At 44.7% G+C, this 72,089-nt stretch overlaps 3 protein-coding genes across 9 annotated transcripts in view; 1 reads left to right on the forward strand and 2 right to left on the reverse strand.

Annotated features, from left to right (window-relative positions):
- Positions 1–4,165: 4,165 nt before the first annotated feature.
- On the reverse strand, positions 4,166–15,941 carry LOC110503418 (vomeronasal type-2 receptor 1). Its single transcript, XM_036962050.1, has 12 exons — positions 15,606–15,941; positions 14,766–15,057; positions 14,052–14,294; positions 13,612–13,803; positions 13,177–13,484; positions 12,974–13,094; positions 12,474–12,701; positions 10,300–10,423; positions 9,912–10,072; positions 9,370–9,565; positions 8,474–8,915; positions 4,166–5,792 (listed from the first exon to the last, which is right to left on the reverse strand). The coding sequence occupies exons 1-12, from the start codon at positions 15,845–15,847 to the stop codon at positions 5,477–5,479; spliced, it is 2,865 nt and encodes a 954-aa protein (XP_036817945.1). The 5' UTR covers positions 15,848–15,941; the 3' UTR covers positions 4,166–5,476.
- Positions 15,942–24,806: 8,865 nt separating this feature from the next.
- LOC110503416 (GMP synthase [glutamine-hydrolyzing]) lies at positions 24,807–59,033 on the reverse strand. 5 transcript variants are annotated; one of them, XM_036961366.1, is made up of 17 exons: positions 58,793–59,033; positions 56,019–56,194; positions 52,903–53,017; positions 50,362–50,459; positions 47,895–47,998; positions 44,431–44,624; positions 43,958–44,123; positions 43,037–43,188; positions 42,581–42,754; positions 41,690–41,795; positions 38,944–39,059; positions 38,587–38,712; positions 28,600–28,715; positions 28,370–28,500; positions 27,150–27,322; positions 26,887–27,012; positions 24,836–25,650 (listed from the first exon to the last, which is right to left on the reverse strand). In XM_036961366.1, the coding sequence occupies exons 1-16, from the start codon at positions 58,817–58,819 to the stop codon at positions 26,911–26,913; spliced, it is 2,076 nt and encodes a 691-aa protein (XP_036817261.1). In that variant the 5' UTR covers positions 58,820–59,033; the 3' UTR covers positions 24,836–25,650; positions 26,887–26,910. The 5 variants fall into 5 exon arrangements, with proteins under 5 accessions (XP_036817260.1, XP_036817261.1, XP_036817262.1 ...); XM_036961367.1 differs by having other exon boundaries at positions 26,882–27,012; XM_036961370.1 differs by having other exon boundaries at positions 24,840–24,930; positions 26,882–27,012.
- Positions 59,034–70,521: 11,488 nt separating this feature from the next.
- The window catches only part of LOC110503415 (acetyl-coenzyme A transporter 1), a 13,799-nt gene continuing 12,231 nt past the window's right edge, over positions 70,522–72,089 (forward strand). For all 3 annotated transcript variants that reach the window (XM_036962140.1, XM_036962139.1, XM_036962138.1), the window contains exons 1-2: positions 70,522–70,607; positions 71,735–72,089. The exon at positions 71,735–72,089 is cut by the window's right edge and continues 88 nt beyond it. In XM_036962140.1, the coding sequence (XP_036818035.1) occupies positions 71,777–72,089 (313 nt within the window). In that variant the 5' untranslated portion in view covers positions 70,522–70,607; positions 71,735–71,776. The remainder of the gene's footprint in view (positions 70,608–71,734) is intronic.

A 72,089-nucleotide genomic window follows, 5' to 3' on the forward strand; every position in this document is an offset into this window, starting at 1 on the left:
GGGGGCGGTGTTGCAATCTACTGCAAAGATAGCCTGCAGAGTTCTGTCCTACTATCCAGGTCTGTACCCAAACAATTTGAACTTCTACTTTTAAAAATCCACCTCTCTAAAAACAAGTCTCTCCCCGTTGCCGCCTGCTATAGACCACCCTCTGCCCCCAGCTGTGCTCTGGACACCATATGTGAACTGATTGCCCCCCATCTATCTTCAGAGCTCGTGCTGCCAGGCGACCTAAACTGGAACATGCCTAACACCCCAGCCATCCTACAATCTAAACTTGATGCCCTCAATCTCACACAAATTATCAATGAACCTACCAGGTACCTCCCCAAAGCCGTAAACACGGGCACCCTCATAGATATAATCCTAACCAACTTGCCCTCTAAATACACCTCTGCTGTCTTCAACCAAGATCTCAGCGATCACTGCCTCATTGCTTGCATACCTACATCCGTAATGGGTCAGCGGGTAAATGACCTCCACTCATCACTGTCAAATGCTCCCTGAAACACTTCAGCGAGCAGGCCTTTCTAATCGACCTGGCCAGGGTATCCTGGAAGGATATTGATCTCATCCCGTCAGTAGAGGATGCCTGTTTTTTTTTTAATGCCTTCCCAACCATCTGAAATAAGCATGCCCCATTCAAATAATATATAACCCTTGGTTCTCCTCAGACCTGACTGCCCTTATTAACCAACACAAAAACATCCTATGGCGTTCTGCATTAGCATCGAACAGCCCCTGTGATATGTCACTTTTCAGGGAAGCTAGAAACCATTATACACAGGCAGTTAGAAAAGTCAAGCAGAAATTTGCTTCCTGCAACACTAACTCAAAAATGTTCTGGGACACTGTAAAGTCCATGGAGAATAAGAACACCTCCTCCCAGCTGCCCACTGTACTGAAGATAGGAAACACTGTCACCACTGATAAATCACTATAATTGAGAATTTCAATAAGCATTTTTCTACGGCTGGCCATGCTTTCCACCTGGCTACCCCTACCCCGGGTAACAGCTCTGCACCCCCCATAGCAACTCGCCCAAGCCTTCCCCATTTCTCCTTCTCCCAAATCCAGTCAGCTGATGTTCTGAAAGAGCTGCAAAATCTGGACCCCCTACAAATCAGCCGAGCTAGACAATCTGGACCCTTTCTATCTAAAATGATCTGCCAAAATTGTTGCCACCCCTATTACTAGCCTGTTCAACCTCTCTTTCGTGTCGTCTGAGATTCCCAAAGATTGGAAAGCAGCTGCGGTCATCCCCCTCTTCAAAGGGGGACACACTCTTGACCCAAACTGCTACAGACCTATATCTATCCTACCCTGCCTTTCTAAGGTCTTCGAAAGCCAAGTCAACAAACAGATTACCAACCATTTCGAATCTCACCATACCCTCTCTGCTATGCAATCTGGTTTCAGAGCTGGTCATGGGTGCACCTCAGCCACGCTCAAGGTTCTAAATGATATCTTAACCGCCATCGATAAGAAACATTACTGTGCAGCCGTCTTCATTGATCTGGCCAAGGCTTTCGACTCTGTCAATCACCACATCCTCATCGGCAGACTCGACAGCCTAGGTTTCTCAAATGATTGCCTCGCCTGGTTCACCAACTACTTCTCTGATAGAGTTCAGTGTGTCAAATCGGAGGGTCTGTTGTCCGGACCTCTGGCAGTCTATGGGGGTGCCACTAGGTTAAATTCTTGGACCGACTCTCTTCTCTGTATACATCAGTGATGTCGCTCTTGCTGCTGGTGAGTCTCTGATCCACCTCTACGCCACTCTGTATACTTCTGTATACTTCTGTAAGACACCATTCTGTATACTTCTGGCCCTTCTTTGGACAATGTGTTAACAACCCTCCAGGCAAGCTTCAATGCCATACAACTCTCCTTCCGTGGCCTCCAATTGCGCTTAAATACAAGTAAAACTTAATGCATGCTCTTCAACCGATCGCTGTCTGCACCTGCCCGCCTGTCCAACATCACTACTCTGGCCGGCTCTGACTTAGAATACGTGGACAACTACAAATACCTAGGTGTCTGGTTAGACTGTAAACTCTCCTTCCAGACCCACATCTCCAGTCCAAAGTTAAATCTAGAATTGGCTTCCTATTTCGCAACAAAGCATCCTTCACTCATGCTGCCAAACATACCCTTGTAAAACTGACCATCCTACCAATCCCCGACTTCGGCGATGTCATTTACCAAATAGCCTCCAACACTCTACTCAGCAAATTGGATGCAGTCTATCACAGTGCCATCCGTTTTGTCACCAAAGCTCCATATACTACCCACCATTGCGACCTGTACGCTCTCGTTGGCTGGCCCTCGCTTCATACTCGTCGCCAAACCCACTGGCTCCATGTCATCTACAAGACCCTGCTAGGTAAAGTCCCCCCTTATCTCAGCTCGCTGGTCACCATAGCATCACCCACCTGTAGCACGCGCTCCAGCAGGTATATCTCTCTGGTCACCCCCAAAAAAAATATATCTTATTTTGGCCGCCTCTCCTTCCAGTTCTCTGCTGCCAATGACTGGAACGAACTACAAAAATCTCTGAAACTGGAAACACTTATCTCACTAACTAGCTTCAAGCACCCGCTGTCAGAGCAGCTCACAGATTACTGCACCGGTACATAGCCCATCTATAATTTAGCCCAAACAACTACCTCTTTCCCTACTGTATTTATTTATTTTATTTATTTATTTATTTTGCACCCCATTATTTTTATTTCTACTTTGCACATTCTTCCACTGCAAATCTACCATTCCAGTGTTTTACTTGCTATATTGTATTTACTTTGCCACCATGGCCTTTTTTTGCCTTTACCTCCCTTATCTCACCTCATTTGCTCACATCGTATATAGATTTGTTTATACTGTATTATTGACTGTATGTTTGTTTTATTCCATGTGTAACTCTGTGTTGTTGTATGTGTCGAACTGCTTTGCTTTATCTTGGCCAGGTCGCAATTGTAAATGAGAACTTGTTCTCAACTTGCCTACCTGGTTAAATAAAGGTGAAATAAACTTTAAAAAATCAAATCAAAACTATGAAATAACACATGTGTAATCATGTAGTAACCAAAAAAAGGGTTAAACAAATCAAAATATTTTTGAGTTTTGAGATTCTTTAAAGTAGCCACCCTTTGCCTTGATGACAGCTTTGCACACTCTTGGGGGGATAATGTAGGGATGGGTGGTGACATCTGCCTTCCTCTATTTTTTTACCTGTCCTTGTTCCGTATATCTTATTTTGTATTATTTTGTAACTCTGGGTCTTTTTATTTCTGTATGCTCTATTATGTTTATATAATAATTGCATACTTGTCTTTATTTTACAAAGTACCTAAACACAATTCTTGTGTGTGTCCCCAAAAAAATATTTGAGCAAAAAAATACTACAGCAGCCCCAACAAACTCCTACTACTATGTGCTTCTGGCACCACAGCTTTTTTTCAAGCACCAATTATGTATATTCTGAGTGTACAAAACATTAGGAACATCGTCCTAATATTGAGTTGCACCCACTTTTGCCCTCAAAACAGCCTCAATTCGTCGGGGCATGGACTCTGCATGGTGTCAAAATCATTCCACAGGGACGCGGGCTCATGTTGACTCCAATGCTTCCCACAGTTGTGTCAAGTTGGCTGGATGTCCTTCGGGTGTTGGGATCATTCTTGATACACTTATTTTGGCACTCTTGCCCACTCTTGCCCACTCTTGCCCATTCACCCTCTCAATGGCACACATACACAATCCATGTCTCAGGGCTTAAAAATCCTTCTGAAATGTTTTTTTTTTTGATTACTAATGTTACTGTCCCCAGTACAGCATCAAATCAATGTAATTTTGTTCTTGAAACATTACATCGAATTACTGTAGAATTCCATTCATTCCTATGGAGGACTGTTTCCTACTGGGGAGAGCCAATATGGCCGACCGGTGGCTTCAAAGCATCTCAATGGCCAATACACAGCATCAGCTATCTAGGGTTTATACACTGACTGTACCAAACATTAGGAACACCTGCTCTTTCCATAGCACAGACTGACCGGGTGAAAACTATGATCCCTTTTCGATGTCATCGCCCGTCATCACTTCAATCAGTTTAGGATGAAGGAAAACTTTTCATTTTTGTAAATTTTAATGTTTAGCTCACATAATATGATTTATAAGTATGCAATAAGGTGTCTATAATATAATAAAAGTGTCAAGAAATAAATGTAGACCTTAATAAATGCATTTCAATAGCTTCCAAAATATAGTTTTACAACGTTGGTGGAGTGCCAAGATGGAGTCACGATGGCTTCAATCTAGTCATCTAGTGCATATGTAAATCGTTGATTGCCACCTGTAGCCTTTACCTGCCTCTCGTTGGCTCATTGCCCACCACTGTAACAAGATCCCTACTTTACAATCCACTTTCAGTAAAGTAAAGCAAGTAACTTCAAGTCAAATGAAGGACAGGCAGGCAATGTTAACAATACACCTTTACTTCCCTACGAAAACATTTACAATCAGTGGGGATGATCCATCCAATCAGTGGGGATGATCCATCCAATCAGTGGGGATGATCCATCCAATCAGTGGAGATGATCCATCCAATCAGTGGGGATGATCCATCCAATCAGTGGGGATGATCCATCCAATCAGTGGGGATGGTCCATCCAATCAGTGGAGATGGTCCATCCAATCAGTGGAGATGATCCATCCAATCAGTGGAGATGATCCATCCAATCAGTGGGGATGATCCATCCAATCAGTGGAGATGATCCATCCAATCAGTGGAGATGATCCATCCAATCAGTGGGGATGATCCAATGATCACTAGGCTACTTATGCAAATTCCTATACAGAAACACTCAGACATTGATGTGCCTATACAAATATGATATAAAGGCTAATTAAATGAAAATCCCTCTAAATTCAGAGTACAAAAGGTGACATTTTGACAACAAATACATTTTTAACGGCCACCTTTCTGAGACATCTCAAATGATCTCACAAATACAGTGTATTTCTACCACCATAGCAAGCCAGCGCAGCAATGACTGTTTAAAAAAAAAACTAACTAAGGCTCTAATTAATCAATTAAACATTTTAAAAATCAGGACAGCATTAATAAAGTCAAATATATAGTTATCATAAGGACGGGACCTATCCATCTACCATATATATATATATATATATATATATATATATATATCCATGTCAGCGTAGATATCTCTCTGTTGCAGCTCTGTGTTTGGTTGTAGTCCTACTCTCTGAGAACTCCATTGCTATACATTAGTCAAAAAACTACATAGAGTATTATGACATCACAGGAAACTAGGAAAGACTCCACAATGAAATGCTGAGTCGTCCCTAGTTAGTGCAACGTGTCCTGTATCACTGGCCCTAGTGTGCTTCCAGATGAGTGTTTTTGTCTGCCCATAGTGTGTGTTTGTGTGTGTTTGTGCGTCCCTCCCTAACCCTAATAATCAACATTGCCTGTCGTAGCTTGAACCTCAGTGGCCACCGTAGCAAGCGAGGCCGAGGTCCCTGTCCCAGTCCCGTCACGTGGCTTGGAACGCGGCCGCATCACATCCTCCGTGTTGAACTCGGGCTTGACCAGCAGGACGTAGCACTTGGGTAGGAAGATGCAGGCTAGCAGTCCGAAGCTGGACGCCAGGATGGCAAAGATCTGCACGGCCACCATGAACTTACCACGCGTACTGAGATAGGCCGGGATGAAGGAGCTCCACACGATGAAGAACACCAGCATGCCGAAGGTCAAGCTCTTTGCCTCACTGGAATCAAGAAACCCCAACAAGTTTAAAAATGGTCTAAAGCAAGAAACCAAATGAAATTCAAATGAGCGCAACAACTCTCAGGGTGTTCTCACACTTGGTCCCTTTCAGACCATTTTTTTTTTTTGAGAATTTTGCGGTTCGCTGAATTTTTTTTTGTGTGCGGTGTGAACACTACTAAAGGAACTCAGACCCCTCAAAAGAGCCCCAAAAGTGAATCGAACTGAGACCATCTCGAGAGGTGTTCGTTCTGAGTTCGGTTCGCTTGAATTACGTGTTTTTTTTTAGGACAATGTGAACGGAAAGCTCCCCGGGATGACGTGTCATTATTCCAGCACCACACACTAGACTACTGCAACACCATTTCCCCCCGTCATAAACCCTCACAAAAATGTGTGCTGAATCACAACATAGGGTAGAACGTCTAATCTAGCTCTTAAAGGGACAGTATACCACTTTCAGTTACATCACTATTTATTCTGTTAGCAATACAATAAACATGTTAATAATATCTTCTGATTACAATTATTATGTCTCATATTTTAACTAAATGCAATCTATTAGCTTCCAAAATGTACGTTTGTACATCTAGCTGTCCGACAACGTATTCTGACTGAACGGCTTGTCCTGCACTTTGTAAAAACCCAGAGTGAATGTTGGAAAAAGATCTTGGTTCCTTCCTAAACATAGCTATGAGAATGTAAAGAGAACATAGTTGAAGGGAACTGTCAGAAGAGTTGAGTCCTCATTCAAAGGCAAGGCCAGTGTGAACACAAAGACATTAGTTTTTCAGCTTTTTTGGTTTGTTTTTTACCCCAGAGTTCACTTTAAAGAGGACTGAGATCCGTTCTATTAAAGAGGACTATATGTGAAAACAACCTTAGATAGTCAATCATAAGTTACGCAATGGTAAGATATGTTATGTTAGATTCTGGGTGAAACTTGGAACATTGTTATACTCATAAGGAGAGTGTCCAACTGTGAACGAGATTAGTTTTTACATCACAAGTTAATGCTTATCTGTAGGAGTTAGATGGATGTAGGAGTTAGATGGATGTAGGAGTTAGATGTATGTAGGAGTTAGATGGATGTAGGAGTTAGATGGATGTAGGAGTTAGATGGATGTAGGAGTTAGATGGATGTAGGAGTTAGATGTATGTAGGAGTTAGATGGATGTAGGAGTTAGATGGATGTAGGAGTTAGATGGATGTAGGAGTTAGATGGCTTTGGGAATGTGTAGGGGAGACGGGTGGAGAGCTTAGAACCTAACAATGTCACTGAGGGAGAGAGAGTGATGTATAACGTTTACATTATGTCAGGATATGTCACTGAGGGAGAGAGAGTGATGTATAACGTTTACATTATGTCAGGATATGTCACTGAGGGAGAGAGAGTGATGTATAACGTTTACATTATGTCAGGATATGTCACTGAGGGAGAGAGAGTGATGTATAACGTTTACATTATGTCAGGATATGTCACTGAGGGAGAGAGAGTGATGTATAACGTTTACATTATGTCAGGATATGTCACTGAGGGAGAGAGAGTGATGTATAACGTTTACATTATGTCAGGATATGTCACTGAGGGAGAGAGAGTGATGTATAACGTTTACATTATGTCAGGATATGTCACTGAGGGAGAGAGAGTGATGTATAACCTTTACATTATGTCAGGATATGTCACTGTTAAGACATCAGGGATCCTCTGGGAGGAGAAGAGACACAGTCTGGTACCAGTCACCATGACAGCCTTGAGTTGGGGAGGAGTGAGCACTTTGGTGTAGAGGTCAGGTTAGATGAAGTGAGGAAGAACAGATATCACTAAGGTTCTGCCTAGCAACAGATATACATACGTTGGCTGTTCAGTTGTGGTGTAGTCTCAGCCTAGGAGAAAGGGTTAAATATCAGTGCTTGTGTGAAATGTTGTTTGTCTGAATGCAGCTGTATCTACCCTTTGGGAAGAATTAAACTTGGGTAAGTTTCTCTTGTGTCCGTGAGTTATTTACTCTCAACCTAACCTAACAGTTATAATAAGTTAAGCTGCATGTTAGCTTAACTTCTATGTTAGCTCTTAGCCTACAGCTAGCCAAGTCTTTAAAATGCTAAGCTAAGTAAGTTCCAGGTCCACTAGCTAGCTACCTGAAAGAGTCCTTCAGTTTGTGTGCTATGAAGGTGACTAGTTACCCGAAGGAGTCCTTCAGTTTATGTGCCATGAAGTTGACTAGCTACCTGAAGGAGTCCTTCAGTTTGTGTGCTATGAAGGTGACTAGTTACCCGAAGGAGTCCTTCAGTTTATGTGCCATGAAGTTGACTAGCTACCCGAAGGAGTCCTTCAGTTTATGTGCCATGAAGTTGACTAGCTACCTGAAGGAGTCCTTCAGTTTGCGTGCTATGAAGTTGACTAGCTACCCGAAGGAGTCCTTCAGTTTATGTGCCATGAAGTTGACTAGCTACCTGAAGGAGTCCTTCAGTTTATGTGCCATGAAGTTGACTAGCTACCCGAAGGAGTCCTTCAGTTTGCGTGCCATGAAGTTGACTAGCTACCCGAAGGAGTCCTTCAGTTTGCGTGCCATGAAGGTGACTAGCTACCTGAAGGAGTCCTTCAGTTTGCGTGCCATGAAGGTGACTAGCTACCCGAAGGAGTCCTTCAGTTTGCGTGCCATGAAGGTGACTAGCTACCTGAAGTTGTCTTCCAGTTTGCGTGCTATGAAGGAGAAGACGAAGGCCAACAGGGCCAGCAGGATGTCGTAGCCGAAGACACAGCAGATGAAGACCACAGAACCCTGGTCACACTCCAGGATGATCTTGATGTTCTGCGCCGCTGTGTTTTTGACCGGGTGCGGTGGCAGGATGACGAGCCACACCGTGCACGCCACGGCCTGGATCAGTGTTGCTATGGCAGCCAGGACCCTCTGGTGGGCGGGGCGGAGAGAGTCCACATCGGGGTTGCCAGCGGTTACGGCATTGTTGTTGTTGTTGTTGTTGATGTTGCCATTGGTGACAATGACATCAGGGCTGGTGTCAGCGGCGGCGGCCTGAGCTGCAGCCTTGGCAGTGGCTTTGGCCTTGGACCTGGCAGCCTTCAGAACCCGGGCCCTGAGCATAAGGACTGCAGCCTTACCTAGAACAACACGTCATCATGGTTAAAGGGGAGGGGTTTGTGTGAGCAATGTGGTAAGAGCTGTACTCTACTGTAGCCACTGAGTATCCATCATGTCACTTACAGTCGATGATTCCTTAAGGGCTAGACTAGCCGCTAAAGGATTAGTCTGGATTGGGAGGGAGGGAGGAAGGAAGGAAGGAAGGAAGGAAGGAAGGAAGGAAGGAAGGAAGGAAGGAAGGAAGGAAGGAAGGGAGGGAGGGAGGGAGGGAGGGAGGGAGGGAGGGAGGGAGAGAGAGATGAAGGTAGAGAGAGAGAGATGAAGGTAGAGAGAGATAGAGAGAGATGAAGGTAGAGAGAGAGAGAGAGAGAGTGGGGGAGAGAGAGCGAGAGAGAGAGAGAGAGAGAGCGAGAGAGAGAGAGAGAGAGATGGAGGGAGAGAGAGAGAGAGAGAGAGAGAGAGACTTCGACCCACCCATGATGGAGGAGAGGCAGAGGGAAAACCCCAGGGCCAGGCCCACCTGGCTGGTCATGCAGCTCCAAGGCTGGGGCTCTCCCAGGAAGACGATGGAGGAGAGGAACGTCACCACCAGGGAGAACAGCAGGGAGAAACTCAGTAAGGGGTCGTTGGCCTTCACCAGTGGAGTACCCAGGTTGACCAGGAAGACCATCTGAAGTAGAATATCATACACACCAGGGTTGGGGTCCGTTCGAAGTGAAGTCACCAAATTCAGGTAGTAAACTGAAATTCCAATTCCAACATTTTTCACAAATTCCATATTCAAGGATTTCTCAATAAACTGAAAAGGAGAAATTGTATTTAAAGGAAAAGTTTCTGAGTGACTTCAATACGAATTGACCCAAACCCTTATACACTTCAGGTTGTCTATCAGAAATGGCAGTGAATACTACCTGATTTACTGTAATTATGTCTCCTCGTAATTCCAACAGACAAATCTCCAATAACACCCTATTGCCCAATATTCCACTAGTTTTTTGCTGCCTTTGGCTACACACCCCCACAGCCAGGGTGATCAGCGCTCCAACGGCTGATATCACTATGAGTGTGATGCCCAGAGGTTCACTGAAGTCCAGGAACTCGATGGTCTTGGGGACGCAGGTGTCTCGGGCCGCATTAGACCAGTAATCCTCAGTGCACTGGATACACTCTCTGGCGTCTGACAGAGGAGGCAGAGAAGATGTCAGGTCAGTCTAACACACAGAAACAGAAACAATCTAACGAAGCTGTTAGAATATCCTTCAAGCTACATATCATTTAAAAATAAATTTTAAAAAACAACAACAGTGGACTCAATGCAAACCAACTCTGCTGCACAGTGCAAATGAGTGCAGTTGTATAAAGCTCTGTTGGGGGATTGATAAGGGGAACACATTGATGCATCACCTGTGGTGTTGCTGATCTCTCCGTCGGCACAGGGGATGCAGTCGAAACAGCAGACGGGCTCCCCCTGCCTGATCCCCTTCCTGGTACCAGGCTGGCAGCTCTCACTGCACACTGATCTCGGAGTCTGATGGGAGACATGGAGGGAGACAGTCAGATAGGGAGGGTAGGAGACAGTCAGATAGACAGGGAGGGAGACAGTCAGATAAACAGGGAGGGAGGGAGACAGTCAGATAGACAGGGAGGGAGGGAGACAGTCAGATAGACAGGGAGGGAGACAGCCAGATAGACAGGGAGGGAGACAGTCAGATAGACAGGGAGGGAGACAGCCAGATAGACAGGGAGGGAGGGAGACAGCCAGATAGACAGGGAGGGAGACAGCCAGATAGACAGGGAGGGAGACAGTCAGATAGACAGGGAGGGAGACAGTCAGATAGACAGGGAGAGAGACAGCTAGGGAGGGAAGGAGGGAGACAGCTAGGGAGGGAAGGAGCCAGTCAGATAGACAGGGAGCGAGACAGCCAGATAGACAGGGAGCGAGACAGTTAGATAGACAGGGAGGGAGACAGTCAGATAGACAGGGAGGGAGAAAGCCAGATAGACAGGGAGGGAGACAGCCAGATAGACAGGGAGAGAGACAGTCAACTAGGGAGGGAAGGAGGCAGTCAGATAGACAGGGAGGGAGACAGCCAGATAGACAGAGAGGGAGACAGTCAACTAGGGAGGGAAGGAGGCAGTCAGATAGACAGGGATGGAGACAGCCAGATAGACAGGGAGGGAGACAGCCAGATAGACAGGGAGGGAGGGAGACAGCCAGATAGACAGGGAGGGAGACAGTCAGATAGACAGGGAGAGAGACAGTCAACTAGGGAGGGAAGGAGGCAGTCAGATAGACAGGGAGGGAGACAGCCAGATAGACAGGGAGAGAGACAGTCAACTAGGGAGGGAAGGAGGCAGTCAGATAGACAGGGAGGGAGACAGCCAGATAGACAGGGAGGGAGACAGTCAACTAGGGAGGGAAGGAGGCAGTCAGATAGACAGGGATGGAGACAGCCAGATAGACAGGGAGGGAGACAGCCAGATAGACAGGGAGGGAGGGAGACAGCCAGATAGACAGGGAGGGAGACAGTCAGATAGACAGGGAGGGATACAGTCAGATAGACAGGGAGAGAGACAGCTAGGGAGGGAAGGAGGGAGACAGCTAGGGAGGGAAGGAGCCAGTCAGATAGGGAGACAGTCAACTAGGGAGGGAAGGAGGCAGTCAGATAGACAGGGAGGGAGCCAGTCAGCTAGGGGGGGAAGGAGCCAGTCAGATAGACAGGGAGGGAGACCGTCAGCTAGATAGGGAGGGAGACAGTCAGATAGACAGGGAGGGAGACAGTCAGATAGACAGGGAGAGAGACAGCTAGGGAGGGAAGGAGGGAGACAGCTAGGGAGGGAAGGAGCCAGTCAGATAGACAGGGAGCGAGACAGCCAGATAGACAGGGAGCGAGACAGCCAGATAGACATGGAGGGAGACAGCCAGATAGACAGGGAGGGAGACAGTCAGCTAGGGAGGGAAGGAGACAGCCAGATAGACAGGGAGGGAGACAGTCAGACAGACAGGGAGGGAGACAGTCAGAAATACAGGGAGGGAGACAGTCAGCTAGGGAGGGAAGGAGACAATCAGATAGACAGGGAGGGGGAGACAGGGAGAGAGACAGCCAGACAGGGAGGGAGACAGCCAGATAAACAAGGAGGGAGACAGCCAGATAGACAGGGAGGGAACCAGTCAGATAGACAGGGAAGGAGACAGCCAGATAGACAGGAAGGGAGACAGCCAGATAGACAGGAAGGGAGACAGACAGATAGACTGGGAGGGAGGGAGTCAGCCATATAGATGGGGAGGGAGACAGTCAGATAGACAGGGAGGGAGACAGCCAGATAGACAGGGAGGGAGACAGTCAGATAGACAGGGGGGGAGACAGTCAGATAGACAGGGAGGTAGACAGTCAGATAGACAGGGAGCGAGACAGACAGATAGACAGGGAGGTAGACAGTCAGATAGACAGGGAGGGAGGGAGTCAGCCAGATAGATGGGGAGGGAGACAGTCAGATAGACAGGGAGGTAGACAGTCAGATAGACAGGGTACACACATACCACTGTCTTTGTCTTCTCACTACAGTATCTCACTGACCTCCAGCTCATCATTGTTCCACACTATGGATGCATTGTTGATAGTCATCATGGCATCTGGGGCTGCTGTGCTGTTGAATCGGCCAATCGTCACGTAGGAGATCTCCCCGTCACCTTTCACTTGCCAGTTAATGATGTCATAGTAGCCGTCCACATCTCCGTCCAGGAAGAATAAAGGTTCTTTGGTGTGGGGGACGTGGAACCACACGTTCTTCAGGTAGTACATCAACTAGAGGAGAAAGGAGAAGAAGGATCATATTTAAACCTACAGCGGTTACAACCAAGACACACACACACACACACACACACATACATACATACATACATACATACACACACACACACACACACACACATAAACACACACAGACACACATACACACATAAACACACACAGACACACACAGACACACACACACATACACACACACACAGACAGACACACAGACAGACACACAGACAGACACACAGACAGACACACAGACAGACACACAGACTGACCTGCCAAGGCTCAAATTTGGTGATGTCAGCACAGCTGTTGTTGTTGAAGGGCCCCTGGCCAGGCTCACAGATCTCCATGTTATGCAAGGCATGGGCCACAGTGTACACAGCCTTATACACACTGTAATACAAAATATCGTCATCATCACCCCCATCACCGTCATCATCGCTATCACTGTCATCATCATCATCATCATATCTACCTGTATGTGATGCGTAGCTGGGTCACGTCAGAGTAGGTATTATTCAGTTTCCCCAGGGACTCCTGTCCCGAACACAGACCCTCAGGCACCCCTCTGACTGCCCTGGACAGGCTTGTGTTGCCCCCCACTGCTGTTTTCGCCAGCCTCAGAGCCCGGCCGTAGTCCAGCGTGCAGTTGAACGCCGTTTCCCAGAATTCCTCAGTGAGCGGGTTGGAGTAGGGGTCTATGTTTAGCAGGTGACGCTGGAGACCGGGGATCTCAGCACGCTTCAGACCAAATCCCAGGGTACCACCCAGCAATGAACTCACCTGGACACAGAAAACACACAACATATCAGGGAACACCGCTTTCAAATAAAAATGGTCACCCTGCTGACTCTAATTCTATCGTCCCTGTGACCCCTGGTTGAACCTAACCATTAGATGACCCCCTCACCCCAGGCTGGTTGATGAGTGCGGAGGTGACCCAGGCCTCGCTGGCGATCCAGGTGCGGTTGGTGACATTGTGTTGGATCAGCTCCTGGATCAGAGGGCTCAGGTCCACATCAGAGGAGAACACCACAATGATTTTAGCTGTCGACTCCACCACCGTCTCCACAATACGCTGGATGTCCTCTGGAGAGCTCACCTGCACAGAACAGGAAACAGTAGGGAGGACGGGGTTCCAAAACTTTATTCACTTGTTTATGGTACAAGCAAATTGATGGAGAAAAATTTGGGGAAATAGACAGAAGAAGAGAGAGAAGAAGAGAGAGAAGAAGAGAGAGAAGAAGAGAGAGAATAAGAGAGAGAAGAAGAGAGAGAAGAAGAGAGGCAGAAACAGAGACAGAGAGAGACACTGAGGGCTGTGATGTAATGGAAACAGTAACCGGTCACCTTGGGCAGAGTCTCAGAGAAAGAGATGCAGACCCCAGCCTCCTCCACCTGTTCCTTGAAGGCCTTGATGCCATACTTCCCATAGTCGTCGTCCGCGGCGATGGTTCCCACCCAGGTCCAGCCGAAGTGCAGCACCAGGCGGGCCATTGCCTCAGACTGGTAGACGTCGTTAGGGATGGTCCTCAGAAAGGTGGGAAACTGGAACTTACTGTCCAACACAGAGCAGGACGATGAGTAACTCACCTAGAGACGAGGAGAGAAGGATGAGAGAGGAAGGGAGAAGAGAGGGAGAGGAGGAGAGAGGGAGAGAGAGGGAGAAGAGAGGGTGAGAGAGAGAGGGGAGAGGGAGGGACAGGGAGAGAGAGAGAGAGAGAGAGAGAGAGAGAGAGAGAGAGAGAGAGAGAGGGGGGGGGGGGGGGGGGGAGAGGGAGGAGAGAGGAAGGGAGAAGAGAGGGAGAGAGGGAGAGGAGAGTTGGAGAGCGAGAGAGGAGAGAGGGAGGGAGGAAGGAAAAAAGAGGGAGAGGAGAGAGGAGGACAGAGGGAGAGAGAGAGAGGGAGAAGAGAGGGTGAGAGAGGGAGGGAGGAAGGAAAGAGGGTGAGAGAGGGAGGAGAGAGGAAAATGTCCACTGGATTAGGCCACACCACACCTAGATAGATATAGGAGCTGCAGTGAAGAGAGAGTCCATGTATTAATATGTAGATAGATAGAGATACCTGGGGGAAATAGTAGAGTCCCAGTATGCGTGCGGTGGCGATGGACAGGTCTGACCCCCCAGCCCCCACTAGAGCGGCCAGGGGAGCCCCTGTGCCACAGCGGTAGTTGGGCACGGCCTCTTCCTGCCCCGTCAGGTAGGTGAGGGTGCCCTCCACAGCCTTGGAGATGGTGAAACAGGAGTCGTAGATGACATATCCCAGGTCCGTGTCGGGGAGGAGGTCTGTCCGCTTGTTGATCTCATCAATGGCGAAGAGCATTGTCTGAGTCCAACGAAACGTCCGGAAGTTAAACCTGGATGAGAAGTGATGATGATGACGGTGATAATGATGATGGGAAATAGTTAGAAATAGTAATAATAGTAGTAGTTACCATCTTGAATAGTGCTGTATCTGCATTATATTATAAAAGGTAGTGAAGTTGCATTACACTGCCACTAGAGGGCGACAAAATATCACAATATTGGTGGAATGACAACAAGCCCAGATCATCATAATTTAGTTTATTGGCTAATATAGGAGCAGTTCAGATCTATGGGGCTGAAGGGAGAGTTTAGGGATGATGGTGATTGTTGAGTCACCGATTGGATGAGGGAGCAGGACCTTGAGGGGAGGAGGAGGGGGGTGACTCAGTCGAGAAGCAATTCCCAGAATGTTCTGGTTCTAAATAACATTCACATAATATTTGAAATACAACAGGACTAACTTATTCTAATTTCTAAAAATGTTCCTACATTCACACCGTCACTCTCTCCACCTCTCAATCCAGTTGAACTGCCTTTAAACTCCTGAGTAATATAATGTGATTGTATCCCATGACACTAAATATTCACCGGTACTCACCCCTCGCATCCCAGGGACAGCGGCACCGAGGAGCTGTTGGTATTGGCTGAGGCGATGCGGCGGTGAACGGGAAACATCCCTCCCACGACCACCTGTTTCTTATCTACGTTCCTGTAGCCGTTCAGGTTAAACTTGGCCTTCAGTTTACAGGTGGACTCCGCCGAGATGGACGCGTAAAAGTGGAGAAAAGCACATAATCCACACAGTAACCGGTATTTCCAATTGAATCCAGTATTATCCATGATGTGAACGTGTGGTAGAAAGTAGCTTGTTCACAGTGTCAGGCTCTGAAGAAACAGCATCAGTACAAACAGGTGCCTCTGCCAAATCCCAGGAGATGATTATCGGCAGTGTTGCATGACATAATTTGACAAAACAGCCTCCTCATGGAGACATGAGATTAGGAAAAAGGACTGTTGAGGTTCATAGATTATGAACATTATTGACTGTAATAAATTAATGAAAATAATTACATTTCATTTGTGTAATAAACATAATAATTAAGAATTGAGCAGATTATAGGCCTAGGCTATATGCGCCTTAGTGTTAAAATATATATTGTGTCGCTTGCATTACTTTATAATAGCCTATAGGGTTTTGCATTTTTGGCCTTCTAATCAACATTACAAAGTTATAAATTAAGGACACATGACAGTAGAAGTGTAGGCTAAATAACCTTGTGTAAAGTGCGACGCGTAATTATGAGTTAGAACATTTAAAGTAAAGTACCAATGAATTGTCTGGCATGTGATTGTCTGTCTGTATTCATGTTAACGACATAACACAAAGCGCCACGGGGCTCTGATTTAATTGGCAGCACCATGTGGTGATCTGCACTGGAGATGCGGATGAGCGCTCACGGGACATTGGCCTTAATGCTTAGTAATTACCTCGGCATACTGTATCGTTTATTCCGAAGCGTCCTCTGGGTCTCTCGCTGCAGTGAGTCTGAGCTTGTCGACACTTGTCCTTCAATCATCAGGGAGAGGAACACCTGAACCCCCGCGGTGGAGAGACACCGGTGGGACAGTATCGCTGGCGGTGTTCAGTTTGCACAAACAGGTGGCTTCTCAAGTTGACACTTTAAGCCTACTGAAACCCAAATGTATATTTTTTTGTAATAAAACGCACACCATTACAATACATATTTAATGTAGTAGACTTACATAGGCAGGACATGTTTTTATGTCCTAAAAATGTCCTAAATAAATAAGCAACATTAAAACAAAATCTCCAACCTGGGTTCTGAAGAGCAGGGACAGTGCCAGAACAGAAGCAGTTGGATAGGCAGATATGGGTTATACATTTTAAAATAAATTACAAATATAGTTTATTTATTGCCCTATCGTGATGGAACTGTCCCCAACGCTATACCCTAGACACTCACCTGAGGCGACGCATTCAGTAAGGATAAGTCCTTATCTGTTTTTATGGGCCTACTGTAAGTAGCCAATAGGCAGCTAAAACAGAAAGATAAATGCGGTCAAAGATCTACTTGAGCAGCAGCGCTCCCTCAAGATTCTGAGCCTGCCTCAAGATTCTGAGCCTCCCTCAAGACTCTGAGCCTCCCTCAAGACTCTGAGCCTCCCTCAAGGTTCTGAGCCTGCCTCAAGGTTCTGAGCCTCCCTCAAGACTCTGAGCCTCCCTCAAGACTCTGAGCCTCCCTCAAGATTCTGAGCCTGCCTCAAGACTCTGAGCCTGCCTCAAGACTCTGAGCCTCCCTCAAGATTCTGAGCCTGCCTCAAGACTCTGAGCCTCCCTCAAGACTCTGAGCCTCCCTCAAGGTTCTGAGCCTGCCTCAAGGTTCTGAGCCTCCCTCAAGACTCTGAGCCTCCCTCAAGACTCTGAGCCTCCCTCAAGATTCTGAGCCTGCCTCAAGACTCTGAGCCTGCCTCAAGACTCTGAGCCTCCCTCAAGATTCTGAGCCTGCCTCAAGACTCTGAGCCTCCCTCAAGATTCTGAGCCTCCCTCAAGACTCTGAGCCTCCCTCAAGACTCTGAGCCTCCCTCAAGGTTCTGAGCCTCCATCAAGATTCTGAGCCTCCCTCAAGATTCTGAGCCTCCCTCAAGGTTCTGAGCCTGCCTCAAGGTTCTGAGCCTGCCTCAAGATTCTGAGCCTCCCTCAAGGTTCTGAGCCTGCCTCAAGATTCTGAGCCTGCCTCAAGGTTCTGAGCCTGCCTCAAGGTTCTGAGCCTCCCTCAAGGTTCTGAGCCTGCCTCAAGATTCTGAGCCTGCCTCAAGATTCTGAGCCTCCCTCAAGGTTCTGAGCCTGCCTCAAGATTCTGAGCCTCCCTCAAGATTCTGAGCCTCCCTCAAGATTCTGAGCCTCCCTCAAGGTTCTGAGCCTGCCTCAAGATTCTGAGCCTCCCTCAAGATTCTGAGCCTGCCTCAAGATTCTGAGCCTGCCTCAAGATTCTGAGCCTGCCTCAAGCCAAAACCCCCTGATGGGAGAGCATAATACACAAGGAATTTCTCCAAGCTGCTAATGAAAACCTTGATGACCATGTACCTAGCCGAGAGGGGGCAAATTATTGTGGCCCTGGTGGCACAAAATAAAAGGTCTGACTGCACAGAGATTCTTGGGGAAATGGACACAACAGCATGTGTGTTTCCGGGTAGGGGGGTGTATCTGAGAACCATCAGCTAGGACTTGACATTGCTTAATCAAATCAAATGTATTTATATAGCCCTTCGTACATCAGCTGATATCTCAAAGTGCTGTACAGAAACCCAGCCTAAAACCCCAAACAGCAAGCAATGCAGGTGTAGAAGCACGGTGGCTAGGAAAAACTCCCTAGAAAGGCCAAAACCTAGGAAGAAACCTAGAGAGGAACCAGGCTATGTGGGGTGGCCAGTCCTCTTCTGGCTGTGCCGGGTGGAGATTATAACAGAACATGGCCAAGATGTTCAAACGTTCATAGATGACAGGCATGGTCAGATAATAGGTCTGGGACAGGTAGCACGTCCGGTGAACAGGTCAGGGTTCCATAGCCGCAGGCAGAACAGTTGAAACTGGAGCAGCAGCATCATACCTTCCATTCTTGGTCAATGTTGCATGCCTTCTCAAACAGCTAATGTATTTGCATTCACACATCAAGTCTTCTCTTGAGTTGGGCTCAGGGATGGAACAACTGTTGAACGTCTGAGCTTGTGGTTGTTTGTGGGGAAAGGGGTTGTGTGTGTGTGTGCGTGTGTGTGTATCCCACATCTGTTGCTATGGGGTAATGATGTTAGGGACAATACAGGATGAATCACAATCATTGTTTGCTAAAAATAATTGCTTGCCAAAACTGTAATTTTTGTAAATGATATTCCTGGTTATAGATAACAATCCTTCTCATGATCTGCCTACATTATTACAAATGGTATTTGTTAATTGTGCAAATTAAGATACACAATATATTTCAATAACGATTTAATACAATCGAGGCGAGGGCGATGGAAATGCTTTTGAATGGTTGATCTACTTCTGTTCTGTGGGTGTGCTCTTTTCCAAGGATGGGTCCCGGTCTCTCAGGGGCCCTGGGATCCAGGCGGGACAGGGGTGGTCTGCCGGTCACTGGGATGACAACCCAACTTAACGGGTGGAATAGTAGAGAACAATTGTTGGAGGTTTACTTTGCAAATATCATGGTACAGCTATTTGGACACTCAAACGCTCCGGAACTTTTTAACGGTAAGTTTACAAACATATATTATGATAAACAGAGTTGAAACTTGTATCTCTTTATGGTAAATGGTGAAATAGGTATAGCCAGTTATAATTGTAATGGTTTAGCAGATAATAAGAAAAGACAGTATTTACCTGGCTCAAAGATAAGGAATATAATATATTTTGCTTACAGGAAACTCAAACAATTTAATATGACGTTTTGTGGAAAATGGACTGGGGGGGGGGGGGGACAAAATATACTTCTCCCATGTACTAAGAAACTCAAAAGGGTTGATGATATCAATTCATAATTTTTGATCTGAATGTGAAAATTGTCCAGACAGATCCCACAAGGTAGATGGGTGATTTGAAATGTGTTATTGGACCATAAACAAGTTGAGGTGACTAAACTGCCCTGGTGTAACCCTGGATGGTAAACTGCCCTGGTGTAACCCTGGATGGTAAACTGCCCTGGTGTAACCCTGGATGGTAAACTGCCCTGGTGTAACCCTGGATGGTAAACTGCCCTGGTGTAACCCTGGATGGTAAACTGCCCTGGTGTAACCCTGGATGGTAAACTGCCCTGGTGTAACCCTGGATGGTAAACTGCCCTGGTGTAACCCTGGATGGTAAACTGCCCTGGTGTAACCCTGGATGGTAAACTGCCCTGGTGTAACCCTGGATTGTAAACTGCCCTGGTGTAACCCTGGATGGTAAACTGCCCTGGTGTAACCCTGGATGGTAAACTGCCCTGGTGTAACCCTGGATGGTAAACTGCCCTGGTGTAACCCTGGATGGTAAACTGCCCTGGTGTAACCCTGGATGGTAAACTGCCCTGGTGTAACCCTGGATGGTAAACTGCCCTGGTGTAACCCTGGATGGTAAACTGCCCTGGTGTAACCCTGGATGGTAAACTGCCCTGGTGTAACCCTGGATGGTAAACTGCCCTGGTGTAACCCTGGATGGTAAACTGCCCTGGTGTAACCCTGGATGGTAAACTGCCCTGGTGTAACCCTGGATTGTAAACTGCCCTGGTGTAACCCTGGATGGTAAACTGCCCTGGTGTAACCCTGGATGGTAAACTGCCCTGGTGTAACCCTGGATGGTAAACTAACCTGGTGTAACCCTGGATGGTAAACTGCCCTGGTGTAACCCTGGATGGTAAACTGCCCTGGTGTAACCCTGGATGGTAAACTGCCCTGGTGTAACCCTGGATGGTAAACTGCCCTGGTGTAACCCTGGATGGTAAACTGCCCTGGTGTAACCCTGGATGGTAAACTGCCCTGGTGTAACCCTGGATGGTAAACTGCCCTGGTGTAACCCTGGATTGTAAACTGCCCTGGTGTAACCCTGGATGGTAAACTGCCCTGGTGTAACCCTGGATGGTAAACTGCCCTGGTGTAACCCTGGATGGTAAACTGCCCTGGTGTAACCCTGGATGGTAAACTGCCCTGGTGTAACCCTGGATGGTAAACTGCCCTGGTGTAACCCTGGATGGTAAACTGCCCTGGTGTAACCCTGGATGGTAAACTGCCCTGGTGTAACCCTGGATGGTAAACTGCCCTGGTGTAACCCTGGATTGTAAACTGCCCTGGTGTAACCCTGGATGGTAAACTGCCCTGGTGTAACCCTGGATGGTAAACTGCCCTGGTGTAACCCTGGGTGGTAAACTGCCCTGGTGTAACCCTGGATTGTAAACTGCCCTGGTGTAACCCTGGATGGTAAACTGCCCTGGTGTAACCCTGGATTGTAAACTGCCCTGGTGTAACCCTGGATTGTAAACTGCCCTGGTGTAACCCTGGATTGTAAACTGCCCTGGTGTAACCCTGGATTGTAAACTGCCCTGGTGTAACCCTGGATGGTAAACTGCCCTGGTGTAACCCTGGATGGTAAACTGCCCTGGTGTAACCCTGGATGGTAAACTGCCCTGGTGTAACCCTGGATTGTAAACTGCCCTGGTGTAACCCTGGATGGTAAACTGCCCTGGTGTAACCCTGGATGGTAAACTGCCCTGGTGTAACCCTGGATGGTAAACTGCCCTGGTGTAACCCTGGATTGTAAACTGCCCTGGTGTAACCCTGGATGGTAAACTGCCCTGGTGTAACCCTGGATGGTAAACTGCCCTGGTGTAACCCTGGATTGTAAACTGCCCTGGTGTAACCCTGGATTGTAAACTGCCCTGGTGTAACCCTGGATTGTAAACTGCCCTGGTGTAACCCTGGATTGTAAACTGCCCTGGTGTAACCCTGGATTGTAAACTGCCCTGGTGTAACCCTGGATGGTAAACTGCCCTGGTGTAACCCTGGATTGTAAACTGCCCTGGTGTAACCCTGGATGGTAAACTGCCCTGGTGTAACCCTGGATGGTAAACTGCCCTGGTGTAACCCTGGATGGTAAACTGCCCTGGTGTAACCCTGGATTGTAAACTGCCCTGGTGTAACCCTGGATTGTAAACTGCCCTGGTGTAACCCTGGATTGTAAACTGCCCTGGTGTAACCCTGGATTGTAAACTGCCCTGGTGTAACCCTGGATTGTAAACTGCCCTGGTGTAACCCTGGATTGTAAACTGCCCTGGTGTAACCCTGGATTGTAAACTGCCCTGGTGTAACCCTGGATGGTAAACTGCCCTGGTGTAACCCTGGATTGTAAACTGCCCTGATGTAACCCTGGATGGTAAACTGCCCTGGTGTAACCCTGGATTGTAAACTGCCCTGGTGTAACCCTGGATGGTAAACTGCCCTGGTGTAACCCTGGATTGTAAACTGCCCTGGTGTAACCCTGGATGGTAAACTGCCCTGGTGTAACCCTGGATTGTAAACTGCCCTGGTGTAACCCTGGATTGTAAACTGCCCTGGTGTAACCCTGGATGGTAAACTGCCCTGGTGTAACCCTGGATGGTAAACTGTCATGGTGTAACCCTGGATTGTAAACTGCCCTGGTGTAACCCTGGATTGTAAACTGTCATGGTCATAACATATCGCTAGTTAAAGATGGGGAGAAATATGTCCGTAACAAAGCGCTGTTCTCTGCCAACAAAGCAGGTCCTACAGGCCCTAGTTGTTTCGCACCTGAATACTGTTCAGTCGTGTGGTCAGGTGCCATAAAGAGGGACTTAAGTAAATTAGAATTGGCTCAGAACAAGGCAGCACGGCTGGCCCTTAACAGTACACCGGTAACTAACAATGATATGCAGGCCAATCTCTCACAGGGCGGCAGGGTAGCCTAGTGGTTAGAGCGTTGCAAGTTCCAATCCCCGAGCTGACAAAGTACAAATCTGTCGTTCTGCCCCGGAACGGGCAGTTAACCCACTGTTCCTAGGATGTAATTGAAAATAAGAATTTGTTCTTAACTGACTTGCCTGGTTCAATAAAAAAATGTCAATGGCTCAAATTGGGAGAGGTTTACTACTTGTTTTTCTAAGAAGTGTTGACAAGCTGAATGTACCGAGCTGTCTGTTTAAACTACTAGCACACAGCTCAGACACCCATTTATACCCCACAAGACATGACACCAGAGGTCTGTTTAAACTACTAGCACACAGCTCAGACATCCATTTATACCCCACAAGACATGACACCAGAGGTCTCTTCACAGTCCCCAAGTTCAGAACAGACTATGGGAGGAGGTGGACAGTACTACATAGAGCCATGACTACATGGAACTCTATTCCACAGTCCTACATAGAGCCATGACTACATGGAACTCTATTCCACATCAGGTAATTGATGCAAACAGTAGAATCAGATTTTTGCAGTATACCAAACTCCAGGGCTGGATGGCATACCAGTGGAAGGATACCAAACTCCAGGGCTGGATGGCCTACCAGTGGAAGGATACCAAACTCCAGGGCTGGATGACATACCAGTGGAAGGATACCAAACTCCAGGGCTGGATGGCCTACCATTGGAAGGATACCAAACTCCAGGGCTGGATGGCCTACCATTGGAAGGATACCAAACTCCAGGGCTGGATACCAAACTCCAGGGCTGGATGGCCTACCAGTGGAAGGATACCAAACTCCAGGGCTGGATGGCATACCAGTGGATGGATACCAAACTCCAGGGCTGGATGGTATACCAGTGGAAGGATACCAAACTCCAGGGCTGGATGACATACCAGTGGAAGGATACCAAACTCCAGGGCTGGATGACATACCAGTGGAAGGATACCAAACTCCAGGGCTGGATGGCCTACCATTGGAAGGATACCAAACTCCAGGGCTGGATACCAAACTCCAGGGCTGGATGGCCTACCAGTGGAAGGATACCAAACTCCAGGGCTGGATGGCATACCAGTGGAAGGATACCAAACTCCAGGGCTGGATGGTATACCAGTGGAAGGATACCAAACTCCAGGGCTGGATGGCATACCAGTGGAAGGATACCAAACTCCAGGGCTGGATGGATCTAGATACCTGTTCTAACATATCAAATTATGATGTGTACTTTACTGTATTGGGTAATGCAACACCAAAAAAATATATATATTTTTTTTTAAATACGACTTTCATATTGCTGTGTAGTTTACCAATGAAATGATCTGTCGGGGGATGTGGATATACTCGGTATACATATCCCGAAATAAATTCTCACTACAATACATTTTCATAGAAAATTTGAAAAAAAAAAATAGATAAGATCTTGCTACCATAGAAAGGAAAATATGTCTATTTGTGGAAAAAAATTACCCTGATTAACTACAGTCATATCCCAGTTGTAACTATTTGCTGATGGTCTTGCTTACACCTAGTGACACGTTTTGAAATTATACAGTGAATTCAGGAAAGTACTCAGACCCAACCCTGGAGCACCGTCACAAGTGACCATCAGGTTCTTGGTCATCTCCCTGACCATCAGGTTCTCGGTCATCTCCCTGACCAGCTCTAGGAAGACTCATGGTGGTTCCAAACTTCTTCCATTTCAGAATGATGGAGGCCCCTGTGTTCTTGGAGACCTTCAAGTGAAGGGGTCAGAATAGCTTCCGAATGCACTGTACACTGTGTGTATATGTACAGCACCAGTCAAAAGTTGACACACCTACTCATTCAAAAGGTTTTTATTTATTATTACTATGTACTATTTTCTGCAATGGAGAATAATAATAGTGAAGACATTAAAACTATGAAATAACACAATCTTGTATTAACCAACTAAAAAAAAAAAAGTGTTAAATCAAAAATATATTTTATATTATTTGAGATTCTTCAAAGTAGCCATCCTTTGCCTTGATGACAACTTGGCACACATCTACTTCCCTAACTACCTCATAAGTCTAAGGATGTAGACAGACGAGCCAGTAGAACTTGACCTTCCCGACCCAGAGGCACGTGCAAAGGTTCCACAGTCCCTTGTGACGGGAAGTTCAATGCCAGACATCAATTAGTCGCGCTCCGCCCTCAAACCTAATAAGAGACGCCCGTTCTCGAGGACCTATAGATATATATATCTATATATATATATAGTATTCTGCTACAAACAGAATACTAGAAAAGTATTGCGAAATACAAACATTAAAAACATCTGTTGGTTGTGAAAATAAATCTAGACATCTTTCAATAGTTGGCCAAGAGTGTGAGAATACAGATTCAACATGGACTTATTTATTAAAGCTTGGTTTTTCATTGTACAAATGTCATCGTGAAACTGCATGCGGCGGCTTGTCGTGAGGCACGTTACTGAGGAAAGATGAGCATCCATCATTTTAAAAACAAAATTATCTGACAGAATTGCATAACTTAATCATTTCAATATTGCAGTAAAATCCAACTATAAAATTAAACCCATACATTTTTAAAGCGTTTTTTTTTTGTTTGTTTTTCCAAGTAAACATGTGTATCATAAAATGCCACAAGTAAAAGACAACACAGAAGGAGAGACATTAAGAACAAGTTGCAAATAAGACAGTTTCAGGAACAGATTCATTTTTGCATTGTGTATTTTGCTGTTATAACTAAATAATATCTAAAAGGTGAGGGGTACAAAGTCAAACACAGAGGTAAACCAGTATTAATCGCACAGTAAAAACGTGACCTACAGGCTGGACATGGGGCAGACAGGGGTCCTTAAGACGACTCGTTTCAGGCCCAGTAAAACGCTGAGTCCTTGGACTAGCTGAGGACTATATCTCATTAAATGAATGTTGAAAGCATTCGCAGAACCAGGTTACTGGGAATGCCTATTTGGGGATTCCTCTGGTAGTTGAAACGTTTAAGACGGCCACTGCCGGTCTTCAATTTGACCTTTGACACTATAAAAAAAAGGGGAGGGGGGGGGGGGGGATGCTCCGTGATTGGGGTTTTAAAATCCGTCAACTGGAAGTACATTCCCTTCGCGTCAGGAAAGCACCATGGCTTTATGGGTAAAAAGAGAAATGTGCAAACGTGGCTCCTACACACCTGTAGGAGGTGATAACAACAAAGATGACATTCACACATCAATTAGACAAATGCTAACATCTGAATTCATTGTCAGTCCTCTTGTTTCTCTGAAAAACATGAAGAAAAACGAAAAAAACTAAAACAAAGGAGGAACAAAGAAACAGGCACCCAAAGAAACAGGCACCCAAAGAAACAGGCACCCAAAGAAACAGGCACCCAAAGAAACAGGCACCCAAAGAAACAGGCACCCAAAGAAACAGGCACCCAAAGAAACAGGCACCCAAAGAAACAGGCACCCAAAGAAACAGGCACCCAAAGAAACAGGCACCCAAAGAAACAGGCACACACAAAAAAAAGGACAACTCGTCATTTTGGGGATTTCCCACACAGTGTCACACATCTGTGATAATAAACTAAGATTTTCTGTTGACCGCGGTCGGGTAGCTTAACCATCACCATTTTGATTCAAGTGGATCGTTAACAAGAGATAATAACCCAGATCTAATTTCACCACGGCTCGTCTACATTTGGCAAAATGAAAAGTTTAAAAATAAAAAAAATAAAAAAAATAATACTAATTGGTCACAGTTTCTCTGCTGAATGACTTTGGGCAGGCAACCCCTGTCTCTTTGTAGAGTATACAGTTGAAAGGTAAATGGATGAGTAAAAATCCTTTTGGGACAAAAAATAAACTATCAGGAGTGTAACAAAAAAAGCACAAAAAAAAAACGATGGATGACTTTTTAAACCACTGGCTAGTTGCTGCTCTTCCTTCTCCGTTATGTCATACAAGTATGTTGCTTTCTTCAGTTGTTGGTCTCACGCTGTAATCTGAGGCATATCGTGTACACAATCCACTTCCTGAACTCCTTAACTCTTGACCTCAACTGGCGGTTTCCAAACAGGAAGCGGCACTTACACCCCAAAAAAAAAAGGACAAATGCATTGTCACGCACGAAGAAACGGATCCAAAAAGAAGGGTGAATAGTCATCATATCTATTCAACCACCTCTCCCCCAAAAAAATGAAGGGGGAGGGGAGGGGGGGGGCAGAGTGGCAGCTTCAAGTGTGCGCTGATCACAGTACTGCCTGCTTTCCACGGGAATGTTCTACGGGGGGGTGATCGGAAAGGAGGGGGTGAGGTTGGGGGGAGCGTGTAGGTGTTAGGAGAGGGAAAGAAAGGAGAGGAGGGGTGAGATTGGGAGGGGGTATGTTAGGAGAGGGAAAGAAAGGAGGAGGAGGAGCTCACCACACCTCCCTTCTCTCTCTCCATGAGCTCTACTCCCACTCTGTGGTACCGGGAGGTTTGGAGGTCAGGTCGAACATCACCCGGGAGATGCCAGGGATCTTCTTGATCTCATTCACCATCTTCAGCACCACCTGGGGGAGACATGACAGATAATACAAGAGAAGAAGAGAAAAGGGTTCAAAACCGGAGACTGGTTTAAACGTCTGCACTGAGAGCAATAGAACTATGTCTGTCTGTCTGATCCCCATCTGGTGGCGAGCCTCAGTACCTCCTCGGGGATGTGTTTTCCGGGCGTGGCGGGTATCCCGGTCATGAAGTCGCTGGTGATGAAAGTTCTGACGACCACAGAGCGCCGACAGGACGGCTGCCTCTGTGAGGAATCGCGGTCGAAGTGCAGCGGGGTCAGGATGACCGGCATCTGACTGATCTTCCCAGAGTAACCTGGGAGAAAGAGGGCACTGAGTTACCACAGCAGACAGGGTGAACAACGAACAGGTCACAAAATAACTGTGTTTTCTATAGGGGTGGGGGTTTGAAATCATTTCACTATTGGTAATAGTATCATTAATTTTTTTGTTGGATATCTGATATACATACATATATTATCACCCCATGTATCAGTCTGTCTTGACTGGGGGTAGAGAAGATAGCTAGGCTAATTGACGCCACATACTGTGCTTTCTCCCCAAGCCGGGCGGCAGGGTAGCCTAGTGGTTAGAGCGTTGGACTAGTAACCGGAAGGTTGCAAGTTCAAACGCCCGACCTGACAAGGTACAAATCTGTTGTTCTGCCCCTGAACAGGCAGTTAACCCACTGTTCCTAGGCCGTCATTGTAAATAAGAATTTGTTCTTAACTGACTTGCCTAGTTAAATAAAGGTCAAATAAATATATATATAAAAAAAGCCCATTCTGTAAAACCACAGCCTACTTGTAGCTTACTCCTCATTATTAACCCCCCCCCCCCCATCTTGCATTGCATTAGTGAACGCTCACTCTACCTGCTACACAGTGAACCTCTTTGATTGGCCAACATAATTGACAAGCTACACGTTGAAGGCTACCGGTCGACTGCCACGCACGTCACAATAAAACTACACTGAAAAGTTTGTTGTTTTATTACTTTATTAATGTCATGGTATATTTATTTATTCATTTGACCTTTATTTAACTAGGCAAGTCAGTTAAGAACAAATTCTTATTTTCAACGACGGCCCCATATCATTCATTATATGTAACAATGTTACATGGACATTTTAACATTTAGAAAAAGCATGCGTGTTAAAAATAGGCCTCTCATTTTGTTAGCATCTCACACAAGAATTTGAATACTAACATCTGCCTGGATATTAGAATAACCTTACACACCACTAGAGATCTATACATTCTATTTCTATACTATATTCCCCGCTCTACACTGAATCCAAGGAATTTCTACCTGGCATTCTGATCCCCCCCACCCCCCCCTCCTGAAGCAGGAAACCACTTACCAGACTCTCTGAGGATGGAGTGGGCCACGAAGTCCGCCTGTCTGAGTGTGCTGAGAACGCCCGTGGTCAGGAAGGTGGGGGTGACGTCTGTAGGGGGCTCCTTCACGTGGGACCCAAATACATACACAACTCTGGAGGGAGGCAGAGGAGAGAGGAAGGACGGTCCATGGGGCATCCTGCTAGCAGTAACTGGTTCTACTTCATCTACTAACATGTACTGTGTGTGTTACCTGTTGATGGTGTGGCACATGCGAGGGATGAGTCTGGCCAGGAACATGAGGGATTCCCAGTGTGGAGCCTCTTTACTGGTGACCCCACACACATAGCTATAGGACCGACAGTCACCCTACACACAGAGAGACAGAGAACAGGTTAGCAGCCTCTTTACTGGTGACCCCACACACATAGCTATAGGACCGACAGTCACCCTACACACACAGCTATAGTACCGGCTGCAGTACCGACAGTGACCCCCCCCCCCCACACAGCTATAGTACCGACAGTCACCCTACACACACGACTATAGTATCGACAATCACCCCCCACACACAGCTATAGTACCGGCTGCAGTACCGACAGTGACCCCCCCCACACAGCTATAGTACCGACAGTCACCCTACACACACGACTATAGTATCGACAATCACCCCCCACACACGGCTATAGTACCAACAGTCACCCTACACACACAGCTTATAGTACCGACAGTCACCCCACACACACAGCTATTGGACCGACAGTCACCCTACACACATCAAATCAAATTGTATTTGTCACATACACATGGTTAGCAGATGTTAATGCGAGTGTAGCGAAATGCTTGTGCTTCTAGTTCCGACAATGCAGTAATAACCAACAAGTAACCTAACCTAACAATTTCACAACAACTACCTTATAAACACAAGTGTAAAGGGATAAAGAATATGTACATAAGGATATATGAATGAGTGATGGTACAGAGCGGCATAGGCAAGATACAGTAGATGATATAGAGTACAGTATATACATATGAGATGAGTAATGTAGGGTATGTAAACATTATATAAAGTGGCATTGTTTAAAATGGCTAGTGATACATTATTTACATCAATGTTTACATTATTAAAGTGGCTGGAGTTGAGTCAGTATGTTGTCAGCATCCACTCAATGTTAGTGGTGGCTGTTTAACAGTCTGATGGCCTTGAGATAGAAGCTATTTTTCAGTCTCTCGGTCCCAGGTAGTTTGCCCCCCGGTGATGCGTTGTGCAGACCTCACTACCCACTGGAGAGCCTTACGGTTGTGGGTGGAGCAGTTGCCGTACCAGGCGGTGATACAGCCCGACAGGATGCTCTCGATTGTGCATCTGTAAAAGTTTGTGAGTGCTTTTGGTGACCAGACGAATTTCTTCAGCCTCCTGAGGTTCACCACGCTGTCTGTGTGGGTGGACCAATTCAGTTTGTCAGTGATGTGTACGCCGAGGAACTTAAAACTTACTACCCTCTCCACTACTGTCCCATCGATGTGGATAGGGGGGTGCTCCCTCTGCTGTTTCCTGAAGTCCACGATCACCTCCTTTGTTTTGTTGATGTTGAGTGTGAGGTTATTTTCATGACACCACACTCTGAGGACCCTCACCTCCTCCTTGTAGGCCATCTCGTCGTTGTTGGTAATCAAGCCTACCACTGTTGTGTCGTCCGCAAACTTGATGATTGAGTTGGAGGCGTGCGTGGCCACGCAGTCGTGGGTGAACAGGGAGTACAGGAGAGGGCTCAGAACGCACCCTTGTGGGGCCCCAGTGTTGATGATCAGCGGGGAGGAGATGTTGTTGCCTACCCTCACCACCTGGGGGCGGCCCGTCAGGAAGTCCAGTACCCAGTTTGCACAGGCCGGGGTCGAGACCCAGGGTCTCGAGCTTGAAGACGAGTTTGGAGGGTACTATGGTGTTAAATGCTGAGCTGTAGTCGATGAACAGTATTCTCACATAGATATTCCTCTTGTCCAGATGGGTTAGGGCAGTGTGCAGTGTGGTTGCGTCGTCTGTGGACCTATTTGGGCGGTAAGCAAATTGGAGTGGGTCTAGGGAGTCAGGTATGTTGGAGGTGATATGGTCCTTGACTAGTCTCTCAAAGCACTTCATGGTGACGGAAGTGAGTGCTACGGGGCGGTAGTCGTTTACCTTAGCTTTCTTGGGAACAGAAAAGCTACAGGACCGACAGTCACCCCCCACACACACATGGCTATAGGACCGCCAGTCACCCTACACACACACACACACACACACACACACACGTCTAAATTACTGACAGTCAACACACACACACACGGCTATAGTACTGAGTCACCCCACACACACGCGGCTATAGGACCGGGTCAACCCCCCACACACACACAGCTATAGTACCGACAGTCACCCTACACACAAACGCGGCTATAGTACAGACAGTCACCCTACACACAAACGCGGCTATAGTACCGACAGTCACCCTACACACAAACGCGGCTATAGTACCGACAGTCACCCTACACACAAACGCGGCTATAGTACCGACAGTCACCCTACACACAAACACGGCTACAGTGCAGACAGTCACCCTACACACAAACACGGCTACAGTGCAGACAGTCACCCTACACACAAACACGGCTACAGTGCAGACAGTCACCCTACACACAAACACGGCTACAGTGCAGACAGTCACCCTACACACAAACACGGCTACAGTGCAGACAGTCACCCTACACACAAACACGGCTACAGTGCAGACAGTCACCCTACACACACGGCTACAGTGCAGACAGTCACCCTACACAAAGACACACAGAGAGAGAGAGAGGGGGAGGGAGAACATGTTAGGAGCATCTTTACTGGTGACCCCACACACAGCTAAAGTACCGACAGTCACCCCCCACACACACGGATATAGTACCGACAGTCACCCCCCATACACACGGCTATAGTACCGACAGTCACCCCCCACACACACGGCTATAGTACCGACAGTCACTCCCCACACACACTGCTATAGTACCGACAGTCACCCCCACACACACGGCTTATAGTACCGACAGTCACCCCCCACACACGGCTATAGTACCGACAGTCACCACCACACACACGGCTTATAGTACCGACAGTCACCCCCCACACACGGCTATAGTACCGACAGTCACCCCCACACACACGGCTATAGTACCGAAAGTCACCCCACACACACGGCTATAGTACCGACAGTCACCCCCCACACGGCTACAGTGCAGACAGTCACCCTACACACACGGCTACAGTGCATGCGGTCTCTCCTTCACTGCAGCCGAGGTGAGTAAGACATTTAAACGTGTTAACCCTCGCAAGGCTGCAGGCCCAGACGGCATCCCCAGCCGCGCCCTCAGAGCATGCGCAGACCAGCTGGCCGGTGTGTTTACGGACATATTCAATCAATCCCTATACCAGTCTGATGTTCCCACATGCTTCAAGAGGGCCACCATTGTTCCTGTTCCCAAGAAAGCTAAGGTAACTGAGCTAAACGACTACCGCCCCGTAGCACTCACTTCCGTCATCATGAAGTGCTTTGAGAGACTAGTCAAGGACCATATCACCTCCACCCTACCTGACACCCTAGACCCACTCCAATTTGCTTACCGCCCAAATAGGTCCACAGACGATGCAATCTCAACCACACTGCACACCGCCCTAACCCATCTGGACAAGAGGAATACCTATGTGAGAATGCTGTTCATTGACTACAGCTCGGCATTCAACACCATAGTACCCTCCAAGCTCGTCATCAAGCTCGAGACCCTGGGTCTCGACCCCGCCCTGTGCAACTGGGTACTGGACTTCCTGACGGGCCGCCCCCAGGTGGTGAGGGTAGGCAACAACATCTCCTCCCCGCTGATCCTCAACACTGGGGCCCCACAAGGGTGCGTTCTGAGCCCTCTCCTGTACTCCCTGTTCACCCACGACTGCGTGGCCACGCACGCCTCCAACTCAATCATCAAGTTTGCGGACGACACAACAGTGGTAGGCTTGATTACCAACAACGACGAGACGGCCTACAGGGAGGAGGTGAGGGCCCTCGGAGTGTGGTGTCAGGAAAATAACCTCACACTCAACGTCAAGAAAACTAAGGAGATGATTGTGGACTTCAGGAAACAGCAGAGGGAACACCCCCCTATCCACATCGATGGAACAGTAGTGGAGAGGGTATCAAGTTTTAAGTTCCTCGGCATACACATCACAGACAAACTGAATTGGTCCACTCACACAGACAGCATTGTGAAGAAGGCGCAGCAGCGCCTCTTCAACCTCAGGAGGCTGAAGAAATTCAGCTTGTCACCAAAAGCACTCACAAACTTCTACAGATGCACAATCGAGAGCATCCTGGCGGGCTGTATCACCGCCTGGTACGGCAACTGCTCCGCCCTCAACCGTAAGGCTCTCCAGAGGGTGGTGAGGTCTGCACAACGCATCACCGGGGGCAAACTACCTGCCCTCCAGGACACCTACACCACCCGATGTCACAGGAAGGCCATAAAGATCATCAAGGACATCAACCACCCGAGCCACTGCCTGTTCACCCCGCTATCATCCAGAAGGCGAGGTCAGTACAGGTGCATCAAAGCTGGGACCGAGAGACTGAAAAACAGCTTCTATCTCAAGGCCATCAGACTGTTAAACAGCCACCACTAACATTGAGTGGCTGCTGCCAACACACTGACTCAACTCCAGCCACTTTAATAATGGGAATTGATGGGAAATGATGTAAATATATCACTAGCCACTTTAAACAATGCTACCTTATATAATGTTACTTACCCTACATTATTCATCTCATATGCATACGTATATACTGTACTCTATATCATCGACTGTATCCTTATGTAATACATGTATCACTAGCCACTTTAACTATGCCACTTTGTTTACATACTCATCTCATATGTATATACTGTACTCGATACCATCTACTGTATCTTGCCTATGCTGCTCTGCACTATCACTCATTCATATATCCTTATGTACACAGTGTAAGGGGATAAAGAATATGTACAAGACAGTAGTTTTGGAATTGTTAGTTAGATTACTTGTTGGTTATTACTGCATTGTCGGAACTAGAAGCACAAGCATTTCGCTACACTCGCATTAACATCTGCTAACCATGTGTATGTGACAAATAAAATTTGATTTGATTTGATTTGCAGACAGTCACCCCCACACACTGCTACAGTGCAGACAGTCACCACCCACACACAGCTACGGTACCGACAGTCACCCCCCACACACGGCTACGGTACCGACAGTCACCCCCCCACACACGGCTATAGTACCGACAGTCACCCCACACACACGGCTATGGTACCGACAGTCACCCCCCACACACGGCTACGGTACCGACAGTCACCCCCCCACACACGGCTATGGTACCGACAGTCACCCCCCCACACACGGCTATGGTACCGACAGTCACCCCCCACACACGGCTATAGTACCGACAGTCACCCCCCACACACGACTATGGTACCGACAGTCACCCCACACACGGCTATAGTACCGACAGTCACCCCACACACGGCTATAGTCCCGACAGTCACCCCACACACGGCTATAGTACCGACAGTCACCCCACACACGGCTATAGTCCCGACAGTCACCCCACGCACGGCTATGGTACCGACAGTCACCCCCCACACGGCTATGGTACCGACAGTCACCCCCCACACACGGCTATAGTCCCGACAGTCACCCCACACACGGCTATGGTACCGACAGTCACCCCACACACCAGTTCTGTATGCTACAGAGGTTCTCTATTGACCAACACTCATCAGAAGTGATCTATTGAATCCTTCACACTTCGACACAGAAACAGACTCTGGGTGAATCGGAGGCCTGTTATTTCCCTCTTCTCTCAGCCTCACTCCAGAGAATAATACGCCCTTCTGTTTATACTGCTGTGTCTCTCCTGCCCACCGTTACCAACACACACAGTCACACACACACTCACTCTTTCTGGGGTAAATTTAGTCCTCTGTGGCTTTTAGCAGGAAGTGAGGGGGCGACACACGCACTACTGAATGGGCGGAGCCAGCTGTATCATCATTCCCATTATCCATGCACTTGTCAAACAAACATTGTGTAGCCACGACAACCCCGCGTGGATCCCACAACCTGGGGCTGAAGGAAATTAAGTAAAATGTCCAGAATACCATTTGACACCGCTGAGAGGCCAAACAGACATTGCCCCTAACCACAGATCTAGGATCAGATTAACCTGCCCCAACCCTAAACAGGATTTTTTTTAACCTGTTAGATCTCTAGGGGCGCTATTTCATTTTTGGATAAAAAACGTTCCCGTTTTAAGCGCGATATTTTGTCACGAAAAGATGCTCGACTATGCATATTCTTGACAGTTTTGGAAAGAAAACACTCTGAAGTTTCAGAATCTGCAAAGATTTTGTCTGTAAGTGCCCCAGAACTCATTCTACAGGCGAAACCAAGATGATGCATCAACCAGGAATTAGCAGAATTTCTGAAGCTCTGTTTTCCATTGTCTCCTTATATGGCTGTGATTGCGCAAGGAATGAGCCTACACTTTCTGTCGTTCGCCCAAGGTCTTAGCAGCATTGTGACGTATTTGTAGGCATATCATTGGAAGATTGACCATAAGAGACTACATTTTCCAAGTGTCCGCCTGGTGTCCTGCGTGGAATTCGGTGCGCAATTGCCAGCTGCTTGTACTTTACCATTTGATTCAGGGGAGAAACCATGTGTCCAAGAACGATGTATCAATGAAGAGATATGTGAAAAACACCTTGATGATTGATTCTAAACAACGTTTGCCATGTTTTCAGTCGATATTATGGAGTTAATTTGGAAAAAAGTTCGCGTTTTGAGGACTGAATTTTCGGGGTTTTTTTGGTAGCCAAATGTGATGTATAAAACGGAGCTATTTCTAATACACAAAGAATCTTTTTGGAAAAACTGAGCATCTGCTATCTAACTGAGAGTATCCTCATTGAAAACATCAGAAGTTCTTCAAAGGTAAATTATTTTATTTGAAGGCTTTTATGTTTTTGTTGAAATGTTGCGTGCTGGATGCTAACGCTAATGCTAACGCTAAATGCTTTGCTAGCTAGCTACTTTTACACAAATTATTGTTTTCCTATGGTTGAGAAGCATATTTTGAAAATCTGAGATGACAGTGTTGTTTACAAAAGGCTAAGCTTGCGAGATGGCATATTTATTTCATTTCATTTGCGATTTTCATGAATAGTTAACGTTGCGTTATGGTAATGAGCTTGAGGCTGTAGTCACGATACCGGATCCGGGTTTGGGAGATCAGAGAGGTTAAATGTTCTCTGACACAGTATCAGTGAGTAGGGGAGAGTTTCACATACTCAGCCCTGACAGTAGCAGTGTCCTTGTGTTATTGTGAGAGGGAAACGGCTGCTCAGTGAAGGAATAACAGGGAGTGTCAAAACTAGTCTTGACATGGCTGCTCAGTGAAGGAATAACCGTGCTGGCGTCAGAACCCAAACCACAGGCTAACATTAGGCCTAGCTACACCACACTGTCAGAGAGGAACACACAAAGAAGAATGAGACTTGAGGTTGAGGTTTGTACTGTTCTAAGATGTAGACACTAGGGATTTCAACTTTAATACAAACCGCTCGTCTGAATTCACAAATGAAAAACAGATGGAAGAACAGAGACATGTAGTCCACTGTGTCATAACGGGTGCTGTTGACCACAGAGCCTAGGTAATGTAACAGGGCAAACAGCAACACAGTTGACATAACGGGTGCTGTTGACCACAGAGCCTAGGTGAAGTAATTGAGCAGACAGACACATAAAGCTCATTGGGTCAAAGAGGGTGCTGTTGACCACTTGCCTGACGACAAACTTCCGCAGCTCTTTGTTCCCGACACTGGCGGTATTACAGCATTTTGGATGACTGTCATTCATATTCCATTCACCCAGTTCAACGTAACATCGATACGTTTAGGCTACTACATGATACTCAAATTTTCCCAATACCCATCATGGAGGTTGCTACAACCTAGCCTATGAATGAAAGATTACAACGTAAGTGCACAGGTAGAGAGAAATATGTGAGTAATGAAGGTGACAGACGGTGACATTAAATCCCACCTCGCCTGCGTCGAGCTGATCTAGGGTGTAATCATTAGTCCAACAGATGCAAACGAGAGTTTCTATTGGACAAATTCAAGTATGTTTATCCCCGTTTTGTTCCGTTTGCTTTCATTTAAAAATGTCCCCCCCCCCCCCCCCCCCCCAATTATCTGATCCTGTGATTGGGTGGACAACATGTCAGTTCAAGCTAAGAGAGCTCTGACAGGTTGGAGGACGTCCTCCAGAAGTTGTCATTATTGCTGTGTAAGTCTATGGAAGGGGGTGAGAAGCATGAGCCTCCTAGGTTTTGTATTGAAGTCAATGTACCCAGAGGAGGACGGACGCTAGCTGTCCTCCGGCTACACCATGGTGCTACACTACAGAGTGCTGTGGAGGCTACTGTAAACCTTCATTGCAAAACAGTGTGGTTTAATCAATTATTTGGTGACATGTTACGTTCCCTAGCAAGAAAACCCTAAATGTTGCTCAAACAGAAGAGGGAACTAAAAGTCAACAACCAAAACGAAACAGGTGGGGTTTTAGGAGGGTTTCTGAAAGACACTCATGAGGGGTTCCCCTGAAAGTTGACGAGTAACAACAAATAGAACTTAAAAAGACAAACAAAAGAAAAACCCTAACCAAGCTTAATAAAAACAGGAAGCAAACCAAAAACGTGGAGCAAAAATGAAAATCAGATCAAGGCTTATTTGTCTAGAAATCATAATAGGGAGAGCCAACTAAAAGGTGTTAATAACCCTCTATCAAGACAACTGGAGCACTGGGCCAGACACACTCTTAAATAGCAACTGGGCCAGCACAGGTTCCAACACCTTCCCACTAATGAGATGGCAACCAGCACAGGTGTAACACATAGTGACTAATGAGGTGCCACCAATCAGTGCGCCGTACACGCTAACAAGCTTTAAGTGCTAAAGTCCAACCTCAAAACGTAAATGGAAAAACCAAAGCTTGTAACTTAAATATATTTATACTGAACAAAAAAAATATAAAAACGCAAGAATTTCAAAAACTTTACTGAGTTACAGTTGATAGAAGGAAATCAGTCAACTGAAATAAATGTAACCCGTGTGAAATGGCTAGCTAGTTAGCGATGCCTACTAGTAGCGTTTCAAAATCGGTGACGTCACTCGCTCTGAGACCTTGAAGCTGTTTCGCTTGCTATGCAAGCACAGCGGCTTTCGTGGCGCAATAGGTAACAAAGGCTTCGTGGGAGGCAGTTGTTGATGTGTTCAGAGGGTCCCTGGTTCGAGCCCAGGTTAGGGCGAGAAGACGGACAGAAGCAACAATTACATACACAACTGAAATTAAAGTAATGGGATTTTTATTTAACTAGGCAAGACAGTTAAAAACAAATTCTTATTTACAATGACGGCCCACTCTGGATGACACTGGGTCAATTGTGCGCCGCCCTATGGGACTCCCAATCACGGCCGGATGTGATACAGCCTGGATTCTAACCAGGTATTATAGTGACGTCTCTTGCACTGAGATGCAGTGCCTTAGACCGCTGCGCCACTCAGGACGCCTTTATAGTGATAGGCTACAAAAGGCAGTCACTAGCCAATCATCACTGGGGTTTTTATGAAATAATACATTCATCATCAAACTATTAACAAAATATGTAATGTACAGAACCAAATATATTTGATTTAAATAAAGTAATGTGAATAAATTATGGTTAGTGACAGTAATGGCCACTACCATCAATTGTTTTATTAGGTGTTCTTAGCAATCTACCCACAATGCCTTTAACCTATTGTTTAAAAAAATCTAAAACGATGTTGTTTTTTTACAAATCTGAACCAACCGCAAATCACTCAGCACTAAGAATCAGATAAAGCCATCTATCCCTGCTCTACTATAGACGAGCAGTCAGACCATTAAGAGGGGCCTCAGTCAGGTGACCAGTGGTCCTCCGTCACTCACTTGATAAGAGCATGGCTCTTGCAACGCCAGGAGAGTGGGATCAATTTTCCGGGACCACCCGTACATTTACAGAGGTCAGAGGTCACATTCAGACAGACAGAGCAGTCTCGTGGCCGAGCAGTGCTGTGAGAGAGAACACTGTATAAAGTGTGTTACCTGGACTCCCACGGTCTTGATTGGCAGCAGGAAGGCATTGAGTGAATGAAGACTGGTGAGCTGCAGGAGTTTCTCCTCCTCCTCGTCTGATATACACGACTTCACTCTCTGCAGCAACGTGTGGGGCTGGAGAGACAGGGTAAGTTATGATTATTATTATTAGCTATTCTGACATTACTAGAGTAAGTTATCAGCATGTTGTTGAATAAAGACAGACAGTTGGGGTCAATTCCATCTACAGCCCCATTCTAGAATTGTATGTCCAATTAAATTGGTTCAAATTGAAATGGAATTGAGACAAACTCTGTTATTACCATCATGTTCCTGTCATAGACTAGTGGTGTTCCGCTCTCTGACCTTTTTGACCATGGCGGAGAAGTCTGTGATGATCTTGAGGATGTTGTTTGTCTCAGCAAAGTCCTTACAGATGTAAGGCTCGTCTGCACAGATCACTCTGATGGCCAGGCCAGGACCTACAGGAGAGGGTGAGGTTAACATCACAGCCATACTTCTGCTATTCTCCATGTTGGTTCTTAATGTTCCATGACTATATATATAACATTCTATTCTGTGTTGGTTCTTAATGTTCCATGACTATATATAACATTCTATTCTGTGTTGGTTCTAAATGTTCCATGACTATATATATAACATTCTATTCTGTGTTGGTTCTAAATGTTCCATGACTATATATAACATTCTATTCTGTGTTGGTTCTTAATGTTCCATGACTATATATAACATTCTATTCTGTGTTGGTTCTAAATGTTCCATGACAATATATATAACATTCTATTCTGTGTTGGTTCTAAATGTTCCATGACTATATATATAACATTCTATTCTGTGTTGGTTCTAAATGTTCCATGACTATATATAACATTCTATTCTGTGTTGGTTCTTAATGTTCCATGACTATATATAACATTCTATTCTGTGTTGGTTCTAAATGTTCCATGACTATATATAACATTCTATTCTGTGTTGGTTCTAAATGTTCCATGACTATATATAACATTCTATTCTGTGTTGGTTCTTAATGTTCCATGACTATATATAACATTCTATTCTGTGTTGGTTCTAAATGTTCCATGACTATATATAACATTCTATTCTGTGTTGGTTCTTAATGTTCCATGACTATATATAACATTCTATTCTGTGTTGGTTCTAAATGTTCCATGACTATATATAACATTCTATTCTGTGTTGGTTCTTAATGTTCCATGACTATATATAACATTCTATTCTGTGTTGGTTCTTAATGTTCCATGACTATATATAACATTCTATTCTGTGTTGGTTCTAAATGTTCCATGACTATATATAACATTCTATTCTGTGTTGGTTCTTAATGTTCCATGACTATATATAACATTCTATTCTGTGTTGGTTCTAAATGTTCCATGACTATATATAACATTCTATTCTGTGTTGGTTCTTAAATGTTCCATGACTATATATAACATTCTATTCTGTGTTGGTTCTTAATGTTCCATGACTATATATAACATTCTATTCTGTGTTGGTTCTTAATGTTCCATGACTATATATAACATTCTATTCTGTGTTGGTTCTAAATGTTCCATGACTATATATAACATTCTATTCTGTGTTGGTTCTTAATGTTCCATGACTATATATAACATTCTATTCTGTGTTGGTTCTAAATGTTCCATGACTATATATAACATTCTATTCTGTGTTGGTTCTTAAATGTTCCATGACTATATATAACATTCTATTCTGTGTTGGTTCTAAATGTTCCATGACTATATATAACATTCTATTCTGTGTTGGTTCTTAATGTTCCATGACTATATATAACATTCTATTCTGTGTTGGTTCTAAATGTTCCATGACTATATATAACATTCTATTCTGTGTTGGTTCTTAATGTTCCATGACTATATATAACATTCTATTCTGTGTTGGTTCTAAATGTTCCATGACTATATATAACATTCTATTCTGTGTTGGTTCTAAATGTTCCATGACTATATATAACATTCTATTCTGTGTTGGTTCTTAATGTTCCATGACTATATATAACATTCTATTCTGTGTTGGTTCTAAATGTTCCATGACTATATATAACATTCTATTCTGTGTTGGTTCTTAATGTTCCATGACTATATATAACATTCTATTCTGTGTTGGTTCTAAATGTTCCATGACTATATATAACATTCTATTCTGTGTTGGTTCTTAATGTTCCATGACTATATATAACATTCTATTCTGTGTTGGTTCTTAATGTTCCATGACTATATATAACATTCTATTCTGTGTTGGTTCTAAATGTTCCATGACTATATATAACATTCTATTCTGTGTTGGTTCTTAATGTTCCATGACTATATATAACATTCTATTCTGTGTTGGTTCTAAATGTTCCATGACTATATATAACATTCTATTCTGTGTTGGTTCTAAATGTTCCATGACTATATATATATATAACATTCTATTCTGTGTTGGTTCTAAATGTTCCATGACTATATATAACATTCTATTCTGTGTTGGTTCTAAATGTTCCATGACTATATATAACATTCTATTCTGTGTTGGTTCTAAATGTTCCATGACTATATATAAAACATTCTATTCTGTGTTGGTTCTAAATGCTCCATGACTATAAATAACATTCTATTCTGTGTTGGTTCTTAATGTTCCATGACTATATATAACATTCTATTCTGTGTTGGTTCTTAATGTTCCATGACTATATATAACATTCTATTCTGTGTTGGTTCTTAATGTTCCATGACTATATATAACATTCTATTCTGTGTTGGTTCTTAATGTTCCATGACTAGATATAACATTCTATTCTGTGTTGGTTCTTAATGTTTCATGACTATATATAACATTCTATTCTGTGTTGGTTCTAAATGTTCCATGACTATATATATATATATAAGGTTCTGTCCTGTGTTGGTTCTAAATGTTCCATGACTATATATAACATTCTATTCTGTGTTGGTTCTAAATGTTCCATGACTATATATATAAGGTTCTGTCCTGTGTTGGTTCTAGATGTTCCATGACTATATATATATATATATATATATATATAAGGTTCTGTCCTGTGTGTACTGACCAGGGAAAGGATGTCGACAGACGATGTCCTCTGGCAGTCCCAGTTCTCTGCCCAGCGCCCGAACCTCATCCTTATGGAAGTCTTTCAGCGGCTCAATGACTTTTCCCTGGAGGGAGTGAGAGAGGAGACAGCTCAGACCTGAGTGGTGGACTCGAGTCACAAAATTCATGACTTGAGACTAGACTTAAAATAAGAAAATAAAATAACGTCTGACTCGACTTCGAGACTCATGACTTTATTATCTGGCCAGGTTTTGGAACGTAATGTCACTCATTTTGTTGTCACCGAGCATCCGTGGATTTCTCTCCACGCTGCCAGAGACAGAATCGCACGCGCAAGAAAAAATAATAACTGATTGCCTAGTGAAAACTCGACCAAGCAAACTGTCAATCAACACAGGTCAGGTGAGCTAGCACCGTGAGGTCTGGGAGGGGGAAGAGTGTGAAACTTCATATTTTAATAGGCTACTTATTCATACCATTTATATTTGTACCTTTTTGCTTATTAGATCTGGTGACTAACATCAGCACCGAATGTTTCAAAAACATCTCGTCTGCGCTTCAGAACCAGAAAGTGGCACATCTCGACCAATCAGCGGCATTTGTCTCACAAAGGCATGTTATTTAATAGATTTTCTCCTGTTTTCCCTGGCAAAAAAATAAATTCATATATCTTTTTTTTTTAAAAGTCATTGCCTGTTTAGATGGGTTTATTTTTTTTACTTGGGACTCAGCTTGGGACTCGACTTGCTTATAGACTTGAACTTGACTCAACCAGTTCGACTTGGGACTCGACTTGGGACACGACTTGGGACACCTCTGGGCCAAACAGAAGAGCCAGAGGTGCTCCAACAAAATTGTGTTGGAAGTTTGTTTCAGTATGTGTGTGTACCTCGTCTCTGAGCTTGCGGATGAGCTCTGTGTCGTTGTGGTGTGTTTTGATGACCTCTGCCTTGCCGCTGGCGAGGTGAGAAGCACTCTCTATGAGGTCTGGCCTCAGGGTGCCCTGGGCTAGGAACACCTCCTCCGGCTTCAGGTTCATCTCCCCTATCACCTCATTGGCCACCTACAGACGCCAATCACACACACAGGAAGTCCATTCAATAGATACATTTTTTTTATTTAAGAGGGACAGACAGACAACCAACATATACAGACAACAGACTAGGTTGAAGATAAAGGTTAGGACACGTTATGATTCAAGTGGAAGTTATTTGAAAATAAACCAATTCATGGGACCAGCGCAGTTTCTAATTACCAGCACCGTTGCTATAACTACCATAGCTGATGCATTGTTGCTGCATATTAGAATCCTCTAACCTTCAACAGATAACAGACAAGGCAGTACCTTGACAAAGGTGTCTCCGATGATCTTCCTCTTCTCCTCAGGGTTGGTGGTCATGTTGAGGGTCTTGCTGATGCGTTTCCGTGGCGTCCGGTCTTCGTCTGAGATGGGCAGGGTTGTCGTACCGTTATAGAAAGTGTGCGCTGCGTTCACCACTAGAGAGGGAGATCACACAGACACACAGAGAATTTAAAACCAGATCAAAACGTTGTTAAAGTCCCATATCTGTTAGGCGAAACACAGCAGTGCGCCGTCACAGCAGTAAGACGTGTGGCCCGTTGCCATGACAAAAGGGCAACCAGTGGAACACCAGCATTGTAAAGTCACAGCAGTAAGATGTGTGGCCCGTTGCCATGACAAAAGGGCAACCAGTGGAACACGAGCATTGTAAAGTCACAGCAGTAAGATTGGTTGCCCTTTTGTCATGGCAACGGGCCACACATCTTACTGCTGTGACTTTACAATGCTGGTGTTCCACTGGTTGCCCTTTTGTCATGGCAACGGGCCACACGTGGAACACCAGCAGTGTGCCGTCACAGCAGTAAGATGTGTGGCCCCGTTGCCATGACAAAAGGGCAACCAGTGGAACACCAGCATTGTAAATCCAACTTACAACACATAGCCACTAATATAACATTTGAAATCTCTATATTCTTTTATGATATATATATATATATATATATATATATATATATATATAAAAATCACACTCATAAAATATATATATATATATATACACACACACACATACATATACATACATACACACACACACTACATTCCACAATGCTACATTTGAGTCCATTCTGGACATGTGAAGGACACCAGCTTGGCTTGACCTCTCACCTTTGAGGTTGATGCCCAGTTTGGATTGACCTCTCACTCACCTTTGAGGTTAATGCCTCATTTGGATTGACCTCTCACCTTTGAGGTTGATGCCCAGTTTGGTGAGGGCCTCCTCAACGCTCTGACTCTCTCGTTTCCTCATGAAGCCATTGTCGATGTGCACCGCGATCACCTGCTCCTTGTTCAGAGCTTTGTTCAGCAGGGCCGTGCACACGGTGGAGTCCACCCCTCCACTCAGCAGAACCTGGGGACAACATTTGGACCAGACATGTCAATCAACAGAACTAGAATGACTTCCAACACACAGTGTCCCTGTTTCTCTCCCCCTTCCATTATCATCTTCTCTCTGGAGGGACAACCCACTTTCTGGGAGCAGAGAGTCGATCACATCGTTTCAGCAGAGAACACAGTTCAATATCACAGTCTAGTTTAGTGTTTAATAGCTCAGATGAATGTACTACGCCCTCCCCCTCCCAGGGTCTCTATGTTCTATACTATGGCGCATATACTGTACCCACATACTGCATCTAACTGTACTGCAGATTCCTCACCAGTACTTTGGACTTGCCAACTTTCTCCTGGATCTCTGTGATGCAGGACTGCTGGCGGTTCTGGACGGTGAAGTTGGAAGTGCAGCCGGCGATTTCAAAAAGGAAGTTACGTAATATCTCTGTGCCCCGCTCTGTCAGGTCCACTTCCGGGTGAAACTGGGTCCCGTACAGTTTCTTCTGCTCGTTGGCAATACCTGTCAGAGAACAAAGGGAGCGGGGGGAGGGGGGGGGGGCAGTGGAAGGGTTTGGAACGGTCAAAGACAAGGGGAAGAAGAGGTGGGGAGGAAAGAAGAGCATTGAGGGCCAAAGATCTTCATGATCATATTGTGGAATTTACTGAAATTAGGGAAGTATGGTGGTACACTAAATTAGGGACGAATGGTGGTAGACTAAATTAGGGAAGTATGGTGGTAGACTAAATTAGGGACGAATGGTGGTAGACTAAATTAGGGAAGTATGGAGGTAGACTAAATTAGGGGAGTATGGAGGTAGACTAAATTAGGGGAGTATGGTGGTAGACTAAATTAGGGGAGTATGGTGGTAGACTAAATTAGGGGAGTATGGAGGTAGACTAAATTAGGGGAGTATGGAGGTAGACTAAATTAGGGGAGTATGGTGGTAGACTAAATTAGGTGAGTATGGTGGTAGACTAAATTAGGGGAGTATGGTGGTAGACTAAATTAGGGGAGTATGGAGGTAGACTAAATTAGGGGAGTATGGTGGTAGACTAAATTAGGGGAGTATGGTGGTAGACTAAATTAGGGAAGTATGGAGGTAGACTAAATTAGGGGAGAATGGAGGTAGACTAAATTAGGGGAGTATGGTGGTAGACTAAATTAGAGAAGTATGGTGGTAGACTAAATTAGGGACGAATGGTGGTAGACTAAATTAGAGAAGTATGGTGGTAGACTAAATTAGGGAAGTATGGAGGTAGACTAAATTAGAGAAGTATGGTGGTAGACTAAATTAGGGACGAATGGTGGTAGACTAAATTAGAGAAGTATGGTGGTAGACTAAATTAGGGAAGTATGGTGGTAGACTAAATTAGGGAAGTATGGTGGTAGACTAAATTAGAGAAGTATGGTGGTAGACTAAATTAGGGACGTATGGTGGTAGACTAAATTAGGGAAGTATGGTGGTAGACTAAATTAGGGAAGTATGGTGGTAGACTAAATTAGGGAAGTATGGTGGTAGACTAAATTAGGGGAGTATGGAGGTAGACTAAATTAGAGAAGTATGGTGGTAGACTAAATTAGGGAAGTATGGTGGTAGACTAAATTAGAGAAGTATGGTGGTAGACTAAATTAGAGAAGTATGGTGGTAGACTAAATTAGGGAAGTATGGAGGTAGACTAAATTAGGGAAGTATGGTGGTAGACTAAATTAGAGAAGTATGGTGGTAGACTAAATTAGGGCAGTATGGTGGTACACTAAATTAGAGAAGTATGGTGGTAGACTAAATTAGAGAAGTATGGTGGTAGACTAAATTAGGGAAGTATGGAGGTAGACTAAATTAGGGAAGTATGGTGGTAGACTAAATTAGGGAAGTATGGAGGTAGACTAAATTAGGGACGTATGGTGGTAGACTAAATTAGAGAAGTATGGTGGTAGACTAAATTAGGGATGTATGGTGGTAGACTAAATTAGGGATGTATGGTGGTAGACTAAATTAGGGAAGTATGGTGGTAGACTAAATTAGGGAAGAATGGTGGTAGACTAAATTAGGGACGAATGGTGGTAGACTAAATTAGGGACGAATGGTGGTAGACTAAATTAGGGACGAATGGTGGTAGACTAAATTAGGGAAGTATGGTGGTAGACTAAATTAGGGAAGAATGGTGGTAGACTAAATTAGGGAAGTATGGTGGTAGACTAAATTAGGGACGAATGGTGGTAGACTAAATTAGGGACGAATGGTGGTAGACTAAATTAGAGAAGTATGGTGGTAGACTAAATTAGGGAAGTATGGTGGTAGACTAAATTAGGGAAGTATGGTGGTAGACTAAATTAGGGAAGTATGGTGGTAGACTAAATTAGAGAAGTATGGTGGTAGACTAAATTAGGGAAGTATGGAGGTAGACTAAATTAGGGAAGTATGGTGGTAGACTAAATTAGAGAAGTATGGTGGTAGACTAAATTAGAGAAGTATGGTGGTACACAAAATTAGAGAAGTATGGAGGTAGACTAAATTAGAGAAGTATGGTGGTAGACTAAATTAGAGAAGTATGGTGGTAGACTAAATTAGAGAAGTATGGTGGTAGACTAAATTAGGGAAGTATGGTGGTAGACTAAATTAGGGAAGTATGGTGGTAGACTAAATTAGGGACGAATGGTGGTAGACTAAATTAGAGAAGTATGGTGGTAGACTAAATTAGAGAAGTATGGTGGTAGACTAAATTAGAGAAGTATGGTGGTAGACTAAATTAGGGAAGTATGGTGGTAGACTAAATTAGAGAAGTATGGTGGTAGACTAAATTAGGGACGAATGGTGGTAGACTAAATTAGAGAAGTATGGTGGTAGACTAAATTAGAGAAGTATGGTGGTAGACTAAATTAGAGAAGTATGGTGGTAGACTAAATTAGGGAAGTATGGTGGTAGACTAAATTAGGGACGAATGGTGGTAGACTAAATTAGGGACGAATGGTGGTAGACTAAATTAGAGAAGTATGGTGGTAGACTAAATTAGAGAAGTATGGTGGTAGACTAAATTAGAGAGGTATGGTGGTAGACTAAATTAGGGACGAATGGTGGTAGACTAAATTAGGGACGAATGGTGGTAGACTAAATTAGGGACGAATGGTGGTAGACTAAATTAGGGACGAATGGTGGTAGACTAAATTAGGGACGAATGGTGGTAGACTAAATTAGGGACGAATGGTGGTAGACTAAATTAGGGAAGTATGGTGGTAGACTAAATTAGGGAAGTATGGTGGTAGACTAAATTAGAGAAGTATGGTGGTAGACTAAATTAGGGAAGTATGGTGGTAGACTAAATTAGGGAAGTATGGTGGTAGACTAAATTAGGGAAGAATGGTGGTAGACTAAATTAGAGAAGTATGGTGGTAGACTAAATTAGGGACGTATGGTGGTAGACTAAATTAGGGACGTATGGTGGTAGACTAAATTAGGGAAGTATGGTGGTAGACTAAATTAGAGAAGTATGGTGGTAGAATAAATTAGGGACGTATGGTGGTAGACTAAATTAGAGAAGTATGGTGGTAGACTAAATTAGGGAAGTATGGTGGTAGACTAAATTAGGGAAGTATGGTGGTAGACTAAATTAGAGAAGTATGGTGGTAGACTAAATTAGAGAAGTATGGTGGTAGACTAAATTAGAGAAGAATGGTGGTAGACTAAATTAGAGAAGTATGGTGGTAGACTAAATTAGAGAAGTATGGTGGTAGACTAAATTAGTCTAAATTAAATTTTCCTCCAGGCCCAGGATCCTTTGCCAGAATGCATACCTGCAATGATGCTCCCTGACTGGGCCACCACCTTGAAGCCATCGGCCACCTTGTCCACACTGTCCCCATGAGTCAACAGCACCGGCTCCTCTTTCTGCAGGCCCCTGACAACAATCAGGTCACAGACAGAGTCAAAGGTCAGACAGGAAGTACACCCACACAATGAAACAATTCCACCCATATCTGGAAATGCCTAGTACAACAGGTGTAGTAGACCTCACAGTGAAATGCTGAATACAACAGGTGTAGTAGACCTTACAGTGAAATGCTGAATACAACAGGTGTAGTAGACCTCACAGTGAAATGCTTACTTAAAAGCTCTTAACTGCATTGTTGGTTAAGAAAGTAAACTAAACTGTATAAAATAAACTGAAGTAAAAAATGTAAAAGCAACAAAATAATTACAGTAGAGGCTATATACAGGGTGTTACGGTACAGAGTCAATGTGGAGGCTATATACAGGGTATTACGGTACAGAGTCAATGTGGAGACTATATACAGGGTGTTACGGTACAGAGTCAATGTGGAGGCTATTTACAGGGTGTTACGGTACAGAGTCAATGTGGAGGCTATATACAGGGTATTACGGTACAGAGTCAATGTGGAGGCTATATACAGGGTGTTACGGTACAGAGTCAATGTGGAGGATATATACAGGGTGTTACGGTACAGAGTCAATGTGGAGGCTATATACAGGGTGTTACGGTACAGAGTCAATGTGGAGGATATATACAGGGTGTTACGGTACAGAGTCAATGTGGAGGCTATATACAGGGTATTACGGTACAGAGTCAATGTGGAGGCTATATACAGGGTATTACGGTACAGAGTCAATGTGGAGGCTATATACAGGGTGTTACGGTACAGAGTCAATGTGGAGGATATATACAGGGTGTTACGGTACAGAGTCAATGTGGAGGCTATATACAGGGTATTACGGTACAGAGTCAATGTGGAGGCTATATACAGGGTATTACGGTACAGAGTCAATGTGGAGGCTATATACAGGGTGTTACGGTACAGAGTCCATGTGGAGGCTATATACAGGGGGTACCAGTACAGAGTCAATGTGGAGGCTATATACAGGGTGTTACGGTACAGAGTCAATGTGGAGGCTATATACAGGGTGTTACGGTACAGAGTCAATGTGGAGGCTATATACAGGGTGTTACGGTACAGAGTCAATGTGGAGGCTATATACAGGGTGTTACGGTACAGAGTCAATGTGGAGGCTATATACAGGGTGTTACGGTACAGAGTCAATGTGGAGGCTATATACAGGGTGTTACGGTACAGAGTCAATGTGGAGGCTATATACAGGGTGTTACGGTACAGAGTCAACGTGGAGGCTATATACAGGGTGTTACGGTACAGAGTCAATGTGGAGACTATATACAGGGTGTTACGGTACAGAGTCAATGTGGAGGCTATATACAGGGTATTATGGTACAGAGTCAATGTGGAGGCTATATACAGGTTGTTACGGTACAGAGTCAATGTGGAGGCTATATACAGGGTGTTACGGTACAGAGTCAATGTGGAGGCTATATACAGGGTGTTACGGTAGAGTCAATGTGGAGGCTATATACAGGGTGTTACGGTACAGAGTCAATGTTAGTCAAACAAACATGTACATGTAGGTAGAGGTAAAGTGACTATGCATAGATAATAAACAGAGAGTAGCCTGAACAGGGGGTCAATGCTAAAGGTTCAGGTGGCCCTTTGATATGCTGTTCAGGAGTCTTATAGCTTCGGGGGTAGAAGCTGTTCAGGAGTCTTATAGCTTGGGGGTAGAAGCTGTTCAGGAGTCTTATAGCTTGGGGGTAGAAGCTGTTCAGGAGTCTTATAGCTTGGGGGTAGAAGCTGTTCAGGAGTCTTATAGCTTGGGGGTAGAAGCTGTTCAGGAGTCTTATAGCTTGGGGGTAGAAGCTGTTCAGGAGTCTTATAGCTTGGGGGTAGAAGCTGTTCAGGAGTCTTATAGCTTGGGGGTAGAAGCTGTTCAGGAGTCTTATAGCTTGGGGGTAGAAGCTGTTCAGGAGTCTTATAGCTTGGGGGTAGAAGCTGTTCAGGAGTCTTATAGCTTGGGGGTAGAAGCTGTTCAGGAGTCTTATAGCTTGGGGGTAGAAGCTGTTCAGGAGTCTTATAGCTTGGGGGTAGAAGCTGTTCAGAAGCCCTTTGGAACTCAATGTGCTTTGTGTCCAACTGTGTGTAATGTCTGAGAGAGGGAGGACTGTGGTTTTCTTATTTTGGAGTGTTTGTGTGAAGGCCAGGGAAACGATGTGACTGTTGGAATTTTTGGTCCAGTTGGCGTCAAACACATGGGCTCTGGGACAAACCAATGGAGGAAAAAAAAAAAAACACTTGTTCTTGAAATAGCCTACCCTGTCACCTCTCGACTCCGAGTGGTTCTGGTGAAACTCTTTTCGAGCTGCCTACTCTAAAGAATCTTTAGTTCTTCTTAACCCACCTGAAGAGAGAGCAGGTGTTGTCCAGTCCGATGTTGAACACTCCATCCTCTCTCACACTCTTCCTGTGTACTGTCCCTCCAAAAACCTTATTCATCATCTGGGGAGAGGACAATTGATCATTAGACTCTTAAAATCTGCATTTTTTTTAAATTGATTGATTGAAAGATGTAATTTCAATTTGTATGTGATCATAAGCGATTCTTAGTGGGGATTTTTTATCAATTGATCTGTCTAGACACACCGTTATTGACTGTAGGTGGTGAAATCATGAACCCGGAGTTTTGGGCTAAGGGATTTTGGGCTAAGGTTTCATGTACAGTGCCTTCGCGAAAGTATTCAGACCCCATTACTTGTTCTACATTTTGTTGCCTTATTGGATTGAATAAAATAAAGTGATCATCAATCTACACCCAATACCCCATTATGACAAAGATCAATCTACACCCAATACCCCATTATGACAGAGATCAATCTACACCCAATACCCCATAATGACAAAGATCAATCTACACCCAATACCCCATTATGACAAAGATCAATCTACACCCAATACCCCATTATGACAAAGATCAATCTACACACAATACTCCATAATGACAAAGATCAATCTACACACAATACCCCATTATGACAAAGATCAATCTACACACAATACCCCATTATGACAAAGATCAATCTACACACAATACTCCATAATGACAAAGATCAATCTACACCCAATACCCCATTATGACAAAGATCAATCTACACCCAATACCCCATTATGACAAAGATCAATCTACACACAATACCCCATAATGACAAAGATCAATCTACACCCAATACCCCATTATGACAGAGATCAATCTACACCCAATACCCCATAATGACAAAGATCAATCTACACCCAATACCCCATTATGACAAAGATCAATCTACACACAATACCCCATAATGACAAAGATCAATCTACACCCAATACCCCATTATGACAAAGATCAATCTACACACAATACCCCATAATGACAAAGATCAATCTACACACAATACTCCATAATGACAAAACAAAAACAGGTTAAAGATTTGTTGCTAATTTATTAATTAAACAGAAATACTTTATTTACACAAGTATTCAGATCTTTTGCTATGAGACTCAACATTTAGCACAGGTGCATCCTGTTTCTATTGATCATCCTTGAGATGTTTCTACAACTTGATTGGCGTACACCTGTGGTAAATTAAATTGATAGGACATGATTTGGAAAGGCACACAGCTGTCTATATAAGGTCCCACAGTTGACAGTGCATGTCAGAGCAAAAACCAAGCCATGGGGTCGAAGGAATTGTCCGTAAAGCTCAGAGAAAGGATTGTGTCGAGGCACGGATCTGGGGAAGGGTACCAAAAAATGTCTGCAGGATTGAAGATCCCCAAGAACACATCATTCTTAAATGGAAGAAGTTTGGAACCACCAAGACTCTTCCTATAGCTGGCTGCCCAGCCAAACTGAGCAATTGGGGGAGAAGGGCCTTGGTCAGGGAGGTGACCAAGAACCCGATGGTCTCTCTGACAGAGCTCTAGAGTTCCTCTGTGGAGATGCGAGAACCTTCCAGAAGGACAACCATCTCTTTAGCATTCCGCCAATCAGGCCTTTATGGTAGAGTGGCAGACGGAAGCCACTCCTAAAATGCACATGACACCCTGCTTGGAGTTTGCTAAAAGGCCCCTAAAAACTCTGACCATGAGAAATAAGATTCCCTGGTCTGATGAAACCAAAATGAAACGCTTTGGTCTGAATGCCAAGCGTCACGTCTGGAGGAAACCTGGCACCATCTCCACGGTGAAGCATGGTGGTGGCAGCAGCATCATGCTGTGGGGATGTTTTTCAGCAGCAGGGATTGGGAGACTAGTCAGGATCGAGGGAAAGATGAACAGAGTAAAGTAGAGAGAGATCCTTGATGAAATCCTGCTCCAGAGCTCTCAGGACCTCAGACTGGGGTGAAGGTTCACCTGCCAACAGGACAACGACCCTAAGCACACAGCCAAGACAATGCAGGAGTGGCTTCGGGACAAGTCTCTGAATGTCCTTGAGTGGCCCAGCCAGAGCCCGTACTTGACCTTGATCGAACATCTCTGGAGAGACCAGAAAACAGCTGTGCAGCAACTCTTCCCCATCCAACCTGACAGAGCTTGAGAGGATCTGCAGAGAATAATGGGAGAAACTCCCCAAATACAGGTGTGCCAAGCTTATAGCGTCCTACCCAAGAAGACTCGAGGCTGTAATCACTGACAAAGGTGCTTCAACAAAGTACTGAGTAAAGGGTCTGAATACTTATGTACATGTGATATTTCCATTTATTTTATTTGAAATAAATTAGCAAACATTTCTAAAAAAATAAAAATGAAAGTTTTTGCTGTAATTGAGGTATTTTGCGTAGATTATATTAAATATATTATATATTGAATATTTAGAATAAGCCTGTAACCTAACAATGTGGAAAAAGTCAATGGGTCTCAATACTTTCCAAAGGCACTGTGTGTGTATTTCTCAGGGCCCTCCTACCTGCATTCCATAGCAGATACCCAGGACAGGCTTTCCAATGGTGAATATGGCAGGGTCAAACCAGGGGGCATCCTCAGCATACACAGAGTTAGGACCGCCAGAGATGATGATGGCTCTGGAGAGAAAAAGGGGGAGGAGTAAAGAACGAGGGAGGAGAAATATTCAAAGACAAACAATCTATTTCTGTATGGCTCAGTTGGTAGAGCACGGTGCTTGCAACGTCAGGGTTGTGGGTTCGATTCCCGGGACCACCCGTATGAACTCATGACTACGTCACTTTGGATAAAAGCCTCTGCTAAATGGGATTTAAAATGCAACCATACTCAAGAGTAGTCATTTTCAGGACAAATAACATACACACAAACAAGAGACTGTTAAAGAGTCTGCCCATAGTTCAGACATTTGTCTGTTTAAACTGAAGCAATCTAAAAAATGTGTGGGTGTATCTATTCTGTAGGGGTGGAGTGATGATTTCTCACAAACTGTAATGGAAAAATAGTGTCTCCTAAAAAGCTCTCCGTCTCACTCCTCTGCAGAGAGATGGGGACCTGTCCTAAGCAGTAGAATGCTGTGTGAACACTCCCTCCCTTCAATGTCAGACAAAATATATAGAAACATGTAACATACTTACAAAAACCTGCTTAGTCTAGTCACTGGTCTCTGTTCCTTTTGTATAGAACTGCAGGCTCCCTCTCAGGCTGTCCTGACCACTGTGTTCCTTTATATAGAACTGCAGGCTCCCTCTCAGGCTGTCCTGACCACTGAGTTCCTTTATATAGAACTGCAGGCTCCCTCTCAGGTTGTCCTGACCACTGTGTTCCTTTATATAGAACTGCAGGCTCCCTCTCAGGCTGTCCTGACCACTGAGTTCCTTTATATAGAACTGCAGGCTCCCTCTCAGGTTGTCCTGACCACTGAGTTCCTTTATATAGAACTGTTTTACTTTTGTATAGAACTGCAGGCTCCCTCAGGCTGTCCTGACCACTGAGTTCCTTTATATAGAACTGCAGGCTCCCTCTCAGGTTGTCCTGACCACTGTGTTCCTTTATATAGAACTGCAGGCTCCCTCAGGCTGTCCTGACCACTGTGTTCCTTTATATAGAACTGTGTTCCTTTTGTATAGAACTGCAGGCTCCCTCTCAGGTTGTCCTGACCACTGTGCTCCTGTTATATAGAACTGTGTTCCTTTTGTATAGAACTGCAGGCTCCCTCAGGCTGTCCTGACCACTGAGTTCCTTTATATAGAACTGCAGGCTCCCTCTCAGGTTGTCCTGACCACTGAGTTCCTTTATATAGAACTGCAGGCTCCCTCTCAGGTTGTCCTGACCACTGAGTTCCTTTATATAGAACTGCAGGCTCCCTCTCAGGCTGTCCTGACCACTGAGTTCCTTTATATAGAACTGCAGGCTCCCTCTCAGGTTGTCCTGACCACTGTGTTCCTTTTATATAGAACTGCAGGCTCCCTCTCAGGTTGTCCTGACCACTGAGTTCCTTTATATAGAACTGCAGGCTCCCTCTCAGGTTGTCCTGACCACTGTGTTCCTTTATATAGAACTGCAGGCTCCCTCTCAGGCTGTCCTGACCACTGAGTTCCTTTATATAGAACTGCAGGCTCCCTCTCAGGTTGTCCTGACCACTGAGTTCCTTTATATAGAACTGCAGGCTCCCTCAGGTTGTCCTGACCACTGAGTTCCTTTATATAGAACTGCAGGCTCCCTCTCAGGTTGTCCTGACCACTGAGTTCCTTTATATAGAACTGCAGGCTCCCTCTCAGGTTGTCCTGACCACTGAGTTCCTTTATATAGAACTGCAGGCTCCCTCTCAGGTTGTCCTGACCACTGAGTTCCTTTATATAGAACTGCAGACTCCCTCTCAGGTTGTCCTGACCACTGTGTTCCTTTATATAGAACTGTGTTCCTTTTGTATAGAACTGCAGGCTCCCTCTCAGGTTGTCCTGACCACTGAGTTCCTTTATATAGAACTGTGTTCCTTTTGTATAGAACTGCAGGCTCCCTCTCAGGTTGTCCTGACCACTGAGTTCCTTTATATAGAACTGCAGGCTCCCTCTCAGGCTGTCCTGACCACTGAGTTCCTTTATATAGAACTGCAGGCTCCCTCTCAGGCTGTCCTGACCACTGAGTTCCTTTATATAGAACTGCAGGCTCCCTCTCAGGTTGTCCTGACCACTGAGTTCCTTTATATAGAACTGCAGGCTCCCTCTCAGGTTGTCCTGACCACTGAGTTCCTTTATATAGAACTGCAGGCTCCCTCTCAGGTTGTCCTGACCACTGTGTTCCTTTATATAGAACTGTGTTCCTTTTGTATAGAACTGCAGGCTCCCTCTCAGGCTGTCCTGACCACTGAGTTCCTTTATATAGAACTGCTGGCTCCCTCTCAGGCTGTCCTGACCACTGTGTTCCTTTATATAGAACTGCAGGCTCCCTCTCAGGCTGTCCTGACCACTGAGTTCCTTTATATAGAACTGCAGGCTCCCTCTCAGGCTGTCCTGACCACTGTGTTCCTTTATATAGAACTGCAGGCTCCCTCTCAGGTTGTCCTGACCACTGAGTTCCTTTATATAGAACTGCAGGCTCCCTCTCAGGTTGTCCTGACCACTGAGTTCCTTTATATAGAACTGCAGGCTCCCTCTCAGGCTGTCCTGACCACTGAGTTCCTTTATATAGAACTGCAGGCTCCCTCTCAGGTTGTCCTGACCACTGAGTTCCTTTATATAGAACTGTGTTCCTTTTGTATAGAACTGTGTTCCTTTTGTATAGAACTGCAGGCTCCCTCTCAGGCTGTCCTGACCACTGTGTTCCTTTATATAGAACTGTTTTACTTTGTATAGAACTGCAGGCTCCCTCTCAGGTTGTCCTGACCACTGTGCTCCTGTTATATAGAACTGCAGACTCTCTCAGGCTGTCCTGACAGCTGTGTTCCTCCACAGACGATGGACAGAAAGAGGAGATCTTAAAAATGATCACACTAGTGTTATTGTTCTGACAGGTTCTCTCTCTTCCACACCATATGCATTTATCTTATTGATTTCAAAACGTTCAGTCCAGGTTTGTTGACTTGTAAATGCCACCCAGGTGCAAGTGTGCTGTCAGTCTCACCTGAAGCCTTGTTCTCTGATGGCGAAGGCTGGCGTCTCTAGTGGGAGGATCTCTGAGCGGACAAACAGCTCTCTGATCCGCCTGTCAATCACCTTGCCGTACTGCGCCCCGGCATCCAGGATGACCACCGCCCCCTCACATGAACCATTCTGAGGCTCAACGCTGCTGATGTCCAGCTGGGGGAGAGAAGAAAAAAAAACACACTGTCCTGACCACGTAGGAACACTCAATCAGGATAACAACACAGGCCTACGTGTGGAATAGCCTTCAACCATATAGACTCATCAAGGGTCGCATGGGATGTTTTGAATGAAGATACAACAGCCTAAATTCCCCAACAGTGGTTGAATCAAGGGGTGTTCAAAGGAAAGCGTTGCAAAACCTTTGCACTCGTTCAAAGACAGGCAAAACATTTGCGATGGTCAATGGCCGCCACTTCACCAACCTCACAGGAACGAGATTCGTTAAGGCCATAACGCAATTTGAGACATGCGAGTCTCAGTACTGAGAAGACGAGACGCGTAACGAGACGTTACACACTCATTCAGTCCCTCATGAGGATCACATGAGTCACACAGACGCTAGAGGCCTAACCAGGGGCCAGCTAGAGGCCTAACCAGGGGCCAGCTAGAGGCCTAACCAGGGGCCAGCTAGAGGCCTAACCAGGGGCCAGCTAGAGGCCTAACCAGGGGCCAGCTAGAGGCCTAACCAAAGGGCCAGCTAGAGGCCTAACCAAAGGGCCAGCTAGAGGCCTAACCAAAGGGCCAGCTAGAGGCCTAACCAAAGGGCCAGCTAGAGGCCTAACCAAAGGGCCAGCTAGAGGCCTAACCAAAGGGCCAGCTAGAGGCCTAACCAGGGGCCAGCTAGAGGCCTAACCAGGGGCCAACTAGAGGCCTAACCAGGGGCCAGCTAGAGGCCTAACCAAAGGGCCAGCTAGAGGCCTAACCAGGGGCCAGCTAGAGGCCTAACCAGGGGCCAGCTAGAGGCCTAACCAGGGGCCAGCTAGAGGCCTAACCAGGGGCCAGCTAGAGGCCTAACCAGGGGCCAGCTAGAGGCCTTACCAGGTCCAGTAGGGACCAGCTAGAGGACTGACCAGGTCCAGTAGGGGCCAGCTAGAGGACTGACCAGGTACAGTAGGGGCCAGCTAGAGGACTGACCAGGTACAGTAGGGGCCAGCTAGAGGACTGACCAGGTACAGTAGGGGCCAGCTAGAGGACTGACAAGGTACAGTAGGGGCCAGCTAGAGGACGTACCAGGTCCAGTAGGGGCCAGCTAAAGGACTGAGCAGGTCCCGTAGTGGCCAGCTAGAGGACTGACCAGGTCCAGTAGTGGCCAGCTAGAGGACTGACCAGGTACAGTAGGGGCCAGCTAGAGGACTGACCAGGTACAGTAGGGGCCAGCTAGAGGACTGACAAGGTACAGTAGGGGCCAGCTAGAGGACGTACCAGGTCCAGTAGGGGCCAGCTAAAGGACTGAGCAGGTCCCGTAGTGGCCAGCTAGAGGACTGACCAGGTCCAGTAGTGGCCAGTTAGAGGACTGACCAGGTCCAGTAGGGGCCAGCTAGACCGTACAGTGAAGTCGCGGATGCCAAACTTGGATACTTTAAACTAGATTTCTAGTGACTCAATAGATATTTCCAGCCAGGATTCACAAGCCAATGGACGTTACTTTACACTAGATAGATCTACACAAGTTGTTCTGCAGTGTGTGTATATATATATATATATATATATATTTTATATGCCTGCCCCTTATGCATGATTGATGAAGGCAGCCATTGATAAATTGATGTGATCAGTCAATGTTACCAAGGGAGATTGTCTTAGCATCCTTATGGTTTACAAACTTAATATTCCTATCATCAAAACTGTACATTTCTCATGCATTACATTGGGGCATTAGATATGGGCAAAACATTAAATGCACCACTCAAGTAAATTGTGAAATAAGAGAGCAGCGGGTCCCCACGTGGTTTCTGACACTACGTGCTTCCGTCAATGAAAAACAACAGGCTCGTGTATCAAACACTGCAAGTGACACCATAAAAACACCAAAACATGTCATATAAAACCGCTTCGATGCCGAGTTGTCTCACTGGGCCTGTTTTCCTGGGAAAGTAAAATGGAGTACTTGTGGATATGAAAATAATACGATGGTTGGCCTATGTTGCAGTTGGCACAACTGTGTGGTGGGTGGACAGACCGGAGACCGGGCGCTAGCTAACTAACAAGTCATAGTTAGCCATCTAGCGTTAGCTGTCAACCCGATTATTTATGTTAAAATTACCCAACAAATGTACATTGGTCGTAACACGAAATCTCTAACTATAAGGGTTAAACATGATGTAAAGTCCACGAGCATCTGAAACTGCTAGTTATTCTGCTAGTGTGGGTTAACTATATATCGGACTATACCTAACAGATAGCTACATATCCAGCTGTGCGGCAGCAGCTAGGCTACATTCCACGCGGCTTCTGCTAGCTGACTAGCTAGTAATATATACACAATGAAAGATGCAACAGTGGCATAAAAGTTCCATTCACTGTATGCTGGATGTTTATTTTATTTTTAAACTCCAAAAACATACGTTTAAAAGACGAGGGGACAGGCATCCCAGGCTGGGGGAGCACGCACGCCGTAAGTTTGCTGAAAACACGACACAGGCCGTAGCTAACCGGGGACTCTCCCAGCGCCCATGTACCGCAGCCAAAACATTGAACAAGAAACGGGCTATGTTGCTCCCATGGCGGCACACAGGCCGTTGTTTGACTGACCTTGGTTTCTCCGTTGCACAGAGCCATGGATGACTGTAGCGGAATGAACTCTCCTCCTCGGTCTTCCGGATCCCGTACGCAACAGAGACTAGTGGATGCTCGCGGAGTTGGTGCGCCGACCGCTGACGACAATGTGCGCTAACGAGTACTTCCCTACTACAATACTCACTAGGGTGGCTGTTCAACTACTTCACTCAATGCATGTGACTGCTCCCTCCCTTCTCGGAGAGTAGTGAGTACTAATGACTGTCTGCGTGGGAATTTGGGCTTCTACGGACGAATTACTCCTGGATAATTCAATGAAAAAGTTTATTATGGAAAAGCTTCAGCAGTTTACAAGCGGAAGAATTTGCCCTATGTCTAATTGTCTATATCACGTGAATAATTTAGTTCGGCTATGTAATTACATAGCGGACTAAACTCCACTCCATGGTGAACTAACTGAATGATGAACTCCTTCACCATGGAGTGGAGTTTAGTCCGCAATGTAATTGAAGGATTTATGTTATCCTAGGATACTAGGCCTAAATCATAGTCGGGGCGTCCCATAACGCCCCTTACCATGATGTTGACCTGCCATGAACTTGAACAGAAATAGCACCTTCTGTGTTCCTCCAGGGCCCCAACACCTCAGCACCTTCATATATCAGCCATAGCATCTGTGGTTTAATGTGGTTTAAAACCATTTAGAAGAACAGCCACTCTCAAATAAATGACAAAGAAATAGCAAGAGATGTATCCATTCTCTTAGTGTGTTTTAGTTGTCAGGGTGGATTTTGCAGCCTAGGCTACTACTCTCCTTTTGTCAGTGGGGTAAAGTAGTAGCTGGGAAGAATCAGATCCAGCCTCCAAGAGGCCTCTTTGGTTTCAGGTGAGCGCTGTGTGCTAACTGTCCCACTCCCATTCTCTCCTATCAGTTAGTTGGAGGGGATAATTTTGGATCCCTCTGTGGGTGAAGTGTAACAGGAGCTATGAAGGGAAATCCAGACACCAGTAAGTCGTGATCATGGATTCAACTTCAACTCAACGAAGTGTTTGCACACTCACTGTATGTAAACATGGTACACTGCATGTAAACTGCATGTAAACATGGTATACTGCATGTAAATATGGTACACTGCATGTAAACATGGTACACTGCATGTAAACATGCTACACTGCATGTAAACATGCTACACTGCATGTAAACTGCATGTAAACATGGTACACTGCATGTAAACTGCATGTAAACATGGTACACTGCATGTAAATATGGTACACTGCATGTAAATATGGTACACTGCATGTAAACATGGTACACTGCATGTAAACTGCATGTAAACATGGTACACTGCATGTAAACATGGTACACTGCATGTAAACTGCATGTAAACATGGTACACTGCATGTAAACTGCATGTAAACATGGTACACTGCATGTAAACATGGTACACTGCATGTAAACATGGTACACTGCATGTAAATATGGTACACTGCATGTAAACATGCTACACTGCATGTAAACATGCTACACTGCATGTAAACATGCTACACTGCATGTAAACTGCATGTAAACATGGTACACTGCATGTAAACTGCATGTAAACATGGTACACTGCATGTAAACTGCATGTAAACATGGTACACTGCATGTAAATATGGTACACTGCATGTAAATATGGTACACTGCATGTAAACATGGTACACTGCATGTCAACTGCATGTAAATGTGGTGTCTCTCTTTATGTAGAGTTGTAGTGTCTCTCTTTATGTAGAGTTGTGGTGTCTCTCTTTATGTAGTGTTGTAGTGTCTCTCTTTATGTAGTGTTGTAGTGTCTCTCTTGTCGTGATGTGTGTTTTGTCCTATATTTTTATTTTATTTTGAATCCCAGGCCCCAGTCCTCGCAGGAGCCCTTTTGCCTTCTGGTAGGCCGTCATTGTAAATAAGAATGTGTTATTAACTGACTTGCCTAATTAAATAATGGTTAAATAATGGTTAAATAAGGGTTAAATAATGGTTAAATAAGGGTTAAATAAAAATAAAATAATGAATAATCCAACTGTTGTGCTGCAGGATCCTGTTTCACCCTTTCAGTTTCACGCGAAACATACCGGTTTGTTCACCTGGGATTCTTATCTCTATTTTAAAAGTAAATCGTGTTTGTAAAATAATAAGGAAAGCTGCTGGATGTATCATGTGATACAGATCAGGGCAAGATGAGGACATCACTCATATGAGATTGTCATCTGCTGGAGAAGATCATTTAAAAAACGAATGATTATGTAGTTATAATATGTAATGTCATGTAAATACCCATATAGTGGACTGTAAAATCAAGCTCTAGGTCTAGCAACACCCCCCCCCCCCCTTCCCATTTCAAACAGTGACTTCTTGTGTGGTGTTAGCTGACACAGTGTCACATGGTTCAACTAGTTGGCCTGGTCTGGTCACATGGCATTAACCAGTTTCACATGGCCCCTCATAGCTGTGGCAGAGAGTCATTCGTTACCTTAGACCCAGAATGGAGACTCACCCTGGTTGACACCACAGATGCATTACATGGCATTTACTTATGTTACTATGAGAGGGGGCTGCTCACAATATACCTCTTGTTTAGTTTGGGTGAGTCTGTAGGAGCAGGGTGATGTGGGCCAAAGGGAGTATCAGTTACCCCTCTAAAGTCTGTTTAAGAAAACGAGGGTTTTCCGCCCAACTGAACACCTCTCCTTGACACTTTCACTCTTTAAAAAAATAAAAGAAGTACAAGATCCATTCACAAACTGACAAATGATATCACATTTAGAAAATGTCCTGCATGAATTAAACTGGGCTACGTATGCAATAAAACTGTTTGCAGCAACCAATGGAGGGCGGGAGGTTTGCTCTGAGGAATAATGGATTAATGTGCCACAGAATAAAGGCTCCAATGGAGTGCGGGAGGTTTGCTCTGAGGAATAATGGATTCATGTACCACAGAATAAAGGCTCCATATTGTGAGAGAAATCAGCGCCAGGTTAAAGGAAAGCCTTTTCAACAGCCACACACACACACACACACACACACACACACACATGCACGCACACACACGCACGCACGCACACACACACACGCACACACACACACACACTGTTATTTCTATCTTTTTTTCAAAGTTATTTTCCATTTTTTATTATGAATAAAACAAATACATAGAAACAAGGGTACATAAATGTAACTAACGGTTGTATGACATATCGAGATACATTTTCAATTTGTCCAAAATGTTTTATGGTACGTAATTGCTTTTACATTTACTGATATAATTTAAATATTATTTTGACATGATTATCTTAAATGATGTGAATAGAGGTTTGTTCTCCACCCACTTCATTTTATGGATAAAGAACCTTCCATGAAAAAATAAACAAATGAACAATGAAAGTTAAATCAGGGTCCATATCATTTGGATCAGTATAAAACATAACATCAGAGTCTCTCAGATTAACTTAATAGTCGTTTATTTTTTAAATATAATCTTCTAAACTCACTCCAAAATCTTCCGACGTAAGAACAGTCACAAAATACACACAGACACGGTCTCATTCTATTCCTCTACCAACCCTGCCCTGTCTATGGGAAAGTGATGCATACTGGGAAAAGGGCCAAATGTTCTGCTGTGGATAATATTTCACTTGGTTAATTATCATAGTATGAGAGAGACGGGGGGAACATACAGTATCTGTGGGTCTGCTAATACAACTTCAGCAGATGTCCAGTTTATCGTGGGAAACTGTAGTTACACCAAATTACCACTAGAGGGAGCAATACGTTCAATTTTGAATTTTGAAATGGTGAACTTAACTAAACGCCTGATGTTTATTAACAGTGAGAATCGCAGAATGGTGAACTTAACTAAACGATTGAGAGTTTTGACTGTGTGATAATAGATTGCTTCTTGTGTAAATATTTTCTGTTTGGATTTTAATAATTTGTAACAACTATCACTATTAGTCCTAATGTCTATCACCATTAGGACTAATGTCAATTACCGCTAGAAAGAAAAATTGGTATTACAGTTTTTTTTTTACAATCGCTAGGACCCATTTCTCAATACTTAGGTCACTTTTTCAAAACTCTTCACACAATGAGCACAACAGGAGTCTATGTGTGCTAAACTGTGAATCATTTTTCATCGCTTTGGCACAAAATGCATTCATTGATTACATCTTTCAAATGTAATTAACTATTTTCTCACTCAGACACAACCACCACCAAAACTCTTTGTACCTACAGGCCAATTTGCACATGTTTACATAAGTTTAAAAATTTTGAACACGGTAAATTCAAAACCTAACACAAAATTGAATAACACAGCGATTTGCTACATTTCTACAGTAACAAGGTATTGAAATATATTCAAAATCTAAACAATGAAATATTATCAAAACAATCAGACCAACCACAGCTGATTTGTAATTGTATGGGACAATGTGGCATTTCACCACTCCCATGCAGTCACAGAGTGGTTTGCAGCCCCTCCCAGGATGATGTCCGTTTCCTCCCACCTTACACTCCATTCCTCAACCCCATAGAGGAATTATTTTCCTCTAATGTCGATAAATAGTAGACCTATATCCATCACTAGCAGGCCTAATGTCGATCACTGGTAGGACTAACAACTATCACTATTAGGCCTAATGTCCATCACCATTAGGACTAATGTCAATCACCATTAGGCCTAATGTCAATCACCAGTAGGACTAATGTTGATCACTAGTATGACTAATGTCGATAACTAGTAGGCCTAATGTCGATCACTAGTAGGCCTAATGTCGATCACTAGTAGGACTAATGTCAATCACAAGTGGACCTAATGTTGAAAAATAGGCCTAATGTCCATCACTAGCAGGCCTAATGTCCATCACTAGTAGGCCTAATGTCCATCACTAGTAGGACTAACAGCTATCACTATTAGGCCTAATGTCAATCACCTTTAGGACAAATGTCAATCACCAGCAGAACTAATGTCCATCACTAGTAGACCTAATGTTGATCACTGGTAGGCCTAATGTCGATCACTAGTAGGCTTTGGGTCGGTCACTTGTAGGCATAATGTCCATAACTAGTAGGCCTAATGTTAATCACTAGTAGGACTAACAACTATCACTATTAGGCTTAATGTCAATCACTAGTAGGACTAATGTCGATCACTAGCAGGCCTAACGTCGATCAATAGTAGGCCTAATGTCAATCAATAGTAGGACTAATATCGATCACTAGTAGGCTTAATGTCGATCACTAGCAGGCCTAATGTCGATCAATAGTAGGCCTAATGTCAATCAATAGTAGGACTAATATCGATCACTAGTAGGTCTAATGTCGATCACTAGTAGGTCTAATGTCGATCACTAGCAGGCCTAATGTCGATCAATAGTAGGACTAATATCGATCACTAGTAGGTCTAATGTCGATCACTAGTAGGTCTAATGTCGATCACTAGCATGACTAATGGCAATCACTAGCAGGCCTAACGTCGATCACTAGTAGGCCTAATGTCGATCAATAGTAGGACTAATATCGATCACTAGTAGGCCTAATGTCGATCACTAGCAGGCCTAATGTCGATCAATAGTAGGCCTAATGTCTATCACTAGCAGGCCTAATATCGATTCCTAGCAGGCCTAATGTCGATCACTAGTAGGCCTAATGTCGATCAATAGTAGGACTAATGTCGATCACTAGTAGGTCTAATGTCGATCACTAGCAGGCCTAATGTCGATCACTCGTAGGCCTAATGTCTATCACTAGCAGGCCTAATGTCGATTCCTAGCAGGCCTAATGTCGATCACCAGTAGGCCTAATGTGGATCCCTAGTTGACCTTATGTCAATCACTTGTAGGCCTAATCAAATCAAATGTATTTATATAGCCCTTCGTACATCAGCTGATATCTCAAAGTGCTGTACAGAAACCCAGCCTAAAACCCCAAACAGCAAGCAATGCAGGTGTAGAAGCACGGTGGCTAGGAAAAACTCCCTAGAAAGGCCAAAACCTAGGAAGAAACCTAGAGAGGAACCAGGCTATGTGGGGTGGCCAGTCCTCTTCTGGCTGTGCCGGGTGGAGATTATAACAGAACATGGCCAAGATGTTCAAATGTTCATAAATGACCAGCATGGTCGAATAATAATAAGGCAGAACAGTTGAAGCTGGAGCAGCAGCACGGCCAGGTGGACTGGGGACAGCAAGGAGTCATCATGTCATGTAGTCCTGGGGCATGGTCCTAGGGCTCAGGTCCTCCGAGAGAGAGAAAGAAAGAGAGAAGGAGAGAATTAGAGAACGCACACTTAGATTCACACAGGACACCGAATAGGACAGGAGAAGTACTCCAGATATAACAAACTGACCCTAGCCCCCCGACACATAAACTACTGCAGCATAAATACTGGAGGCTGAGACAGGATGTGTCAGGAGACACTGTCGATAATGTCGATAATTATGTTGCAATTTTTAAAAATTAATCTGAAATATCACATTTACATAAGTATTCAGACCCTTTACTCAGTACTTTGTTGAAGCACCTTTTGCAGCGATTACAGCCTCAAGTGTTCTTGGGTATGACACTACAAGCCTGGCACACCTGTATTTGGGGAGTTTCTCCCATTCTTCTCTGCAGATCCTCGCAATCTGTCAGGTTGGATGGGGAGCGTCGCTGCACTGCTATTTTCAGGTCTTTCCAGAGATGTTCGATCAGGTTCAAGTCCGGGCTCTGGCTGGGCTACTCAAGGACATTCAAAGACTTATCCCGAAGCCACTTCAGTCTGAGCTCCTGAGCGCTCTGGAGCAGCTTTTCATCAAGGATCTCTCTGTACTTTACTCTGTTCATCTTTCCCTCATCCTGACTAGTCTCCCAGTCTCTGCCGCTGAAAAACATCCCCACAGCATGATGCTGCCACCACCATGCTTCATTGTAGGGATGGTTCCAGGTTTCCTCCAGATGTGACCCTTGGCATTCAGGCCAAAGAGTTCAATCTTGGTTTCATCAGACCAGGGAATCTTGTTTCTGATGGTCTGAGAGTCCTTCAGGTGCCTTTTGGCAAACTCCAAGCGGGCTGTCATGTGCCTTTTACTGAGGAGTGGCTTCCGCCTGGCAACTCTACAATAAAGACCTGATTGGTGGAGATCTGCAGAGACACTTGTCCTTCTGGAAGGTACTCCCAGTCCCATCTCCACAGAGGAACTCTGAAGCTCTGTCAGAGTGACTATCGGGATCATGGTCACCTCCCTGATCAAGGCCCTTCTCCCTAGAATTACTCAGTTTGATTTTAACCACTTCCGGTTGCTTCAGGAAGCTTCGAATCGACACAGGTAGACCTCATAGTGGCCTGATGGATTGTCATCGAAGACAGGTTCATAAGGATTTCATAACCTACATAGGCTTCAGGTTGAATTTAGGGGATTAGGCAATGTATTCCTATGGGGAGAGAAGTCAATGCAAACTGTTTGATGTAAACACCTTCTTTTAACTGTTAAGGGTTAATGCCTCACGGTCAAGGTTAGGTTTGCATAGATCGGGAGGACCTCAGGAATGTTCCTGAGGTCAAATTGTGCTTCTAACCTTAACGGTTCTTCCACTGTTGGGAGAAATGACTGATTTACAGTTCATGAGGGTTGCCTAATCACACATATGAAGTTTTGAAAATATCTGATATTTTTAACCCTTCAAAAAAGCCACCATGTCACCATTTTAAGGTACTTCCGGTTGACAGAGGAAGCTGAAAGTGAACACATATACCTCCTTGGTGTAGGCTCTTATAGAATTTTGAGTTTTAAGTATTTATGTTAAGAACTGACTTATTTACAGAAGGTTGAATGAGTGTGTGTTATTTCAGAAAATCACAGAAAATCACAGAAATCTCGCAGAACTCCGAAACCCACTTAAAAATGATTCGTCTGAACACCCTGCAACTGGATCTGTAACTTTTTTGAAAAGTTAACATCACCAAGTGTACAATATACGATTTCTCTTAAATGATGATAGATAAATGTCTGGTTCTTTTTTTTCCTGACACCGTAGGTTTATGTACTTTGAAGTGAAGCCGTCAAATTAGCGCTCTATTTTCGCTTTTGACCTTTAATCCCAGAAAAATGGCTAGTCTAGTAAGGGATCGTACATTTGCAATATGGAGTTTCTCAACAACCATATGGCAAATGTCAAAATGTTCCCTTCTGAATGGAATTTCTTTCCTTCTTAATGTGTTTGAGCCAATCAGTTGTGTAGTGACAAGGTAGGGTTTGGTATACCGAAGAAAGCACAAAGAAAGCCCTATTTGGTAAAAGACCAAGTCCATATTATGGCAAGAACAGCTCAAATAAGCAAAGAGAAACGACAGTCCATCATTACTTCAGGAACTTTGAACGTTTCTTTAAGTGCAGTTGCAAAAACCATCAAGCACTATGATGAAACTGGCTCTCGTGACAACCGCCACATGAAAAGAAGACCCAGAGTTACCTCTGCTGCAGAGGACAAGTTCATTAGAGTTACCAGCCTCAAAAATTGCAGCCCAAATAAATGCTTCACAGAGTTCAGGAAACAAGAAATTGCTGCTAAGAAACCTCTACTGATGGACACCAATAATAAGAAGAGACTTGCTTTGGCCAAGAAACACGAGCAATGGACATTAGACCAGTGGAAATCTGTCCTTTGGTCTGATGAGTCCAAATCTGAGATTTTTGCTTCCAACCGCCGTGTCTTTGTGAGACGCAGAGTAGGTGAACGGATGATCTCAGCATGTGTGGTTCCCATCGTGAAGCATGTAGGAGAAGGCGTGATGGTATGGGGGTGCTTTGCTGTTGACATTGTCTGATTTATTTAGAATTCAAGGCACACTTAACCAGCATGGCTATCACAGCATTCTGCAGCGATACGCCATCCCATCTGGTTTCTGCTTACTGGGACTATAATTTGTTTTTCAACAGGACAATGACCCAACACACCTCCAGGATGTGTAAGGGCTATTTTACCAAGAAGGCGAGTGATGGAGTGCTGCATCAGATGAACTGGCCTCCACAATCACCCAACCTCAACTCAATTGGGAGGTTTGGGATGAGTTGGACCGCAGAGTGAAGGAAAAGCAGCCAAAGGGACCAGGACGACTGATCCGTGTAAAGGAAAGAATGAATGGGGCCATGTATCGTGAGATTTTGAGTAAAACCTCCTTCCATCAGCAAGGGCATTGAAGATGAAACGTGACTGGGTCTTTCAGCATGACAATGATCCCAAACACACGAAGGAGTGGCTTCGTAAGAAGCATTTCAAGGTCCTGGAGTGGCCTAGCCAGTCTCCAGATCTCAACCCCATAGAAATCTTTGGAGGGAGTTGAAAGTCCGTGTTGCCCAGCAACAGCCCCAAAACATCACTGCTCTAGAGGAGATCTGCATGGAGGAATGGGCCAAAATACCAGCAACAGTGTGTGAAAACCTTGTGAAGACTTACAGAAAACGTTTGACCTCTGTCATTGCCAACAAAGGGTAAATAACCAAGTATTGAGATAAACTTTTGATAGTGACCAAATACTTATTTCCACCATAATTTGCAAATAAATTCATTAAAAATCCTACAATGTGATTTTCTGGATTTTTTTTCTCACTTTGTCTGTCACAGTTGAAGTGTACCTATGATGAAAATTACCCATTTAAATGGGAGTACTTGCACAATTGGTGGCTGACTAAATACTTTTTTGCCCAACTGTATATGGCAGCCATCTCCTCCATCATCATTATATATATGGCAGCCATCTCCTCCATCATCATTATATATATGGCAGCCATCCCCTCCATCATCATTATATATATAGCAGCCATCCCCTCCATCATCATTATATATATGGCAGCCATCCCCTCCATCATCATTATATACAGTGCCTTGCGAAAGTATTCGGCCCCCTTGAACTTTGCGACCTTTTGCCACATTTCAGGCTTCAAACATAAAGATATAAAACTGTATTTTTTTGTGAAGAATCAACAACAAGTGGGACACAATCATGAAGTGGAACGACATTTATTGGATATTTTAATCTTTTTTTACAAATCAAAAACTGAAAAATTGGGCGTGCAAAATTATTCAGCCCCCTTAAGTTAATACTTTGTAGCGCCACCTTTTGCTGCGATTACAGCTGTAAGTCGCTTGGGGTATGTCTCTATCAGTTTTGCACATCGAGAGACTGAATTTTTTTCCCATTCCTCCTTGCAAAACAGCTCGAGCTCAGTGAGGTTGGATGGAGAGCATTTGTGAACAGCAGTTTTCAGTTCTTTCCACAGATTCTCGATTGGATTCAGGTCTGGACTTTGACTTGGCCATTCTAACACCTGGATATGTTTATTTTTGAACCATTCCATTGTAGATTTTGCTTTATGTTTTGGATCATTGTCTTGTTGGAAGACAAATCTCCGTCCCAGTCTCAGGTCTTTTGCAGACTCCATCAGGTTTTCTTCCAGAATGGTCCTGTATTTGGCTCCATCCATCTTCCCATCAATTGTAAGCATCTTCCCTGTCCCTGCTGAAGAAAAGCAGGCCCAAACCATGATGCTGCCACCACCATGTTTGACAGTGGGGATGGTGTGTTCAGGGTGATGAGCTGTGTTGCTTTTACGCCAAACATAACGTTTTGCATTGTTGCCAAAAAGTTCAATTTTGGTTTCATCTGACCAGAGCACCTTCTTCCACATGTTTGGTGTGTCTCCCAGGTGGCTTGTGGCAAACTTTAAACAACACTTTTTATGGATATCTTTAAGAAATGGCTTTCTTCTTGCCACTCTTCCATAAAGGCCAGATTTGTGCAATATACGACTGATTGTTGTCCTATGGACAGAGTCTCCCACCTCAGCTGTAGATCTCTGCAGTTCATCCAGAGTGATCATGGGCCTCTTGGCTGCATCTCTGATCAGTCTTCTCCTTGTATGAGCTGAAAGTTTAGAGGGACTGCCAGGTCTTGGTAGATTTGCAGTGGTCTGATACTCCTTCCATTTCAATATTATCGCATGCACAGTGCTTCTTGGGATGTTTAAAGCTTGGGAAATCTTTTTGTATCCAAATCCGGCTTTAAACTTCTTCACAACAGTATCTCGGACCTGCCTGGTGTGTTCCTTGTTCTTCATGATGCTCTCTGCGCTTTTAACGGACCTCTGAGACTATCACAGTGCAGGTGCATTTATACGGAGACTTGATTACACACAGGTGGATTGTATTTATCATCATTAGTCATTTAGGTCAACATTGGATCATTCAGAGATCCTCACTGAACTTCTGGAGAGAGTTTGCTGCACTGAAAGTAAAGGAGCTGAATAATTTTGCACGCCCAATTTTTCAGTTTTTGATTTGTTAAAAAAGTTTGAAATATCCAATAAATGTCGTTCCACTTCATGATTGTGTCCCACTTGTTGTTGATTCTTCACAAAAAAATACAGTTTTATATCTTTATGTTTGAAGCCTGAAATGTGGCAAAAGGTCGCAAAGTTCAAGGGGGCCGAATACTTTCGCAAGGCACTGTATATAGCAGCCATCTCCTCCATCATCATTATATATATGGCTGCCATCCCCTCCATCATCATTATATATATGCCATTTTTTTATTACTCAATGTTTTGTTATTATAACGTTTGCAACTGTACTGTGTGGCATGAGTGCATATGGAACCACAATAACGACATAATAATGTGTATTCAGATCCTAGTGGAACAGAAATGAACTGAAGTTTGACACGTCAGCCGAAGCACTCGGACACATTTCGACGTTACACAAATACACGTCCTCGCTCTCAGCAAAACAATCTGCCGATGTTAGCGGGTGAAGGCTAAATAGGTAGCTATTTCTGTTACCTTATTAAATGTAATTCATACATAGTGCAAGGCAATGTTTGCTGTCTAATGAACTACAACGCATTGCTTGAATGGTGATACACAATCATTATTAGATATGGGTATGTGGCGTCGTATGTCACGTTATTGTAGCTCGCTAACGTGTTTATCTTATCTCATTCAACATCATTTGAGCTCCAATTACCATTTTAACCAATATTTATTAAATTCACATTGTCTTTTTTGTTCGCCGATGTTTTGTGACTTCCTATCCTGTGACTTTGCTATTCTGATCCAGATGGTAACGTTACTGTTAGCTAACTAAAGCATTAATTTGGTTGCTCTGCTCTCATGCCAGTGAGGCTTTATCGTGTATTCTAGCAATCCGAATAATCCGAATTTCCTTAGACAACAAAAATAATAATAAGCTAAACTACTGCGTTGTTTTGATTCCCACTACGTCATGAGTTTGCTGGTGTCTGCCCGGGCTGAGTCAACGGGTAACTGTTTGAGGAGGTGTTTGACAGTACAGCTGAACATGCGTTGTCACGATGATTATTCTCTCTCCCATTGGTCTGGATTAAGACTTCTAGCTAGTAACATTCTCTATCCCATTGGTCTGGATTAAGACTTCTAGCTAGTAACATTCTCTCTCCCATTGGTCTGGATTAAGACTTCTAGCTAGTAACATTCTCTATCCCATTGGTCTGGATTAAGACTTCTAGCTAGTAACATTCTCTCTCCCATTGGTCTGGATTAAGACTTCTAGCTAGTAACATTCTCTATCCCATTGGTCTGGATTAAGACTTCTAGCTAGTAACATTCTCTCTCCCATTGGTCTGGATTAAGACTTCTAGCTAGTAACATTCTCTCTCCCATTGGTCTGGATTAAGACTTCTAGCTAGCAACCTTGTTTATGCAGAAGCTGAGCTCTTTTGATGATAGCTGGTGTTGTTAGGACCTCAACCAGGACAAAAAGAGAATATCTCAGAAATGTGTCAACAATGAACATTCTTAAAGGAAGGTCTTGCTGCCTAGAGTAACCCATCTGAAAACACGTGTGTGAGGGGTAGAACACAGCAGATATTTTCCTACTAGACATTGACGAACGCCTGCTTCCTTCCTCTCCAGGTTTCCAGAGGGTAGAGCTGGTTTGATGCCCGCAGCGCCACAATGCAGCTCTCGGACTCAGTCACACATAAGAACGGGAGGCAGAGGAAGCCCGCTGTCCCCCAGGGGGACATGAGGGACAGGGACATGGTTCTCAACACTACCCCTGACATGGAGGTGGAGGGGGAGGCGCTCCACCGAGGATACGACGCGGAGGACAACGGACATCCCAGGTTACGGCCTGGGATCAGAGGGGAGCTGGGGAACGTGTCTCTGCTGCTCTTCCTTTATGTCCTTCAGGGTATCCCTCTGGGCCTGGCCGGGAGCATCCCTCTCATCCTGCAGAGTAAGAACGTCAGCTACAAGGACCAGGCCT

Source organism: Oncorhynchus mykiss, chromosome 24 (genome assembly GCF_013265735.2).
Source record: "Oncorhynchus mykiss isolate Arlee chromosome 24, USDA_OmykA_1.1, whole genome shotgun sequence".
In the NCBI taxonomy this organism is placed as follows: Eukaryota; Metazoa; Chordata; class Actinopteri; order Salmoniformes; family Salmonidae; genus Oncorhynchus; species Oncorhynchus mykiss.

Coding starts and splice junctions, on each gene's coding strand:
- LOC110503418 (XM_036962050.1), bottom strand. CDS start 15,847: ATGGATAATACTGGATTCAATTGGAAATACCGGTTACTGTGTGGATTA. Junction 15,058..15,605: donor CTGTCCCTGGGATGCGAGGG/GTGAGTACCGGT, acceptor CTTCTCATCCAG/GTTTAACTTCCGGACGTTTC. Junction 8,916..9,369: donor CTGCCTCTCCTCCATCATGG/GTGGGTCGAAGT, acceptor GTGTTGTTCTAG/GTAAGGCTGCAGTCCTTATG.
- LOC110503416 (XM_036961365.1), bottom strand. CDS start 58,819: ATGGCTCTGTGCAACGGAGAAACCAAG. Junction 42,755..43,036: donor TCGGAGACACCTTTGTCAAG/GTACTGCCTTGT, acceptor TGGCGTCTGTAG/GTGGCCAATGAGGTGATAGG. Junction 39,060..41,689: donor CTGTCGACATCCTTTCCCTG/GTCAGTACACAC, acceptor CCTCTCCTGTAG/GTCCTGGCCTGGCCATCAGA.